Genomic DNA, 69,921 nt, shown 5'->3' with positions numbered 1-69,921 from the left:
TTAAGAAGAAATGACGGATTTCGCCTGTACAGCTCCAGGGGAGTGCGAGGCGGCGGGTGTATGAGAAAGGCAGAGAACTGAACGGAGATCGGAGCGGGGGGGGACGGACGGACAACCTCTCCGAGTCCCCCCGACAGCAGCAAGGGAAGGGGGACTGAACTGAGGGGGGGGGGGCGCTGAACGCGGCCCCCAAACCCCTACAGGTTCCCCTCCGGGCCGGCCTCTCGGCGACCGCTTCCCCCCACGCCTCCCCCACCCCGAGCGGTGCGGCTCGCACCTCGAAGGGCGATTTATTTTCCTCGGTGCGGAAAATTTAAGTTTACGTTTCAATCCCATCGAAAAGAGGCGAGGGAGAAAGAAACGCAGAACTTTAGATGGCGCTGTACAACATTTATTTAAGCCCACCGAGTGTCCCCGGCTCCTCGGCCTGCAGAGAGGAGAAGAGCCCTCGGCGGGCAGAGGAGGGCTGGGCTGGGCGGGGATGGGGTGGGATGCGCTGGGGTGGGGTGGGATGGGGTGGAGGAGGGGTCCTGCCCCGCCAGCAGCGGGTGCGGAGGGCAGGGGGGTCTCGCCGGGCACGGCAGCCCCGGCCTGCGCCTCCATCCCCGGTCGGTGACAGCTAACTGCAGCGCTAAGCAGAAATAGTTAAAAAGCAAACAAAAATGGCAGAGGCCGTCTCCCGCTGCCCCTCTGCTCCCTTTCTCCTCCAACAGACGGAAACCCCCTAATGCCTCCGACGGGGCGAGGAGGGGGGACGGGGGAGTGGGGGAGCTTGCAGACCTGATACGAGCTGCAGGCTGCGCCGGCCGGGTGTGCCGCTGCTCGCCCACCTCCGCGCCCCGGCCCGCCCGGTCCCGTTCCCCCGGGGCATGGCCTCGGCGTTGCCCCGTCCTCCGGGGGGGAGGCAGGAGCGGGGCTCCCCCGGCTCGGCTCTCACCCCGGCTCCAGCTCTGCCCGCTTCTCCCCTCCGCCCCGCCGGCTGCGGGCCTCGAGGAGGGATTCAGAGGAACAGAAAGAAGGGGAAAGGAGCGGAAAAGCCGGCAGACGGCCCCGTCGGGGGGCCCGTCGGCTCTCCACCCGCCCCGGCGCCCGGGCTCTGCCGGGGCGGCGAGGAGCGGACGCCCGGCGCCCGCCCTCGGCTCCGCGGGGCCCCACGCGAGGCCCGCGTGGGCACCAGGCCCGGGCCCGGCGGCCCTCGACGGCCCGAGGACAAAGCCACGGGCACGGCCCGACCCGGGCTCGTCGGTGTCCCCAGGGCCGGCGGCGAAGAGAGCAGCCCCCGGGCCGGGGCGCGGCCGAATTTAACCCGGGGTGGGTGGAAGAAGGGAGCGGGGGCCGCAGCTGGGAGTCCCGCCGTGCCGCCGGCCCTCCGCCACCCCACGCTTGCCACGCAGCCGGGCCAACGTGAGCCCGAGCCCCGAAAGCGGGGAGAGGAGGGCAGGGAGCGGGGAGCGCTCCCGGGGAAGCGGCGGCGCAGCGCCCGGTGCCGAGCGGCGACGGCTCCGGTCCTCTGCTCGCCGCGGCTCTGCCCTGCCCTGCCCTGCCCTGCCCGGGGAGAGCTCCTCGCCGGCAACTCGGTACGGGAGCAGACAGACCCTCTCGGAGCGAGGCAAGGAGCTGTCAGGCAATCCCCTTTTCAACACATCCCGGAGCTCTAAACGTCCATACGGTTTCAGGCATTTTTCCTGCAGGAGCTGGTGATATATTATTACCATTCTTACGAGGCGGGTTTTATTTCTTGCTAAAAAGGGGGATGAGGGAGGTGAGGCACGATAGCAACAGCCAAAGAGAATTAATTTTTTTAAGAGGGTAGAAAAATAAAAATAAAAGAAAAACAACGAAGGTCTCAGACAGGGTTTTAAACAAGGGATGAGCGGTTTAAAAATTGCTGCACTGATCCATCGAAAACCAAACCTAGATACGCCACCGAAATGGCACTGTATACACAGCGTATCGTGTGTGTATATATATATTTATTTTTTATATTTATGTATATATATATACAAACATCCATACACTAAAATAAAAAATTACAGCCAGCCTGGATCCTGAACACAGTCTACACTTTATTTCAGACTACAGATTTCTGAACATAATAAAATCTTTGGCTTGTAGCGGCGGGTTCAGTCTCGCAGTCTGTGGATCAGAAATTTTTTTTTTCCTCGGGAAAAAAAAAAAAGAGACAGAAATTCACACACAAAAAAAAATAAGATCAAACGAAAGATCAGAAAAGTCGGACATTTACTGTAAAACAAGAGCAACGGACATCGAGAAAAAAAAAGGGAAAGCAAACAAAACGAACAAACGAACAAAAGAGAGGGGAAGAGAGAGAGAGAAGGGGGAGAGAGAAACGGTCCAGCAAATAGAGATCGCTACACATATTTCTTACCTGAAATTAAATATATACAAGGTCATATGCTGTTTGGCTATATAGAGATAATTTTTTTTTAAGTGTTCATATTTTATTTTTTTTTTCTTAATCGGAGTCCTTATACTATGGATAGACAATAGATCTGCTTTTAAATAGCACCTGTCCGCCTCCCGGCCGGCGGGCCGGCGCCGCGGCGCAGGGCTGGGGGGGCCGCGCCGCCTTCACTCGCTCTCCTCTTTGTCCTGCACGGTGGTGGTGGAGTGGTTGTAGAGTCCCTGGGCCATGAGGTGCAGCGCCAGCCCGTTCTTGATGCCCGTCGCCTTCTTGATCTTGGCTCGTTTGTTCTGGAACCAGATCTTGATCTGGGACTCGTTGAGGCTGAGCTCCTGCGCCAGGCTCTGCCGCCGCTGCTCCGTGATGTACCGGTTCGCCTGGAACTCCGCCTTCAGCCGCTGCAGCTGCTCGGCCGTGAACGCCGTCCGCGGCCGCTTGTCCTCCTTCTCCGTCTTCTTCTTCTTCAGCTTCCTGGTGCGGGGGCCTGCGGGCAGGGCACACACACGCCGCTGGGCAGGGCCGCGCCGCCGACCGACCGACCGACCGACCGACCGACAGACCGACCGACCGACCGCCGCCCCCGCCCCGCCGGCCGCCGGAAAAATGGCCGACGGGCGAATTTGTGCCGGTCCCGTGTGTGTGTGTCCGTCCCCCCACCCCCAACCCCGGCACCGCCGCCCCGGCACGGCGGAGGGAAGGCTGGGGAAGGCGCGGGGAGGCCGGGGCCGAGCTTGCCGCGCCGCCCGCGCCTGCCCCGCCGCCCCGGCCCCGCCGAGGGGAGCGGCGCCCCGCTCGCCCCCCCGCCCCGGCACACGTCGGGGCGCCGCTCCGCCCGCCCCGCCGGGACCAGGCCGCGATCCCTCCGCACGGCCCGGGGCCGGGGCCGGGGCCGGGGCCCGCCGGCCGGGCGGCGGCGGGGGGGACAGGGGACCCCGCGGCCCGGCACCGGGGAGCCGCCGGGAGCAGCCGCCTGGCCGGGGGCTGCCCCGGTCTCGCCTTGGGGGGGGGGGCGATAGCCCCCTCCGCGAGGCCGGCCCAGCCCCGGGGGGGCCCCTTCTCCGCCGCCACACCGGAGCCCCGCCGCCGCCTGGGCTCTCCGGCGGCCCATCGTTGCCAGGGACCCCCGGCCGCGCCTGCAGCTCCCTCCATGAACCCCAACCGAAAGCAGTGTGTGTCCCCCCCCGCCGCCCCTCCGCTCCATCCCCAGGCCGGGATGGGGCCAGGTGAAGTGCCACAACAGCTCGCCGGGGAAGCGTGCCCGGCCCCCGGGGCGCGTCCCGGTGGAGCAGCGCCCGACCGGGGGGCTACCCGCGGTCCTCTGCACGCCGGCCCGGCCCGGCTCGGGGGGGGAGCAGAGAGCAGAGAGGGGAGGGAGCCCTGGAAAAGGGGATCTACGAAAATCCCCCGACAGCTGCCGAGCTCGGCGGGCGGCCCCGGGCCCGCAGCCCCCCGCCAGCAACAGCAGCAGCCGCAGCCTCAGCCGGCGAGGCCTCCTGGCCGCCGAGTAGGCCGAAAGCTCGTCTCCCGGCGCAGCCCTTCCCCAGAAGCCGGGTTTTTCCCCGCGGGTCGGCGGCGTCTGCCGGCGGGGAGAGGGACGGGGCCCGGCGGGATGCTCCCGGGCTCGGCCGGCGGAGGGGCGGAGGGCGCGGGGAGGGAATCGCTTCGCCCCGGCACCTTGCAGCGGGGTGCCGGCGCCTCCGACCGCCGCAGCCAGCTCGTCCCCGGAGCCGGGAGAAGCGGCCGGGGCCGGCGAGCGGCTCCGAGCACAACAAAGAGCGCGGCCGAGCCGAGCCGAGCCAGCCTCCCCTCGCCCTTCTCCCCTCCGGGCCGGGGCGAGCGGGGAGCTTCGGGGAGGACGTGCGGAAATAAGAATCCTCTGCCCGAAGAAAAGGGAGGAAAGGAAATAAAGGCGCAAGTGCAAAACGCCTGGCGCACGGCGGCCCTGGGAATCCGTAGCAAAAACACCCGTGGCCGGGCCGGCCGGGAGCGAGGGCCGCGCCGTCTGACAGCTCTATCACTCCATCAATCACCCGAGTCAATCAAAGTGGCTTTTCTGAGTTTCAAGTCGCTGGACGTGTCAATAACGGGGGATAGAGATGGCTGGGCCGATAGTGCCGCACTGACCGCCGGCGGGGAGCAGCCAGGCCGGGCAGCGCAGAGCGGGGCCGGGCCGGGGCCGGGGCCGGGGCCGGGCAGCGCCGCCTTCCCCGCGTCCCGGAGCGGCCCCCGGGCAGCCGGCCCCGCAACCCCCGGGCCGGCACAGGGGAGCCGACCCTGGCCCCGGCCCCGGCCCCGGCCCCGGCCCCGGCCCGCGCTGGGGGATCCCTGGCTGCCGGCCTGGGGTGTCACGGGGGAACCCCTCTCTCCTCACCCTCCGCTTCTTTCAAAAACAAAAATTACAATTAAAAATAGAAACTAACGGTGATAAAATAAGGGGCTGCCGGGGGCGGCCGGGGGATTGTAAAGAGCATGGAAGGGGACGGCAGAACGGGGCCGGGGGCCGAGCGGGCGGCTCCCACCGGCGCGGCCCCGGGCAGAGGCAGGTCCCCTCCCCGAGAGCCGGGCCCCAAACCACGGCGGGGAGCACCGGTTCCCGCGGCAATGCGCGGCCTAAAGGCCTGCCAGGCTCTGCCTCGCTGCCGAGGCCCCCGCCAACAGCCCCTCCGCCACCTTCCTAAAAAAAAACCCCCCTCCGCGAACCCCCCCCCCCCTCTCTCTGCACGCACCTCCAGCAGCCGCTCAACATGTGGCTCAGGTCTCCCCCCCACCCCCCCCACCCCGCCACTCCCCAAAGGCCACCAGCACCCAGGAAAAAAATAAAATAAGGGGAGAAAAAGCCCCGAAAGAAGGGAGCAGCCGAATCCGCTGCCTTTTTTCGCGGCGCTCCCACCCCACGCCGCCGCGCTGCGGAACACCCGGGGCTGCGGCAAAAGCGGGGCGGGCGGGGGGACAGGGGAAGAAGGGGGTCGCTCCCCGCCGGCTCTCCGCACCGAAAAGCGGCCGAATCGGGGCCCGGCGTCACATTCAAATTTGGGAGACTCGGAGGAGGAAGGGGGGGTGGGGGGGGGACGCGTTTCCTCTCGCCCCGGGTGACCCAGGACACCCCCCCCCCCCACTCCCGCGCCTCCCCACGCGAGGTCCTCAGCAGGCCGGGAGCCAAAGCAAAGGGGGGAAGAGGGGAAGGGGAGGGGGGGGGGGCGACCTTGTCACGATTTTAACAGCTCCCAGATGCGCCGCGGTTCCTTACCCGAGGACGGTCTGTCTGAATACCTAGTGCAGTAGACCCAGGCAGGCCACACCAGCGGCTGTTGCGAGTCGGGCTTTATAACAGGTCCTCCATTATTAGAGCCCATGAGGAGGATGGCGGGGCTGCCGTGCTCCCCGTACTTCGCCGGGTGAGTCTCGCCCCCGTCGGTGGGGGGCTTGGCCGCCCCCGACGCCGCCGCCGCCGCCGCCGCCGCCGCTGCCGCCGCGGCGGGGCTGGCTTTGGCGGCGGCGGCGGGCGGCGGCGGCGGCGGCGCGGAGCCGTCGGGACGGCAGTTCGAGTCCGGGCAGAGGAGGGAGGGCGGGTTGGGCGGCCGGGCCAGCAGCGGGTTGACGTTTTCTCTACCTGAGCTCTGCCCCCGGTCTCCGTCCCGCTCCCGGCTGCCTCCTCCTCCTCCTCCTCCTCCGCCGCCGGCCGGCGCGGGCGGCTCCTTCTTGCAGCCGAAGTCCGGCCTCAGGATGTTGTCGATGAAAAAGTTGGTGGTGCGGTGGGGCGGCGGCGGCGGCGGCGGCGGCGGCGGGGGCGGCGGCGGGGGCGGCGGGTGGCGGCGGCGGGGCAGGGGCAAGGGGCAGGGCGCGGCGGGGGAGGCGGGCGCGGGGCTGGGGGACACGGGTACGCTCTCGCCATCGCTGCCGCTGCCGCTGCTCGCCGGGCCGGGCGCCGCGTCTCGGTGGCCGTGCCCCTCCGGCGGCTCTTCCATGCTCAGCCCCCGCCACGGAGATCGCTGCCTCTTTTCCCCCCCACCCACCCGCTTCACGCCCACCCCACTTTGCCGGTGGGTGGCGGGGTGGAAAAGGGGGAGGAAAAATTTAAAAAAGAGGAAAAAAAAAAAAAGAAAGAAAAAAAAGAAAAAAGAATAAAATCCACTTGTTGGGCTGGAGCTGAGATTATTTTTTTCTCCCCCTTGCACGGATGGATCCAAAACCGGGGAGACACTCGAGGGCTTCTTTCCCCCTTCTCCCGACCAGCTTATATTTCCACCACCAAAAAAAAAAAAAAAAAAAAGGAAAAAAAAAAGGAAAAAAACCAAACCCAAAAAGGTGCGCGGCAGCACCGCGGCCCCCCCCCCCCCAAAAAAAAAAAAACCCGCCCCCCGAAAACCCGTCAAAATCTGCCCATCTCCCCGCTGCCGCCGCCGCCGCCGCCGCCGCCGCGGCGGCTCCGCGCTGCCCCGCTGTCACGCTCCGCTCTGCCCACGCCGCGGGCTGCCGGAGCCCTTCCCCGCCAGCCTGGTGGTGCACGCCGCCCGGGCCGATTTATTATTATTTTTTTTAATTCTTTTTTTTTCCCCCTCTTTTTTTTTTTGGTTTGTTGGGGGGTTTTTTGGTTTTTTTTTTTTTTTTTAAAAAAAAAAAGAAAAAAAAAAAAGGCCAAATCTCTGACAGCTCCGGTCCGTGCAACAAACTCTCCCTAAAAAATCCCTCAGCCACACTTTTTTCACTCGCACCGGAAGCACGTGAGGCGGCCCCGCACGTGGGGGCGGCCAATGGCGCGCCGCCGCCGCCGCTGACACCCCACGCCGCGCCCAATGGGAGCCCGGCGGGCCGCCGCCATAAATACCGCGTGGGGACGGGACGGGACGGGCGGCGGGAGCGCCGCGACGGGGCGGGGGCCGCCGCGCCCGCACCTACACGCGTGTATCGCCCCCCCCCCACACACACACACACCGACCCCCAGCCAGCCCCGTCAACAACTTCTTCCAGCCCCGCCGTGTCCTGCGCGGGCCGCCGCGGGTGGCGGGGATTTGGTCATCGGCCGCTTTCCTATTGCCCGACCCCCCCCTTAATGAATTCCCCCCCCCCCCCCCAAAAAAATATCTGTGGGTGCTCTTTTTCCCCCTTTTTATTCTCGATTCTGCCGCGGCGGGGTTAGGCAGCGAGGGGAGGTGGTGAGCGGGGTAGGGGTTGCCCGGAATCGAAACTTTTTTTTTTTTTTAGGAATAAAAAATGAAAATAATAGTAAAAATAATAAATAATAATAAAGGCGGGAGCCACTGCCGGGTGAGCTGGGCTTAGGGCTGCAGCCGCTCGGCTGGTTCGTTCCTTTATTGGGGTTTGGGTGTTTTTTTCGGAATATGAAGCAGATCGGCCGCCAGCTCACAGCTGAATTCGTATCATGTTTCCTCGTCTGCTTTTTGATGTTTGTTTGTTTGTTTGGGTTCGGTTTGTTGCTTCCCCCCCCCCCTTTGTTGTTGTTGTTGTTGTTGGTTGGTTGGGGGTTTTTTGCCTGGCAGAGAGAGAGCACCTCAGGACGTGTGTGAAGGCAGAAGGGAAATTTAAGGATTTTAAAGGGTGGGAAGAAAAAGGCGCTTTTTCAGGAGCGATGCAGCTTTCCCAAAAATTCATTTACAGGGGGAAAAAAAAAAAAAAAGACAAAAAAAAAAAAAGACAATGCCCTGACCCTAGTTTTGGTTTTGTCGGCTCTGCCGCCGCCGGTGCCTTCTCCCCGCGGCCCCGGGCGCTGCCCTGCGCGGAGGGCCGAGCTGCTCCGGGGAAGGGAAGCGTCGGTGCGCAGACGAAGGGACACGGAGCGGGGCGGGGGGGTGTCCCACGACACCTCACGTTTTACACGACGTGGGGAGGGGTTGGGGGGGGGGGGGGGGGGGGCTGTCCCGGCGGGCTGGGTGCCGGGAGCCGCGGCCGCTTCCCAGCCGGCCGCCGGCACCTGCTCCGGGCTGGAGCCGCACTCCAGCCCGCCGCCGTTTCCCGGGGGCTGCGGGAAGGGCAATTCCCGGCGTTTTCTCTTCCTGACGTAACCGAGTCTTCACACACACACACCCCCCCACCCAAAAAAAGGGCGGCCGGGCGGGCCGCGCTGGGGCCGGGGAGGCCGCGGGGCCCCGCGCAGCGCTCCGCGCCTCTCCGCGGGGCCGGGCGGCGTCACGTGCCGCCGCCTATAGCTCCTATACGTGCGTGGGTGCCTGCTCCAAAGACACCTCTAGCAGGATCCGTAAGGTGTCTGAGCCTCGGCGCTGGACTGCGGTGCCGGCAGCGGCGGGGCTCCCCCGCCTCGCCTCGCCTCGCCTCGCCTCGCCGGCCGCCTGCCCTTCCCTCCGCGGGGGCGGCCCGGGGGAAACGGCCCGGCCCCGGGGCTCCGTTTTCGGGAGGCGACCGGCCCCGGGAAGGGAAGGAGAGCCCTCCGGGTGTCCGGCAGCAGGTCCCCGGGTGCCCGGGCGGCGTGTGTGTGTGTGTGTGTGTGTGCCCACACCTCCCAGGCACGCTCGGTTATTTTCCGTGCCGGGGAAACATTACCGGATTGTTACCTCCAGCCGCACAATAATCCCCTAAAATAATAGCTGGCAGAACACAATCAGCCCTGGAATCGAGGGCTTCATCCGCAATTAAATGAATGTTAAACCCCCCCTGCATTCACAATATCATATCATTTACTCGCACCGAAATTGGGTTTATTTATATTTAAGTTAGCAAAATTGAAATCTTTATCCCAAAAGCGAGCGTGGGTACTTAATTAAATTCTAATTAGGACACTATCAATATCCCATTTAGCCACGTAGCCTTTGTGAGCCGCGGTCCCTTTCAGAGCTGTAAATGGGGGCTCGCTGCCTTATCTCTCCTGCAAGAGACGCCTTGAGAAGGGCTGCAAAAGATAATTTATAGGTTTTAATTACTCTTCATTCCGCCTGATCAGCTTGGCGTTCATCACAGGACGGCGAATAAAACCTGGTCAAAAGCACTGTCACTATTCCCTGGCAAGACGCTTAATCAAAGTAAGCAGGGCCATATTACACGCTGCGAGCTTCTTCACGTAATTTCCCAGCTGCTGATAAAGCTAGTTGAATAATGCTGCAGTCCTTCGGAGACACCATTTACAGAAATGACTTTATTGACGGCTTAACGTCGGTAATTCATTTTACCTTTCATGTATTGGGAGCCCGGATTTGTTACAGTAATAGGATGATAAATGTCCTGGCGGCCCTATAGCTTTTATTATTGAATACAATACACACACCCATCCTTAAATGTTCCAAAATTGGGTAACAAAAGGGAGAGAGAGAGAAATCGAAGCCTTTAACTATTTAATTTGCCTTCCTGAGCGCGGGGGGGGGGGGGGGGGGGGGGCGAAGAGTGTGTGTATGTACGTGTGTGTGTGTGTGTGTGTGTGTACGTGTGTGTGTATGTACGTGTGTGTGTACGGGGTGGTGGGGGGAGAATTATTTAATCTGGAGTCCTCCCTTCTTCTAGAAACTGTTCTGGATTTTAAAAGCTTCTCTATAAATTGAGTAGGTTTGTGTACGGAGGGGGTGGGGGATCGGCTGGATGAATGAGGAGGGGTTAAAGGAAAAGACGATGTATATTTTCAGGCTGGATATTTTTTCCACCGCGACCCTTCCTATCTAAATAGATAAATATTACTCTCCGGCTAGCAGATAGTTACAGTAATCGGGGTAATATGTCTACACCGCGTCTTAAGGATGGAAGCTTAAAAAAAATAATAATAATCCCTTCTTAGGAAAAAGTTCCCTCCATAACTTGCGGGTGCCGCTGGGTTTCGGGGCGCCCGTCGGGGGGGGGCCGGCCCCGCGGAGCCCCACTCCCGCTGCCGTCGGGGGGGGGGGGGGGGGGGTGAGGGGGGGGAAACCGGCCCCGGGGAGCCGCCGGTGGGTCCAGCGGGGCCAGGGCACCCAGCGCTCCCCCGAAAGGGCTCCGGTGGCCGGGGCCGGGCTGCCGCGCTCCCTGCCCCTCGGAAGTGCCTCGGTGCGGTCCGAGTCTCTTGCGGGCTGATGTCCCCACCGGCTCTCGGCGCTGGGGCTTGGGTCAGCCCTCCTGGCGTGGGGAGGGAGAAAATGAAATCCGGGAGGCGGAGAGCAACCGAGGGGCGGCGGGGCCGGGGAGCCGGGCTGGGACCCCCGGTGCCCGCCGTCGGGCTGCCGGGAGGGAGCCCGCATCGCTCCCACCGCACGGCACCAGCCTGCGGCACCCACAGCCTCTTCGGAAACCGGGAGAAATTATTTCTGCGATTTCGTTGTATTTACTTTCTTTTCTTCTTCTTCTTCTTCTTCTTCTTTTTTTTCTTCTTTTTTTCTTCTTTTGGAGGAAGGCCACCGAAGGGAGGAGGGTTTTAAATTGAAATGAAAAATAAAATTAAAATTAAAACCGGATCAAAAATCCTTTGCATTTTTTTTTTCTCGGCGCCCTTATAGGAAGGAGGAAGTATAGAAACGCGGTTAATATACGCTGTGGTAATCCTATTTCTAGGTCTAGATCAGATCTCATTGGGGCCTTTGCTGAAGGACATAAATGAGTTGTTCTAATACAATAGATTTCATCCTTCCTACAGGGACTGGCTGACCAGAGGTTTTGTTAAAAGTGAATGCGAATAGATTTCTGCTACAAGTGCAGCATTATTATTATGAGCTGTAAGGTCAGACTATACATTCCGGGTCCCCAAAGCCTATAGACCCTGGGAAATGCGCGGGATATACCACGTCATTGTACCTGACAGTCTCTTCAATAGACTAATTCAATTATCGCTCGGGGATTCAGTCTTCATTGAAAGCAATAATAGCAGTGTAATTCGTTGGTAAATAGGTATTGGAAGGCGCCCCGCTCGAAACTTTTTGCGGGGCACAGGTTTATATCTCCGGGATTCCAAATCTCTCCCGGTAGAAGCGCGGGGAGCGGGGAGGGAGGAAGGGGTGGTTTTTATTGAAGAGGAGGGCCGGGCTGCGGGGAGACCCCGGGGCGGGCGGGCGGCCGGAGCGGCAGCCCCCGCACCCCGGGCCGGGCGGGCAGCGCGGCCGCCCCGCTCCCCCGAGAAGTTCCCGGGGCGCCGGCGATGTTGTGCCCTGGCGTCCTGGTGTCCAGTTATGAATCAATTACCATCCGGGACCACCCCCACCCCAGCAATGCAGCCCGGCTCTCTGGTCACGGGGAACTGTAGGAAAGATTTAATTTTATTAACTTCATTGTCTGTCCCCCGCTTCCCAAGGGGGACGGAGATGAAAACACCCCGCAGAAGTTTCCGGGGAGAGGAGAGAAAACTGTCCTTCTTATTCTTAGCGGTTTTATTGGTTTGTTTCTTTTCCTACAAAAAGATTAAAAAAAAAAAAAGGAAAAAAAAAGCAGAAGAAAGAGAGAAAGAAAGAAAAGAAAAAAAGAAAGAAAAAGGAAAAAGGAAAGAGGAAAGGGAAAAGAAAAGGAAAAGGGGAAAATAAAAAAAGGAAAAGAAACAAAGAAGAAGAGGAATTAAAAAGGAACAAAGAAAAGGAAAAAGAAGAGGAAAAAGAAAGGACAGAAAACCAGAAAAGATAGAAAAAAGGAGAAGAAGCATAGAAAACAGGAAAATAAAAATGAGAAGGAAAAAGAAAAAAATAAGCAGGAGAGAAAAGAAAAGAAAAGAAAAGAAAAGAAAAGAAAAGAAAAGAAAAGAAAAGAAAAGAAAAGAAAAGAAAAGAAAAGAAAAGAAAAGAAAAGAAAAGAAAAGAAAAGAAAGGTAGAGAGAAGGAAATAAGGAAAGCAGAAAGGAGAGAGAAGAGCTCGCGGCTTTCCAGTGGCCTGGCTGCAAACACCTTCCCATCTGCTTCCCAAGCCCCCTCCCGCCTCCCACCCACATCTGCAGCCCACCCTACCTCTCTGCGAGCAGCACAAGTCACCTGGATCGGCTGCCTTAAAAAGTCCCGGCTCCCGGAGATGTTTCTCGCTAGCTGGCCGGGGGAGGAATACATCCGAGAAGGGCAGCGACATCCTCTCGACAGGCGAGCAGTCCAAACGGCTTTCTCCAGCCCCGTCTGCCTCCCTGACAATCTGGTTTAAGTTACAGTGGATGTTTCCGAGCGCTGCTTTACCCCACTTCGGGGCAGATACTCCTGTCCCCTCGCTAAATACGTTACCGACAGGGGCTGAAAGTTTTGTGGCAGGGTTTGGGTCCGCACCCACCTCCGCTCCACCGGGCTGGTCCCGGCGTGCGCCTCGTTCCCCCCCTCGCACGGTGTCGGGCTGGCTCGAACCTATTTACGTTTTTAAATATGTTTTCAATTTCCTCCGGCTCTCCCTACCTATGTCTCGCCCTGCTTCTGTCTCTGCTCCGGGAGCCGTGCAGCCCGAGGAAGGGTCGGGGATAGTTTCGCCGCCCGGCCCGGCGGGCTGGCGGCGGGGCCGGGGCCGGGGCCGGGGCCGCTCCGCGGGGCTCCGGAGGGCGGGAGGGGAGGGGAGGGGGGGGTCCCTGGCCGGGCAGGGTGCCGGGGCTCGGAGTTGGGAACGGCCCCCCAAGACTTTTCCCACTTCGAGTGGGTGCGGGGTTCTTCGTGGCAGGAAAGCCTTTCCTTTTCCCGGCTTCGGGATTTTTGGCTGACAAAGGGGCACAGGCGGGACCGCCGCACCCCCGCTGCTCTGCCGTGGGTGTAGGTGCAGGGAGGGTGTGAGTCCGGCTCCAGGCAGACCCTCCGTGTCTCCCAACCCACGGGTGCAGCGCTTCTGTGCGTGTACTTGCCTGCGAGGGTTTGCGCGTGCATTTGTGCGCCTGAACGTGGGTGCAGCGGCCGTGTAGGGGAACATTCCCTTGCACACACGCGTGTGCAAATAGGTGCAGCTCTTAGAGGGTGCAGACGGGCACGACCCCCCCGTCCCCGTCCCCGTCCCCGTCCCCGGGTCCCCCATCAGCCCGAGGACCGCCCCGAGGGGCTCCTCCCGCAAACCCCGCGCCCGGGAGCAGAGGGACAGTCGCCGTGGGAAGTTTGCTCAACTCTTTGCAGGGAAGGATGCTCCCCGGGGTCCTCTCCCCGTCTCGCAGGCGCACGCCTTTCACAGCCCGCTGAAGGTGCCCGCCTTACGGGGTGGCTCGGGCTCTCCAGCAACGACTTGTGCAAATCCAACCCCGGGGCGGGGAGGTGGCGGGGGGGGGGGGGGGGGGATGATGATATGATCCAGCCTTTATTTTTTTTACCCCGAGGTCCAAACAACAGCACCGGTGGCGGGGTACGTGGGTGTCATCATTTCTCCCCTCCCAGTCTGCAGGCAGCTCAGGGCTTTCTCCCTACCAGTGCTCTGGAGGAGGGTCGAGCCCCTTGCCCCTCACCACCGCGGGCCCCCTCTGTCATTTCACCACCCCCCCATCGTCGGGCCGTGGCTCCGGGCCGGGCCCCGGGCCCGGGAGCCGATGCCGGGGTAGGGGGGGGGGGGTCCCCGGCCTGCGCCGGGCCAGGGTGCAGGCACCGGGGAAGTTTGAGACGGGGAGAAAGGGGCGGGGGGGGGGGGGGGGGGGGCTGGGGGAGAGAAATCCTTTGTGTTTTTGTCCTCCTTTGTTCCGGAATTAACTTGACCAGTGGGGCTGGGAAGCAGCACGATTTCGATTTGAAAAAGCAGGGGAGAGGGGGGGCTCTTTTGATCCTCCTCGAGGAAAAGGATGCTCGGGGAGGTGGCTGGAGGAGCTGGCACCGGCGCTGGGGTCTCTGTGCGGCGGCTCACAGCAAAATTTCGTTGAAGGCACTATTTCTGCCTTGCACGGGAACTTTCGGCGTTAATTAGCCATGTTGCTCCTACGAGCCGGGCTTGCTCCTCTCTGCTCATCCGTTCCCAGGGAGAGAAAACAGTGTGCGTAGGGCTAAAACGCAGCAAGACAAAATAATCAGCTTTAAAAGTACGTGTTGGATTGGGGCGGGGGGGGGGGGCAGGCAGCGAAAGGGGCAGAGAGTAAAGCAAAATAAGTCTATTGCCTGGAGAAATGATGCAATGTTACTGCTGCCCAGTGGCAGTAACCGGAATTGGGTCATTTTAGGGACAAACGCCGGCAAAATTCAAGTCACGTCCACTTTTGATATAAGGATGTGTCCTCTTTAAAAATTGTTATGCAAAAGACTCTCGTACGTGATCTTCTTGCGATAAAAAGCAGCAAGCCAAATATTGGAGCCCGAGTCAATAATGTATGAACAGATTAAGCAACCTTTCTCCCAGGCAATTATTTCAGCAATTGAAAACCTCGCTCGCTCTAAATTTCGAAAATAATAATAACAATAATAGCAAAAGTAAATAAAACCCAGCGCCTGTGCTATGGTCTCTTGCTCTTTGCCCCTTGCTCGGGAAGGGTGGGCGGGTTTTTTTTTTTCCAGCCGGGGAGAGTAGCAGAGAAGGTATTTAAAACAGCAGCAGCCTGAAAATCACAACAATTCATAATAATCTATGGATCGCAGGAGTAAATAGGCATATCGCGGGGACACCGGCCTGCCTGTATTTATTTGTCTTTAAAGCTCCGGGTAAATTAAGTTTCCGGCTGTGTAATTCTAACAAAAGGTGATAGAAAACGCACTGGGGGAGTAATAGATGGTGGCACCAGGGATCAGAGGGGGGAATGGGTTTAATGCTGATTTATGTGCCGAGGGCCGGGGCGCGCCGCCGCGGGAGCAACGCGAGCAGCTCCGCGGGTGCGGGGGCTCCGCGGGGGCTGCGCCACGGGGGGGGGGGGGGCGCGGGGGGGGACGGCCGGGCCGAGGGGAGCCCCGGGCACGGCACGACTTGGGGAGAAACCGCTGGCAGGAGGCGGCTGGTCCCTGCGCTCCTGGGGGGGCTGCTTCCCTGCGTGGGGAGAGAGAGGCGTCCCCTGGAGATCACGGGGGGGGGGAATAAATTTGGCTGCAGGAGAAGGGCGGTGGGTGCGGGCAGGGGGGCTGGCAGGAGGGATCTGGGTGCCTTTGCCCTCCCAGCAAGGGGCAGAAGGCAGAGAGCTGGGATGGGTTTCCCGGAGCCATCCTCGTGTCTAAAGTCGCTGCAAAGCTTTGAGAGAGAAAACCCGCTGTCACCCACTGCAGGCTACTTTTTTTCCCCCTTTTTTACTTTGCGACCCTTGCCCTGTGGCTGCCGGGCACTGCTGGCCATGCAGTGGGCAGCATTTCCTTTGCGTGCTTGACTCCGGCTCTGTGATAAAAACTTTCCCCCTTCTTCACTGGTTCTGATCTTGGTCTTGAATTTGGTCCATGGTGCAGTGGCAGTAACTAGCCGTTCGTTTCGGTTGCAAAAGCAGCGAGCCGGTCAAAAGCAAAGAAACTGAACTTTCTGGAGGCAGCCTGGCAGAAACGGGAGTCTGCGCCCTCCAGGAGAAACCGCAACCAGGTTTGAAGCGAGGGACGGGACTTTGGACCCATTTGGGGGCTAGGTGGGAGGAAGATGAAAAATTATTTGGGAGCAACGATTCCTCCTGGTGCATCTGACTGAAGAGGTCTTGCAGGAGCGCCGAGACAGGAGCACCCAGCCCCACCGACCTTCTACAGCTGAGAGCCTTTTCCAAGACATGCCAGAGTACAATAGAAATACTCGCTAGCATGGCACTTCACCTGCACACCCAGCCCTGCAGCCAAATCCCACATCCCTCTCCAGACAGCAGCCTTACATTCCTGAGCTAGACAAATGATGAAAAAGTTCCAGTTACCGTCTAATGAAAGGCCTCCATCTCCCTTCCCCCAGAGGTTTCCGATGCACATATAATTAGCTCTCAATATTTCATGAATATGGGGTTTTACTAATTCCTTTTCACTCAGGAGATTTCGCATTCACCGTTTTACCCTCTCTGTCATTTTGCACAAAGCCGTGGCTGTGGGAAGGGTGGTTACGGGTTGGGGTGGGTTCTTCTAGCTGGATACACAACATCCCTCAGCCGCCTGAGGCCTCAACCCAGACATCCTGAGAGACACAGATCCCAAATGAGGGACCACAGCTTTGTTTTTCATGCAGAAAATTAAATGTTCTGTGGGATTCCGGTCCTTTGGGGCAAACATTTCTTTGGATGGGTAGCGATTCAGGAGCAGGTCTTCCGCTTCTGAGCTACAGTACGTTTTGGAGGGAGATCGGTACTTTCTGACCAAAAAGAGCAGTCATCCCAGACAAACCAGGAGGTAGAAGTCAAGCCAAATGTCATGAAGAAATGTCACACAATAACAGCTCCAAATGGTCTGATTGCTATGCAATCATATTAGTAAGAGAGCTCTACGCTCCCCGTCTGTGTAACGAAGGGCAAACCTACCCCAGCATCATCTACATTTTTATTCCATCTGTTTCACTGGAAAGCAGTGGGGTAAAAGTTCTTGTGTTCATAGTCTGCATAGAAAAAATTTTGGAAGTCTTATCTCCTTTCCCCAGTCCCAGACTGGCTCTGGGCGCAGGCGCTGAGGATGCCCTTCGTGTGCAGGGATGAAGTGCAGTCAGGTCTGCCGCGAAGCTGCCCTTTCCCATTTTGATTCCCCTGCTAGAGCTGCCGGCGTGTTGCAGAGGGTCTGACCTTGTCGCCCACATGTCACCCTGGCATCCAGCACCCTCTTGCCTCTGTCTGCAAATAGTTGCAGAAATTCGCAGGCCTCTGTAGGAAAAAAAAGCAGGCTTTAAACTTGTTGTTAGGAGACTGAGAAGGACCTTCAGCTGCCGCGGGGCAGGCTTTGCTGGGCTGGTTTTGCAGCAATAGCCATCCTTCCTCTAATCATGCCACAGATAGCGACTGCATCTTTTTTTCTTGTCCTGCTCCATCTGAATGTATGTGCCTCGAGTAAAGTGATGTAACAATAGCTCAGTCCTGGGGGAGTTTTCCTAAACACACTGCAAGAACAAAGTTCGGTCCTTCTGTTCAAGCAGATTTAGACTAAAGGGCTTTTTACCACATCGTGGTAGTGCTAAACACTGGCATTTGCAATGCAGTGGGTGGGTTTCTGTAAAGGCAACCCCCCCAACCAGAAGCAGCTCATTAAAAATCCCATTATTCCCATAACTTGCTTATTATTAGTTTAAATGACTGTCTTAAGATTTGTAAGAAGGAAAACAAATCCTATAACAAACGATACTTAGAATCACTGAGCCTGGTGGGCAAAGGATTTTATTTGCCACACAATTTATTTGGATGTTAAAGAGGTTTTCCAGTTTACAGTAACTGCTGTCTCTGTATGTGGCCCATTGAAGGATAGCTTTGTTTTCTCACAGTAAACTTTGTGAGTCACTAGTTACTGTGCTTTGCCTATTTCTTAATAACAACTTTACACTTATATGGGCCTTTTCCACCCTACAATTCTCTAGTTGTTTACTAGGAAGCCAAGAGGAGCTGGTGGAAGGGAGAGGAGTTCCCCAAGTGACTGACATGGATGCAGGATGAGGACCTGCAGGCGTTCTGCTGAGCTCTGAGTCACGTTCAACAGGATTTTTCCCTGTGTCAGGGAGAGACAGTTCATTCTCAGAATGTCCGTCCCTCGGTGGGTGTGCCGCAGAGGGATTTTTCTGTACTCCTCAATCCCTGGGGGTGCCAGTGGCGGTAGTGAAACCCCATAGGAGTTAGCACGTTTGGAGGTTATAAACCCAGGCCTTTGCTGCCTACAGGGAACATCTCAGAAGCTGAAAATATCTCCCTTACCTCTCTCAGGAGTGACCTGCAGCAGAAGCAGGACTCTAAGGGAGAAAGGGATTCTCCATCGCTGCTCTGGGCTGAGACGGCCAGCGCTGAGACCCCGGCCAGGTCCAGGCACTGCGGTGCTGTGCCCGCGGACCCTGAGGGATCCAAAGCCCTGCAGACACCGCTCTGGTGTGCAGGGACCATGTGGCAGAAGGGCTCCTAGAGACAACTGCTCCTGTTTTTACTGTTTCCTGCTGCACTGTGATTAATCTGGTTTTCAATGTGCACTCTTTGCTGTTTGTCCCGTGACTTCAGAAGTCAATACAGTTTTTAATCCGACGGTGATTTACTGATCCACACTTCTCATCCGTGTGGTGAGAAAACGCCGTGCGTGAGACCTCAGGGGCCAAATTCTCACCTGGAGTAAATGGCGATGGATAGGGAGCTTCAGCGAGTGGGGCTGTCCCACCTCGGGTGCTCCAAGCAGAGGCTCACCAGAGCGCACATCCCCGGGGCTCAGCGCTCACTGCGGATGGAAACAGCCCGGCCCCTTTCCTGGGGTTATTAATGCCTTTTTTGTCCAAATGCTGGTTTCCAGAGACATCTTGTGGCTCTCGCCAGCTATCACAGCTGAGCTGCTCCACATCCCAGCACGCTGCTCCTCCTCCAGCGTTGGCTCGCCAAGCTGCTTTGCAAGCTGCTTGCTGTTTGCACCCTGAAGGAAATTTTTTTTTTTTTTTTTTTTTTTTTTAACTCCTCGATGTGTATTTTCGGCTTTGTGGGACTCTCCTCTCACTTACAGCTCAGGTTAGGGTATGGGTATCAGCATCAGTCTCTGCAGGAGAGAAGCCCTTTGCAGAAGTGTCTCTGGTGTGAGAGCCTTCCCAGGCCGGTGTCACCGCAGGAGAAAATCAGTGGTTGCTCCTGACACAGCAACCAGCGCTGGTGCCTCAGCAGCTAATGCAGCACAGGGTTTTTTTCATCAGCTCCTTTGATGACAGTGCTGCAAAGGCAGAGAAATATAAGGCAAAAGTACTTTTGTGAGAAGCAGGGGAAGGGCAGTGCTGGCCCACGGGCAGAAGCCGTGGGCTGGCTGCGCGTCCCTGCGTGCTGCAGACAGGAGGGCTCTCTCCAGCCCTTGCAGCAGGGACTTCCAAGAGCAACTTCTCAGCTGAAGTGGGAGGGATGAACCCCACTGTCATGTGAAAGTTGATCCTTTTCAGAAAGGGGATGGTAGGAAGCAAGTAGCGAGGATTAGACCCCATGACCATGAAGGTCCCATCCATCCCCAGGTTGGCTGCACAGGTGGTGGTGCAAAAGCAAAGTGCTCCCAGACTGCAGAGAACAAGGCACTGCTGGGCTTTTAAAATCTTTTCAGAAGTAATAAATTAGCGGTAATTATTCAGCAGATAAAGAAAGGGCATTTAGATCACTCAGTGTCAACAGATCTTTTCTTGTAAACTTCTTGTTTAGACAGCAAGCCCATCATTTTGTCTACCAGGGTGGCTTGTACCAGCAAGCACGGGCAGCCCCACATCCCCGAGCACACGCAGTGCTGCCAGCTGACTCCTCGCTCCCGGCCGCGTGGCGCAGGAGGGAGCTGCTGGGTTCAGGCAAGGAAACGAAGGCTGTTCCTCAAGCCTCAGGCTCCCTAAGAATAACCGCAGTGCCACGCTAGGCAGGATCTGTCTGTCCAACACCCAGTTAATCCTCCATCCTTTCAATGGGGAGATAGCAGCTATGGCTGTGGTGGCTGAGGCGGCTGATTGCTCGCCTCTGTCTAGGCAGGGATTCCCTTTCTACTGCACAAAGAAAGCTTCATAGATGGGGAGGGTGATTTTTAATGTATATCCTATAATCGCACAGACTCTTGCTGGGTCCAAGTCATCTATGCAATCTACACTTTCCCACTGGTGTATAATTTTCTTGGCACTTTCCTTGCAACAGGTGGGCTGCAATGTCAGGAAACGTAATGTGACTGCTTCACTCTTGACTAAGAAGATTTACTGCAGAAGACACATTGCTTACAGTTTTATGGAGATTTCTTATCTAAAGCCACGTAACACCCTATGGCGGGGGTCCACAACCTTGAGAAAGTCTCAGAACATCCAAACAAATGTTTTCAAGCAGGAAAGGAGCCAAGTTACCATGTCTGTGCACAATATCAGGACGCTGGGCTGGGAACTGTAGCTGAGATCACACAGTGCTATAACCCCATTTCGCCTGTCTGGGGTCCAAGGAACCTTACGTAATTCATCCAGCCCTGGAGGAGAGAAGCTATCGTGCACGAAAAATGACTTCCCAGGTGCCCTGGACAATGCGTTGGCTGTGCTGGCTCAGGCAGCGTGCTGCGCTCTGTCCTCAAGCTGATCGTCGGCATCTCCATCCAAGAGGTGGTCAAGCCCTTAACATGGCCTTCGTAACGGCAGCTATGGACCCGATCACAGCGGTGGGTGAAGAGATCTGTCTCCCGGCCTTTTATGGATGCGAGGCACCACATAGAGAGGACGAGCAGCCTGGCAGAGACACGGATGACCTGGTGTCCCTGCGTTGCTGCCTGAGGAGGTTTTCCTGCGTGGGGTTGTTGTTTGGTACAGCGCCCGCAGCGAGAACCAGCCCCTCCGTCACAGGCACCAGTGCAACAGCAACGCCGCAAAGCAACGAGCACGTCGTGAGTTACAACCACTAAACACCAAGGCAACACTAATAAATCTTAATCTGAAGGCTGATAAACTGTAAAACACAACATAAAATATGATGCATGGGTTGGTGTTGAGCCTGCGAGTCTCTGATCTGTTCCCATGGGGGCAAATTCTGGCTGATTTTTACTGATGGAGCTCAAAGCGGGCCAGCTGCAGTCACCCAGGCTAAAGCTGGCCTCATGGCTCTTATCTAAATAATTCCTAGTTATTAATAACTTTTATAGTTGATACGTGGGACTGAATGGCGTGTGCTTTTTCAGTGAGGATAAACCATTCAATCACGTAAAGCCTCGCCTAAGAGATGTTGCTAGATGAATCATTTAGGTTGATTGAGGACTGTGTAAGTGATATATTAAAGATGTGCCAAGCAACATTCCTTGATGGGGAAAATTATGTGTTTTCTGGCAGATTCATAAGCTAAGGAATTCATCTGTGGGTTGTTAAGGAGATTATTGTCTGGTATGTGTGTGTATACATGGGAATAGGAATACCAGTTGGTCCAGTTTAATAGATATCCAAAATAATCTGGTTGTGCTGAAGTGAAACTGTCAGCCCGGGCTGATGCTGGGTAAACTCTTGACTCATCAAATCAAATTGATTCTTGCAGTAACTCTTATGCCAAGGAAGAATTTGGTCCATGGACTTCAGAGACAGGAGGTGAGTGCGACGTGACCGGCAGACTTTACTCTGTGAACATAGTTCCCCTTTATGTCAAGAACATTGCTTGCTAGGATCACTGAAAGAATGGCTAATATTTCTATAACTATAACTAAGTTTAGGATCAAGTGAAAAGTGCAATAGTTATTGCATCCAATTCAATTCCTCTTATTTTGATCCATACATTAAAAAGAATCCCAACAACAACCCCCTTTCATTTAAGGAGGTCCAAGCTGGGACTTAAAACCAACTAACCCCAAGGAGGAAAAAATAATTTTAACCCCACAAGAAACCTTTGCTGTCTGTGATGCCATCCCAGGGCAAGCCAAAATGCCTCCAGCTTCTCAACCGCTCTTTCAGGAAGGTGTCCATCCCGGCTGGCAGGGCTGGGGACAGGTTCTGGCCCGGGGTGACGTCCAACCTCACACTGCCACCAAAACAGCATCTTCCTGAGGGAAGCACAAGACACCTGAACTGGTGGCAGTTTGTCATCTGCCAACGCTCACATCAAGGGCAGCTGAAAGGAGAAAAAGCATGATCAGAGAATATATTTTGCAACACATACCTATTTTGACACCTTTTTTCTTTCTTTTCACTTTGCTGGAAATGGCGTGTGTCCCTCTGCCACTTGCACTGCCACACTTTCTCCTTTCAGCTGAATTCTTTCTTTTTCCACATGTTCAGTATGATCTCAGTTTGGATTGTGATTCAGTTCTTCAGGCTATCTTTAAAAAAATACTTGTGTCAGTTTGTGCAAATCTGTATCTCTGAGTCTGAATTTCACATTTGAAACATTAAGACAGCACCGAAAATAGCAGTCTGCTGTACAACCTGAGCTTTGTATTATCACTTTCATCAGTGATCTAACTTGATATCACTTTCAAAGCAGAGTTGATTTATTGTCTCGTGATCTGTTTTGTAGAATTTCCTAGTTTATGGTTCTTACTTTTCCATGCCTTCATATCATACTGTAATTTTATCATCCTGTAGTGAAGGATTTTAAATCACTGCTTAGTTTCTGTCCTGTATCCTCCATCCAAGGGCACATGGCGCTCGTCTGCAAGCCTCCTCCTGCCAGTTGCAAAAGGAGGGGAAACCCCATCTTGGCATGTTTCTCCCTAATATTTCGCCTCCCTGTTTGACTCTGCTTCTGCCCGCTGTGCCCAGGCTGCAGCCGATGACCGGAGGGGCTCTCCTCCGCTCTCGCTTGGAGAGCGCTGTTCTCCCCAGAGATGAGAGAGACAATAATTAATATTATTAACTGTGTGTCATGGACAAACCCAGCTTAGGAAGAGCCCGGAGAGCTTGCAGATGGGGAGCTTATGGTCACATCAATCAGCTGAATAAGCAAATGAGAGAGGCAGGCTCTTAAGCCCATTTACTCAGTGGCTCGGTACTCTGCAGTACTCAAGTACTTTGGCCATCTCTCTGTATGCTTTATAAGGTTATTGTGGCCATTATATATCTCACCTTCACATTACCCATTATGGCTTTGAGAGATGTTTAAAGTGAACTTCAAAGAAAGCTTAGAGTTGCTTAATGCTGCGGAGGAAACTTTAATAGCCAGTAGCGTGGGCGAGGTTTAATCTGCAGGGAAGCAGGCTGTGCTCGGTACGACTCCCAGACCAGGCTGCAGACCTCTCGCCTTACGCTGCACGGGTGGGCATGGTTTGATACTGCTCCGACAGGAAAAGAAATCCTGGTATGGATGCAGCCATGGCCACTGAAGGGATATTTTTCTGGCTTATACCATGGAGAGGACGCAAGGTGCAGATAACAACGTTAGAACTATCTGCGCAGAAGGCTCTGCCAGCTGGAGGTAGACAAGCCTTAGGTGACGGATATTTCTTTATGGTGGTATAAGTATAAACACACTGATTAAAGGCTTCATGTTTGAAAGGCTGTGACTACCTGAATGGCTTCCCAAGCGATACTTGGTGCTTTTCCACCACCACGAGGGTGACGATGCTGAGAATCTCTCCCCACACCTCTCTTCCCAGCAGAACATAGCCCAAAGGACAATCAAATTCAATTAAACATATCAAACTGCCCAGCATTTACCCGGGTAAGGAAACTGGTTGTATACTTCCAGCTAGTCTCCAAAAAGCCTCTGCTGATCTAGGGAGCCTGAAGTCCTCAGCTGGTCGAACTAGATAATATCTTTCAGCTACTTGTTGGGAGCACGCATTCCTTGGGAAAGCTATGATAAACCTGGCACTTAACAAGGCTCGCAAACCAACTAAACAGCTGTGGGAGACATTTGGTGCGTTCGACAGTAAAGAGAGGAATGCTTTGAAGACCAGGCTCGTAAGGCAGAGCTCTGTCAACTAACTCTGGAGCAACCCGGCGAGCGGCTGAGGCGTATGGAGCAAGCTCAGCCTTTATGACTCTGCAGCCCTGCGACTCCCCTCCCGGCCAGCGTGCCCGTGATTTATCCACCCCCCACCCCCGGACTGCTTTGCTGTTCTCGCTCCCTGCATTTTCCAGGGCTCTGTTTCACATTAACTCATCAGCAGGTTGCAAAATCAGCGTGCCCGGAGAGAAGATTTTTAAGAGACCCTGCAGATCATCATCTCTTTGCCACAGAAGGAAGCGGGAGGGAGGACGACGCCTCCTGCTCCTTCTAGCCATCAGCTTCTCCATTGAGTGCATCTGAATAGTCTTCACTCCTTGACACACAAGGAAGAAGCTCAAGAGAGAAAGGGGCTCTGAGCTAGTCAAAGTCACCGATGGCTTTATGTTTTTGTAAATTGTTTCTGTTATTCAGAGAGTGCTGAAGAGCACTGGAGAAAATGCAGCCCTGGGGTACCAGGCACCTACCTGGATGTGTTACAGTCAGTGTGTGCAGAAATACAAAATTTTATTTATTTATTCTTTTACCAGACACAATATTATGCCACCTTCCCTCAAAGAGCGAGGACTGAAGCTGTTTCATCTTAACACGGGGCAGGAAGATGCTGGGTTCCCCCCCACGTGTCCACCTTGGCAGGTTTCCACCTCTGTTGCTGGGAGGTGCTGAGCGTTTTCTGTGCCCATGGCCACGGGGCACGTGCCGGGGAGCTCACAGCATGGGAACTGGGAGGGGAGAGGTCGGGCTCAAGTTTTCCTCCTGCAGATGCTTTCAGAGACTGAAGAACATCCAGGTCTTTGAGAAAAATATCTGGTTTACTCTGAATTGTTACCTCTAAAAGGAGATCTTACACTATCGCCTCATTACAGATGATGGATTATTTCACTGACCTAATTGGTAATCAGTGGGGTTTAGAAATATCTGTTTTTTCTGAAGACCAGTGACTACTCACAGCACTAACTGAGGAATCACAAATGGCTACATCTTTTTTGCTTGCAAAATATACTTTCAGTAAAGCTCACAGATCACCTCTGAGACCCTTTCTTGCGAAAGCAGCAAAGGAGAAGGTACTGGCCAGCTGTGTAACACCTCTGGGAAATCTTCAGTGATATTTTGAATTTTCATGGTACATATTTCGGTATCAGAACCACAGGTTTCATCTTTCCAGAAGGAAAGATTTAAGCAGCATCACACAAAAAAAACCCCAACAAACCTTTCCTCATTTATCCAGGACTTTTTCCAGACCTTCTAGCACCTGTCTAGAAGAGGCAGAGCACATCCTTAGGTATCTGTTCGCAATGAACATCTAGTCAAGGCTTGAGGTGGGCCCACACTGAAGCCTGATGGCCAAGCATCCCTAAAGCCCTGGGGAGCGCGGAGGGGACGGCGAGGCTGGAGGGCTCGCAGGCAGTCCGGCGCCGCACCACAAGGTGGGGATGCTACAATGCTGAATGGCAGCCTGCTCCGGTCAGGGTAGCGCAGAGCTAATTGCATTCATCTCTGTATGATATGAAGTTTCTAAGAGGCAAAAGCCAAGCCGTCGCTTCGTCATTTAGTCCTGTATACCTTGCTCCACGCCCCGGGAAGTTACCCTACATCGTATCTTCTGCATAATCACAGTATTACAAGCTTTAGAAAATGTTGGTGCAAGTGCAATTTGGTCCTGGGGGCCCCAGAGCTTTTTCTATTGCCTGGGGAGCCAGCATTGAGAATGCTCCCCGGGCTGGGGTGAGCTGGCGAGACACAGCAAGGCTCAGGGGAGAGAGGGGAAATCAGATGTGCCTCTTTTTTTTTTCATGCAGAAGCAAGGTGACACCACCGTCACAGAAAGGTGATGGATTTCAAGCAATTAAGGGAGCCTCTTCCTCTAGAGGCTCAGCTGGGCTGGAAAACTCAGCGCTTCATGCTCCCGCTCAGTTTTACTTGGTTTCCAAAGAGGCAGACGCCACAGCAAGAGCAATTCCTGCGCAGAGGCAGCGGATGATGGCTCCTTAAAAACTGTTAGACAAGTTGTTGAGCCCTGCCTTGCAGGGCAGCGTGCAGCCAGCGGGTGACACGGAGGCATTTCCCTTGTGCACATTGACCATCACCGCCTGCTCAAAAACACCCACTGCCAGGGGTGCCAGCAAGTGTGCGGCAGGCTCAGGGCTGTGCCTGCGGTTTCCCCTGGCAGTGACGGGCACCCTGCTCTGCCTACACCCCCACAGGCATCACAGGCTCCCAGACGTTTCAGGTTGGGTGAGCGTGACACTTCCCACCAGCTGGGAATGGGACATCTGACGTAAAGAATATAGGCAAACAATAGCTGTGATACTCCTTGGATTTAACAAAGTATTTGACAGCCTAGAAAAGAGAAGTGGGAACTTGATAACAGCCTTCAAATATGTAAGAGGTTATTATGAAGAGGGCAGCAGTCAATTGCTCTCCACAGCTACCAAGGGGAGGACAAAAAGGAATGAGCTCAATGTTTAGCAACAGAGCTTAGTAGCAGGCATTTGGGGAAAAAATACGTCCTTTCTAACCATGAAGGTAACTATACATTAGGACAGGTTATCTACAGAGGGCTGGGAGTCTTTAAGAGCAGATAGCACAAATATATGTCAGGAATTATCTTAAGACCCCCCCAGACCAATACTTTTCTTTTGTGATTTTAAGGTTGCCCTGCCCCAGGTCTTGCCTTCACACCTCATATCCCCAGGGACGAAGCTTGGTGGAGAGGATCTCTGTGCCTGGGAAGAGTTTTCCCGAGTCATCACCCATCTAGACATGGTTCTGGGAGCCTTTTTAACATCATTAAAGGTGTCTCAGCCCCTCCATCCAATTCTGCTAGTTCATACATTGCCCTGGCCCATCCCCATTTTGCTGCCCAGGAGCTCCCTCTGCTCTGAACATCCCAGCTCCTTGCCCCTCTGCCTGCAGGAGCGGGCTTGGGGTTTATCTCAAGGTTTCTCTCTACGGACCTCCTTCTTGCTGGACTAGGAGTGCATAGCAGAAAGCACTAAGTCTTGATCTTGTCTCAGTAAGGCCAGTGGGGACTTTGCTTTTACTCTAAAAGAGCGCAGGATGGGGTATGGCCTTTCCTAAGCATCAGTTCAGCAGTGGCCTTGGCCATCCCAGTAGAGGAGTGTAGATGAACAGGACCCCCCAGCTCTGCTGAACTGACTGATTTCAGCCCAGTATTAAAGAAGGGTCAGGAACAGTGAAAATAATCCCCAAATCGGGGCTTCATGGAGCAGCTGGGCATCCCAGGGTCTTGGGGAGAGCATCACCCTGGGGCAACTGGGCTGGGATTGCTTGGCCAAAGGAAGTAGATGGCAAATGCTGGCATGATTCAAGCAGTGACAGCATGAGTTCATTAAAAAAAGAAATATGCCAAGAAACAGCAAATACCTGGGAGTAACATCCAGCCAGATCAAGAAATCCCTGAGCTGAGAATAACTGGAGGCTCAGAAAATGGTTGGGAAACATCATAAATATGTTCTTATATCCAGTTCTACTCTTCCCTAGGCACCCACTTTTGGCAAACCTTAGGCAGAATGGTGGGCTACATAAGGCCCGTTTGAGCCAATGTGTGCACTCATACCCTGTGTCAAGAAAGGCTGCATGGGACTGAATAGGGCTCAGCAAATTACAGGATTTATTGCTCTAAAGGAGCTGGTTTTCCTCCCGCAGGCCCCGGTGGGAGGTGGGTGTTTCAGCCTTCTGACAGCGCTGTTTTTGCTTAGTTGTCTTTCAGAGACACTAGGATGTGGTCCACAGATTTCCAGGCTGAAGCCTGCAGGAAAAGAAAGTGGATGAGCACTGCAATAATTTACTACTGTCTCTGGCCATTTTTAACCCAGCTGAAGAGCTGGCAGCTAATATTCAACAGTAACGGCTCAGAAGAGGAAGGCAGTGCTCTGCCGAGGGGAAGCGAGTGGAGTTACAGCCCGGTGGCAGCAAGCACGAGTGAATCGGACGGGGACGATGAGGAGCGCTTGTAGTCACAAGAAATAACATGGGGCATGTAGCAAAAGGTCATGAATATTTTCATGCTGATAAAATGTTTGGGGTTTTATTTTTGGGATGTGACGGAAAAGTTACATTCCAAGAGCAAGGAAGAAAGTTAGTTCTACTTGCAATTTTATCTATACACAGCTGAGGAGTTGAAGGTGTTCATCTGTGACTGCTTTATCTTTGGGTCCCTCCATCCCCAGATGAAACAGCATGTACAGCAGTTTATTCTTTATCTCTCTATTCTTTCTCTCACTCGTGTGGTATGAAACACTAACGTCACGGCTGGAACTAATGTCATTGGCAGGAGCTGGAGTTTCTTTGCCATACTGCTGTAAAGCTATCCCAGGCAATTTATATAGGTCAGAAAATTAAAGGTACTTTTTCAACAGAGAGTTCTGCTAAGGAGGGGATCCCGTGAGCTTGTACAAAGAAAGGGCACCCCTCAATCCTGCTCAGGTTGGGGAGCACTGGCAGACCTAGCTCCACCTCCCTGAGAGGATCCCCATCCCTGGAAAGTCCTGTCCCACCCGCGGCCAGGCTTTGCCACGAGGGGCCACAGGGCTGCAGCTCACCACCTCCAGAAACCTGGGGCTTGTGTAGACCCCCAAACAGCCCGGTTCTCCCAGCCCTGGGGCTACCCCACTGTGAGCAAATCTCTGGGGAATCCTGATAGGAGAGGTAGGACTTTGCTTCTGGCTCGACTTGGCCAGCTGAGGGAAGAGGCTGCTGAGGGCAGAATGAACCTGTCCGTGTAGTGACTGCTGCAGGGGACTTGTCATTATTATATAAAAGTTCAGTTATTGCTCCTTTGCTTAGAGCTGCCATGTGGACGTTTTATTGTTAAACATACAGCAAATCAATAATGGAAATATGTCAGCACTGCCCACTCGCACAGAGCAGAACATGACTTGATGTGACTTCCTCACGCTTGGGCTGGCCAAGAAACCGGCAGCAATGCGGTGGGTCGGCTGAGCTTCCTCGCAGTGGCAGGTCACGGCTGGGCAGCACGAGCCGTGCATAACCACCACCCACCGTGGCAGAGGTGGAGCTCAGAAAGTCATTTTCACTAAAATGTCCATCATAACTCTACGTCAAACATGGCCAGGTCCACCGTGGCTTCATGGCTTCACGCAGCGGAAATCCAAGCCCGTGGAAATCTGCTGGGATGTTTCCAGCCTCCGTGTTGCGGTCTCCCACCCTGGACTGCAGATGCATTAAGAGAAAGCCACAGCTTCAAGCCATAAACCCAGAGCAAATCTCAGCGTGGCAGCTGTGCGTACATGAGCAGGCTGAGCATTTGACAGAGAAAGAGATAAGCAGCTGTTGAAAAACAACTGCAGGTTCAGTTCTCCTTCAGCTCAGGCCAAGTTTGCCACTGTGGGACAGAGCTAAACCGCAGTTAGAGAACCATGCTGTGGCCAGTGCTTTGAAAAGTGTCTGAGTTTAACATGTGATTATGCCTGAGTTTGACCTAAAGGATATAAAACAGCAAGTCTGAAGACTGCATCAAGATGAACGTTTGCAAATGAGCCCGAGTTGTCACCTATGGCTGAAAGTTGTTGCTTTTGTTTAGTGTCATTTATAGGGAAGGATTTATGCTATGAAGTCACTTTTTCATTGTTTTTTTGTTTGTTTTTTTCTTTGTTTATAATCATAGAATATTTGTTTATAATCATAGAATCATAGAATGGTTTGGGTTGGAAGGGACCTTAAAGATCACCTAGTTCCAACCCCCCTGCCATGGGCAGGGACACCTTCCACTAGACCAGGTTGCTCAAAGCCCCATCCAACCTGGCCTTGAACACTGCCAGGGATGGGGCAGCCACAATCTCTCTGGGCAACCTGTTCCAGTGCCTCACCACCCTCACGGCAAAGACTTTTTTCCTAATATTTAATCTAAATCTGCCCTCTTGCAGTTTAAAACCGTTACCCCTCACCCCATCACTACACTCGCTGTTAAACAGACCCTCCCCAGCTTTCCTGTAGGCCCCCTTTAGGTACTGGAAGGCTGCTAAAAGGTCTCCCTGGAGCCTTCTCTTCCCCAGGCTGAACAACCCCAACTCTCTCAGCCTGTCTTCACAGGAGAGGTGCTCCAGCCCTCTGATCATCTCCGTGGTCCTCATCTGGACTCACTCCAACAGGTCCATGTCCTTCTTATGTTGGGGGCCCCAGAGCTGAACGCAGTACTCCAGGTGGGGTCTCACGAGAGTGGAGCAGAGGGGATGATGTCTTCTTGACAACTTCAAGAAGACAACTTCAAGAAGACAAAAAAAAGAATTCTTCAGCAATCCTACTAGTTTATTGTCAATTCTTATCTTCATAACACTGCAAATTTGTGGTAAGGAGCTCACCAGGCGCCTGCGGATTTGGAAACCTGTGTGATGGCCTTTCCCAGGGAAACAACACGCCAGAGCAGCCACTGCACTGGTGGGAGCCTGGCAGAGGTCTCCTGTGCTCCCAGCTCGCACCTTGGACACTCACCAAACTTCATAAAACCTTCATCTCCGGCACCGATGGATGTGAAGGAGCACAGAAAGAAGACAAAACTTAATTGCTTCAAACAAGCAAAGCGCTGCAGAGCAGCTCAGAGGAGCCACTTACCCGGAGGTAGCACAGCCAGGTGCCACCCCCACCCCACGCCCTGAAAAGAGAACTGCCACTGGGAAAAGAAACTGTGTTTTCTGTTTTTTTCTTCTTACTTCTCACTATCTCTTTTTTCTGACAAAAAACAAGACTTTAGCAAACGTCCCGCCAACGCCTTCTGCTCATCTCAGCTCTTTTTCTTCCTCACGCAGGGCCCAGGGCTGCTCAGGACAGCAATCACAGAGGGTTTCCTCCTCTATCAAAACTTTCAGCCGCTAAACAAGGAGACATCTAGGAATATAGGCAAAATGGAAATTGTAATTATTTCTTTGCATCCTAAATCCTTGTCCTTTCTGTAGCTCCAGTAGAAATGCTTTTCTCCTATCTCCTTATTGATTATCCCTGGAGGACTGAGGGATACCCAAACCTGAGCCACACTTGTCAGTCAGCATTGGACCTTTGCTGTTCAATGATGGACAGAAATGTCCATCAGACAGAACTTGGTGTTAGAAATCCAATAGGACTTGCTTTTTTTTGCTGAAAATTGGGTTATAAACTATATCCTTTCATAGCCAGATTTTTCAAGGTGTGCCTGTAAAGGTGCATCTTCATCCATTAGCTTTTGTGCCCTTTGCACCGAACTAAAATGTATTTCAAGGAGCTTTTCTATTCTGATGTTATTTTAAAGCAAGAAGGGTCTTGGCAGGGCAGGCAGTATAAAAAAATAATAGTGTATTAATGAAGAGTGGGGAGGAAGGTCATTCGCCTGTTATTTGTAGCACAATATCCAATAAGAGGTCATTAGTCATTCAAAGCCACTGAACGACTTTAATTAAAATTTGAGCTTTGAGAGCTGAGTACAGTCTGCTGAACAGACTTTCAGGGCAAAAAAACAGAGAAAGGGAGGGAAGAAGAGCGGTAGTTGACCAAAATGACAAAGAGCTTAATTAAAGCCAGGAGGAACACTGGCAAACTCTCATTTCCGCACTCCCCGGTTGGGTTTTTATCCTGGTGGTCCAGAGCTGCATCTTCCTTGGGTCCACCTGGCACAGTGACCACGGCTCTGGGTACCATGGGCTTGGGGGGGGCACGTTCCTGGGCTCTTCCCCATGGGACTATGCGATTTAGCAGGCTGTGCAAGACACAGTGTATTTTTCAGAACATTCTGTATTTTTAAAAGTAATTGTATTTTTAAAAATAATTTTGCATTTGGAGATTTTCTGCTCTATCCCCAGCTCAGGACAGAGTTGGGGGATATAATTGAGCCTTTCACCAGGGAAAGTAAAGATAGGAGAACAGGAGTGTGTGCCTGGGATGCTCAAGGTCAGACTTCCCAGAGGTGTTGAAGTTTCCGGGCATTTTTCCCTTCACTGTCCATGTAATCCTGCCTGGTGGCAAGACAGCAGCCAGTCCTCCCTGCACTGGGTCCAGGATGGTGACAGGGAAGAATTGGTGCAGAGGCAAAAAGGCAGCTGGTGCTGTAAGAGGAAAAACCTTGCAAAGAACTATAACCAAATTTGCATTTAAAGAGAAGGAAATCAGCTTGCGAAAGGAAGAAGACAGTTCTGCACTGTTTAAGGGTAAAATTGGGGGCTTCCCTGTTGCAGCTTCTCTCTCCAGGGTTGCATCTCCAGCACCTCTGCTCGCACTGGGATGCTGGGACGTTTTGATATATGTGCTCTGAACAGCTGCGAGGCAGACACAGCCGCCCTAGACTGTGAGAATAAAGGAGGGGGTTTGTCCCCTGCTATTTGGTATATGCAACGTATCATAATTAAGTAATGTGAGCTTGCTGCCAGCCTGGGGCACTGCCACAGGACTGGGATGTGTTTATTTTCTAGGACAGGAGATATTTCTACATGGTTTTTTTTTAATATTTCTCTAATTTACTTTTTTAAAAAATTTATGTGTGTGTGTGTGTGTGTGTGTGTGTGTGTGAGAGAGACAAATGAACCTCAGAGGCACTTACTGGTACGTTGAGAACCTGAACTTTGAGTGGAGGTTACACAATGCAACACCCACCATGAGCTGCCAACTGTCGTCCCCTTCCCGTGCTGGGTCACTGGTGTGCCGGAGACCTTTCCAGGGATATCATTCACGTGCCAACAAGCATTAGGACTTATCCTTGCGGAGGGCTTTATCTATGCCAAAGCAGATGAAAGACCCCATCTCTTGCCCCACTGCCTGTGTTGGTACCAGGGGACAGAGCTGAGAGCCAGGTACAGTGCGGGTCCTCCCTCCTCCTGCCACCAGGTGCTCAGGCTCACCCCCAGCTAGAGTCCGCATGCTGACCACCAAAGAAGAGCTTGTTGGCATGATGTATGCTCTCCTGGTAAGGCCGTGCCACTGGAGACATCACATCAGACCTTTGCATGTACCAATTTAGGATTTTTCTTGCCAGCAGAGCTATATCATCTCTACTAACAACATAGCTAGGCTGACAAAACACTATCTAAAACAAAAATTTTCTTGGCTCAGCTTTCTGTGAGGAGCTGCGATGGTTTTTTGCTCTCCAGCCAGCATATCTCCACCAGAAACATGTTGCACTATAGACCAAGCCCTACTGCTATTGCAAAAGGCAGCCAACTTAGACCAGTGCCTAACTTTCCATCTGGTTGTCATTAGTCTGGATCTTCATGCTCTCAAACTGGAGAATGAAATCCATGACCTTGATCCACTTTCTTTTCATTTTGCTTTAGGATTTTGCTATTCTTGTTGGTCTGCGGGAAAGTTTTGGGACAAATTCTCAAAGGCCACTTCTAATCCAGAGCTTCAGATTGCCTATGTAGGGAAAGTAGCGGACAATTAAAGAAAAATGTACACCCAAGTCTCTATGTAGAGCTGAGATCCCCCCCTGGATCTTATTCGTCAAATATCTGGTCCTTGACTCATTGAGGGAATGAACTCTGAAGGCGAGATGACATTCAGAAACTTGAGCCCATTTCTGCTTTGATCATTTTTTTCCTTAATGATGTGAGCTACTGGACTGTCTCTCTCCATAAAAGAACACCTTTCTTTAGCTTGCTCTGACAGACTAACATAATGCATTTATTTCTGGCAAATGCATTTATTGGCATGTTGACATCTTTTTTAATATTCTTCCCACCTCAGGCCACTCCATCAATCCACAGTCCTTAAGCAGAGGCTTTTCAATGCACCACAAAAGAGAAGTCAGGTTAATTTTTTTTCGTTACCTAAAGCGGGGCCATCTCTCCCAGGTTTCTTTAGCCCTATACAATGGCTCTTGCCAAGCCAATCTGAATTCCCTTTCAAAACTCAAACTGTGTTTAATGGGAAAGGTATGATTTCATAAGCAGATCTGTGCAAGACTGATGTTGTGCAGACAAAATCCTATAATGATTAACATGTGGCACCTTGGTCCAATTCACTCAGCTATGCACTTACATCGCAGTGAAAACTGCTTACCGGCTTGCTCAGTGCTATTTAATTAAGGAAACTAGGATAGCCAAAAATAGGAAACTAGGATAGCCACTGCAATTGTCACATGCTTTATTGACACCGGGATGTCTAATTTTTTACAACGTCTTTCCAATATTTTTGGCGAGGAGAGAGTCTTGAAGCCTCATCCCGAGGTCTCCGCAAATCCCTTTCAGATGTGGTTGGGAGGGGAGCGAGAGCCAGGCTGCCTGGCTCAGCCTCCCCCCGGTTGGGCTGACCTCCCTTATCAACCCTCACCCAGCCCAGCGCTGGCAAACACGCCGAGCCCCACGCAGGCACCCGACCCCTTGATTTCAGCCCTGAAACGTGGGTGCGGGGTCGGTCAGCCAGGGCTTCTGCCGGAGCCTCACCGATAAGGAAGGGGGGTCTGAGGCATCGGTCGTGTCCTTCGTTGGCCCCAACGTTGTTGAGGAAGTGTCTTCGAGGAGCACCAAGGAGGGCTCTGGGGACTACCACAGCTCCAGGGGTCTTCTAGCCAATGTCCTCCCACTCTCCTGCCCCATCCACTGCAACGGCAGGCACAGAAAAGCTCCGTTTCGGTACCGTGACTGCAGCTCCTCTCACGGCTTTCCCTGGTCCTGCCTGACCTGAAGCCTGCTGACGTGTCCCAAAAGCTGCCGTTTCACACCAACGCCCTCGGAGAGGCCCTAAATCTGCACACGCCTTGGGAAGGTTAAACAACCTACAGCATGGACATTTTCACTAGCTCAGCTCATTCGAACACAACGGTGAATGTAAATCAGTGGCTTTCATGTAGAATTTCTCGATGCCATCAAGAGTGCTGTATTGAATTAAAGATATCCAACTCATTAATAAAGGCAAATAATGACAAGCCGATCTTACTGGTTTAGTGGGCTAGAGTTAAATATTTGACCGATAATGAAAACCTATTTCTAACTGATTTCTCCCTTTCCTCCTCGGTCTGTTTCTTTTAAAGTACATATACATGTGTGGTTTCGGTGTTTGTTTTTGCTTAAATTGTGCCTTCTGCCAGGTTCCCTGGTGGTTAGAACAGACGGAATTTATTAAGGACCATATTTTCTTTATTTCAGTGATTACCATCTCTGTATTGAACCAGCCTTCAATGGCACTTGGTTATTCTTTGCTCTACCACTATCACCCACCACCATTGCCCTATGGACCTATCTTCCTAGGCAACGCGTAGGGGACATGCAGAGGCTGCGGCATCCGAAGCCCTTTTGAACAGGCTTCTGTCAAAATGCTGCTCAAATACCTGTAGGTATGTGAGAACAGCAGTACTCCTGAATTAACAGTGTTAAAGGCTCCAGCTGCTCTGCCCGAGCCTTTTGGGTCTTTAACTCTTACGCAAATGTGAGAATCCACGGCTTCCAGTTACTTTAAAAAAAAAAAAGAAAAAAAAAGCAGTTTAATGAGAAAGGTTGGAATTAGGCAAGGGTCAGGGCCGTGGGGCAAATTGAAGTTTTATTCATCAAAACGATTCATCTCTGCTTGATCTGTCATTGCCAGTGTAGCAGGAGGAAGGGAATTCCCAGCTAGTTCCCAAAAGAAGCTGTGTGTTGATTATGGAAAGAGGCACAAAAGCCTGAAGGTTAGTACAAAATAAATTTTTTTCCCTAGAAAGACTTGCCCACACCTCAGGCAAGTTAGCCACTGGCAAGATCTGAGCATCGTGTAATTCTCCAGGCATTTGGACGCTTGCACGCAGTTTCTTTGAAAGAAATAAAGCATCTGAAAGCGTGCAAAGGAAAAGTAGTTTGCTTTGCTCTTTTGATAGCAGCTTAAGTCACTCCTGCTACTAGCAATAGCCCATTTTGCGAGCTGCTCGGAGGAGAACGTCAAACCAGGGCTTTGCTTTTGTTTCTGCGTGGGAAAGAAGCGGCGATGACACTTGCCTTTCATGCACGGTAGCAAATGTGAACTATGAGGAGCACCAGCCTGCCACTGGCAGGCGAGGAGGCAAGTCCAAACGTTTCACAAACACTCCAGTCCTAACACCCCACCCGTGATGCAGGGCAAGCCTTACGGATGGCCCCAGGCACACGGACCTGTTCCCAGCGCTGTCAGACTGACACGGTAAGCCAGCAGCACCCACTGCATCGTCCCCTCCCAGCCCCTCGCCACTTTGACGAGGGTCCCTGCTCTGCCCTGAAGGATGCTTCACCCCACTCTAGCCATCCCTCACCGGTTTCTTGCTCCCTTTCCCTGGGATACTTCCTGAGGCAAACACCTCCACGCTGAGAAATAATGGAGAATCAAAAGAATGAATTAAGAATCAGTTATCCTTGCTAAAGACCATAATGGAGAAGCAGCGATCAGTTATTGGCCCTAATTAAGAGAAAACAACCCATACTGATCTAAAGGCAGGATCTGTGGGGAGCGATGCACTGATTGCAAACCGGCTGTGGTTTCTTGTATGTGCCATGCCTTGGAAGATGGCAATAAAGTTCCCAGTAAAGGCGTCTTTTCCTTTTCTGTCACTTTTTCTCCCATGTGCTGATGCTGGGGGTTTCACACTCAAGCTTATAATTTCCTAGCAGGAGATTGAGCAAGCTCAGCCCCATGTAGCTGTTACTGGCAAGCAGCAAAGTCACCGAAAGGGAATTAAGGTTTTTTGCAGGGCTGTGCCAGGCAGACAGGAGCAGCGTGGTCGTGTCAGCATCCAGAGGAGCTGCACAGGAGGACAGCAAAGGGACGTGAGAAAAGAGAGCAGGTGATGAAGGAAGGAAATTCAAGGGAAAAAGCCATGACTTTGGGTCTGTGAAACACCCAGTGTCACCATAGCAATTACAGGAGATGATTCCAACAGCACGGCTGGTTGCTGCTCTCTAGGGACAGCAGGAAACCGAGAGGCAGGGGAGTCTGAAGCATTTTCAGGGGCCGAGCTTTAATGCCTAGCACTGCACGCATGTTTTACAGGACAGTTGCTTTGAGTTAATTCTGTATGGACTGCTGTCAGTGATGGTTTCAAGTCTGTGTATATAGCTGCTCACACACATGTTTGCTCTCCACATTCATTGAATAAAGGGCATGGGGTGGTTACAGGTTAATGGATTTTCAAGCTGAAGTGTTTGCCAGTAGCATTCAGGACATGGAAATTTGGGCCAGAAACCTTATCGGAGACAAACCATCCTGTGGCGTCCTTCGGTGGAAGCCCAAGTATTAGCTCCTTAATTTGTTTACCCTGAGATAAATTCCAGAGTAATGCATTGATGTGCAGGCAATTAATTGGGATGTGCCCCAGTGCAAGGAGAATGCTGGATAATAAACCTCTTTAGGAATGTCCTTCTGAACGATCTGCTGACTAACCTGCCTAGCTTAGTATCTAAAACTGCAATGACCCTGAACCTCTCATAATCCCAGAGATTTTCCTGAAAAAACATAAGGGCAAGTTAAGGACCTTTTTGCCTGTCTGGGTCGGTTGTGGGGCACACACCTGGGCAGAGGGGACCACAGCAGCACTTGGCTCTTTGCTGACGTGGCTGATAGCTGCTTAGCAAATCTAAAAAGACGCTGGGATTTTAAAAGCCCAAGGGATGGAGGAAAGTAGGAACATAGCTACACGTTCTTGTTGAAAGCGTGGGATGAACCAAAGGATCCCAGCAAAGAGGAGTGTTAGGGAGCAGCTGATCTCTCCCTACAGCACCGAGCTGCTACGTGCAGAGCGAGCCCCGGGAGTTGCCTCCCTTCAGCTGTAATTGTGCTGTTTATAGCAGACCATTAACAGATCTAACCCGTTCTTCGTCGCTGGGTTTTGCACATCTCATTATCCCTCCTGTTTCTGAGCTGGTTTGGGATACATCCAATCTCTGGGATCAGCTCTTACCTGAACAGGGGACAACTGCCTTCGAGGTGAGGAGCAAGACACTGTACGGGGACCTTGAGTTGACTGTCAGAAGCAGCTGCCTTGCAGACCGTATTTTTCAGCTTTGAGGGTGGCCTGCTTAGCCAAGCCTGACTATTTCACCATGCTGCGGAGACTGCCCTGGTATTAATTCACCTCAAAGAGCAGGTTGAAGTCATTAAAATATTTTGCAGGTGGTTCCTTGAATTCATGGTGCAGCTGGATCCAGCCTAAAGGGAGGGGGGGGGAGAAAAGGAGGAGAAGAGGCAAGTTCTGATGAAACACAAATTAACATAACTCATAGAAGGGAACGAAAATCTGGTTTCAATCTCTACAACAAAGCCAAGCAACACATCAAGCTAGAAAGGAGAAATGTCAGCCAGGCAGCACTGGGGATTTTATTGCTTTAGCACAAGTGCTTCTCCGTGGTCCCAGGAGTGCCCAGGTGCTACCGCAGCAGCCGGACCTCCTGAGCACTGCGCCGGGCATGCAGGGACACAACAAGGCCCCTGCTCCCATACGGGTACAGGCTCAAACCTCGCTTTAATGCCCTGGCACATATCACAGTTGTTTAGATCTTCTGTGTTGGCCTCAGTCTCCCTTCTGCTTGGAAACTCTCCACGTACCACATAATTTCTTGCCCTTAGAGCTGGATCCGCTTTTTGTCAGGGGGTGCTGACCAGGGCTGAGCCGGGCAGTCAGTGGGACACTCACAAGGGAGACCCCAGATCTGGCACCTCCATGAGCTGCCAGTGGGCAGATCACTCACAAGCTGCTTTGGCATCCCCTGAATTCCGCAGAGCCTCCCGATGTCCGTGGGCATCTAAGTCCTTGGTCCTTCCTCAGGGAGAACAAGGCATAAACACTGTCATACTGGAGAGCTAGACTGGGTCTGACTGGGATGGAGGTGACATTCTCCACAGCAGCCCAACACAATATGGTGTTGTGCTTTGGATTTGTGGCTAAAACAGTGTTGACTACACACAAATGTTCTGGCTATTGGTGAGCAGTGCTTGCACAGCGCCAAGGCTGGGAGTAGGCTGGGGGTGGGCAAGGGGTTGGGAGAGGACACAGCCAGGGCAGCTGACTCAAACAGACCACGGGGGATATTCCACACCATGTAACGTCGAGCTCGGCAATAAAAGTTCATGGAAAGAAGGAAGGGGAGATGTTTGTGGTTAGTGCATTTGTCAGCCCAAACAACCATCATGCGTGCTGAGGCCCTGCTTCCCAGGAAGTGGTTGCCTATCTGCCTGCCGATGGGAAGTAGAGAATTAATTCCTTTTTCTGCTTTGCTTGCAAGTGCAGCTTTTGCTTTCCCTATTAAACTGTCATTATACCAACCCATGAGTCTTCTTACCTTTCTTCTATTTTCTACCCATCCTTCGGGAGAGGGAACCTAGTGAGCAGCTGAGTGGGCATTTGGTTGATGGCCAGGGTCAGTCCACCACAAGAGCCGGCAGCCTTGTTCATTCCAAAAAGAGAAAAGACTGAAAAATCAGGTAAAATAGGAAAAAAAAACCACAAAACCAAGCTAGTTCACAAACAAACCTACCACTGCAGAGGCAATTGTACAGCTCTGGTGACTGACAGCTTTGAGATGGGCATCTATGGACTGTGTCCCAGGCCAAACCACTGCTACTTGTTTCTGTGGGAGAGCAGTGTGGTCTGTGGGCAGGATCACTTTTTGGTTTTTTGAAGCCCATCTGCAGAAATGTGAGTGCAGGTGTTGGGATAGGGGGTAGACTGTCATCTTTTCTAGCTGCCACTCTCCCTTCAGTCTAGAGGTGACAACAGAGGTTGCTGTTGTGGAGGTTGCTGCCCCCGCTTTCCCGACATGGGGCCTGTTTGTGCCATCACCTCTTCTCTTCCTCATCCTTGGAGGGGCATGAAAGCCCCTGGATTCTGCCCACTTATGCCTAAGACAGTCTGAAATCAAATAGATGAGTTTGGAAAAATTGCTATCTTGTAGATAAATGGAGAAACACCTCTCAACCAGGATATCTTCTCATTTGGGAAAAAAAACTTTAAAAACCCCACAAATTCAGTTCTTTCAAGATAGATGCTTATGCTGAGGAGGCTAACATCTGTCCAAGCTCCCTGGCAGTATCACTGCTGGGAACCACTGTGTTTAGCTAACGCCAGGTTGGAGTTTGGTGTTATGTTTCTTTGCTCTGCTGTGAGCTTTTGGTGGTGGCAAATGCCTGCAGCTAACAGTTGTGAAAGGAGATGAGAAACGTAACTGGGATGTCCAGGGACCAGACACTTCCTTTTCCCTCCACCAGCAGTTACCCCCAGGCCCGTGACTTTGAGGCGGCTGCGGTCTGTTTATAAACCTTGGTTCAGATGCGGTGCACCTTTGCAACGAGAGCGTGAGGAGCTCCTTCTGCCCGGCACGAGCCACCAGCGTCAGAGCGTAGGAAGGGAAGGGGTGAGCCGGAGGACTTCAGGCTCTTCCCCGAGACGTCGGCAGAGCATTTCAGGGGAGGCAGGATAAGCAGCAGGAGGGAGAGGGACCGGGGCTTCCTAGCAGAGAGACTGGAGGGTGAGGCTGATGGCCCAGCAGACGTGCCCCATAATGTGCTGGAAACTGCTACTCTATTAATAATCCCATTGTTTCAGCAAACCTTCAACCTAGGGAGACTGCACCGAATCAGCAGTTTCTTTTCTTTTTTTCTTTCCTGATTTAGTAACCCCAGTTGCACAACCAGAGTCAATCTATTGCTGCAGCCAGTGACGGTGCAGCGAGAAATGAAAGACAGCAGAAAGCAGGCCGGGGGCAGCGAGCGCACGCGAAGGCTGAGCGAGCGTGTCGGTACATGACCTCTGACGTCTGTGGCACGGCCGAGACCCCCGGCACCACGTGCGCAGGGAAATCTGCCGCCTGTTTGCGGAGGCTGACATCCAGATGGAAACACACCGCGACGCTCACCAGGCAGCCAGATGCTCACCTGACTGATGGGAATGTGGCAGGACGCAGAGCGGCATGGGGCTACGTCAACTAGAAATAAGGGGAGAATTAAATTTGACCAGCTGGGTAGGCAACCGCAGCTGGCGGGCAAAGTTGGGTGGGATCATGACTTTGCTATTGACTCTCCCAAAATAGCTAAGTGGAGAATTGGACTTTGAAGCCTGAAGCAGTGCAGATTGGGACTGACAAAATCGAGGGTCTCTACCACTGCTTTTGCACCCATGCCACCTGGGCCATTGAGAAAGGTATGGCCACGGCATGGCCACAACATGTCCATGAGAGGTGGGAAAACATACCCCTGAACTTCTTTCTCAGGGAAGGAGGGCACAAAGATCTCATTGCACCTTTTGCCTTTCAGAGAGGCTTTTGAAAACTGCAGTTGCCAGCTTCTTTTTAATACTTTTGAAGTAAAATGGATTTGCCTAGAAGTGTTGTTAAAAGCCTCTCTGCTGTAAATCTGCTCTCTGCGTGCACCTGAATCACATCAATCTCTATAAACATCTACTTGGCAACACAAGCGCAGTCATGCCTAGCTCATCACCTGGCCCAGCAAGAGTAGATGGTTTCAGGCTTGCGCAGTGGTCAGCTGAGCCACCCAAACCATCAGAAATGGGCTGGATATGAGCCCTTACCTCAGTGGGGAGGCGATGCCATGAAGGGAGAGGATGCACATGTAGTTACTATGGCCCAGGTGATCGGTGGTAACATCTCAAGCCACTCTAATTCAAGGGGGTATCTGAGCCCTTCACAACGAAGCAAACGATCCCAATTCCTACACAGTGTGTAGCAGAACATACGATATGGGAGGACTCCTCTTCCTCCCTGCTGGTGCCAAACCAGGTCACAGCTGCACAAGCACATTTGAAAGGAGAACGCAGAAGTGGATTTAAAAATCCCCACATATTTTTGGTTTAAGCCTTTAAGAGATCTATACTTCAGGTGCAGAACAGAGGGCTTCATTCTGCACTGGGCCATCAGGGTGTGGATTTCCAGCTCACGTCTACCTGAAGCTTACGCCACGCTTTCTTCCACGGCCATGCAAAACGGCGAGGACCCAGCAGCCCCGCGGACGGGCACGGACCCGCAGCCCAGGAGAGGACCGAGTGACGGGGACTGCCCTGTGCCTCGGAGAGGGCAGCAGCACGCGGCCGTGGCAGCGTGGGTGCGGGGGGCTCTGCCCGGCACCTACCGACGGCTCTTGCCTGGGGGCTTGGGTAAGTGGCTTCGCTTTGCAAAATCAAAATCAACCCCGGCACAAAAGCGGACGCCGAAAGACCAAATGTCACGGCGAGGTCTGCTGGCGCGAGTTTTACAGGATGTGAACAAAGAAGTGGTGAGGTGGAGGAATTGCGTCTGTGGGTATGGAAAATGGGCCAGAGAGGAAGCAGGGGCTGGAGAGAGCCTCGGCAAGGAGGCTGAAAGTGTCTCTTCTCCATTACAGCCCAAACCCATTTAGGCTTCAGCATCCCCCAGGAACCTGGGATGTTCTTGGCTACGTGGGGAGGTTTACTTGTGTTAGGAGCGAAATGGCCCAACACCACTAAAGTGCAGAGATGTTGAATAACTCAGGGTTGAACCTCTTGCAGGATCCTGCCCGAGGCTCCGTGGACACGGTGTCCCCAAGCGAGCACATAAGAACAGCTGAACATCTTAGCTGTGGGATTTTTTGAGGAACTGTTCAAATTACCACATCAAAGTTCTCACAAGTCTATAAAAACTGAACAGATAGCAAAAACATATCAGAAAGCATATCAAATCCGGATGCAGATAGGAAGTCCCTTCAGTTCTTCATTGTCCATAATCTGACAAGGCTTTAGGTTAGCCACAAGAAATTTGTCATGAAAATTAAAGACAGATACGGGGAAGATGGAAATTCGAGTAATATGAACACTCTCAGTATTTCAGACCAGATTGGGTTTGCCTCAGCTGCTACCACAACCTTTGAGATAAGTGGTAAGATTTCTTTTTATTAAATGGATTGATACGGATTTTATCTAGGCTATGAAGAAAGCAGCACATAAAAATGAAATATTGCATTTATGCTGCATATTAAATGCTTTTTACAGTGATTTTGCTAGTAAATTAACTGCCATTTAAAAAAAGAAGTATGTGAAAATGTCCTTTATAGCCAAAAGCTGATGTTGAGCATCGGAAAAAATTAGGTTTTTTCCTGTTTTAGAAAAAGCCTAATTTCACTGAGTAGAACTTTCATGTCTTAATAGTTAAGATACTGAACTGAGATCTCATAAAAAAAAGTAAGTTTATGAATTTTTAGCTGAATATAAATACTTCATTGCTGACTAAACCATTCTATTGTAAAACTAATTAAATCATTGTACTCTTTTAAAACTAAGACTTTAAACTCCTGATTACAGTAACTTGAAAAAAACTCAATTAAGGGTAACTTACTGAATGTCTGAAATAGTTATTAATGCTTCTGAAATACTTTTTTCTCCCTAAAGGCCAAAATTCGACAAAGCGGTTTATTTCTTTTACATTTGCTGGTGACGATTTGTTTTAAATGTTACAACTTGTTTTCATTTGTTCTGCAGTTCAGTTTATTATTGATTTTTCATTTGTTTTGATGTGTACATGCATCACTTGGAATCGCATGTATGCAGTGCTCTGGACGGAGAGGGCACGTGCTTTGAGCAACCCTCTTTGAATGGCAGCCTGGCGCAACTAAAAGCGATGGAAACAGGGAGTTTATTGATGCAGAAAGGAGAGAACTACCACATTGGTACTGTTATAGGCTGGATTAAGTCTTGATGCAAGTGAGCTGGTTAAATTGGCTACGGAAAAGCTGGCCAAGTGAATTGCAGCGCAAAGCCCAGGTGAGAGGAGGGCATCCTGCCTTGCCTGCAGGACCTGGCAGTCTCGCAGAGAGACCTTGCTGCTCCCCGTCGCTGGAAAGCACTGCTAATTTATTGTGGCCAAGCCTGAAATGGCTGGAAGCGAGCAGCGTTTGTAGTAGCAGAGATGTGAGAGGATGTCTACCCTACTTCTGTCGGTTTTTAGAGCCTCGAAGCCAAAGAAAGCCATCCACATGCTGTCTTCAGGCGACCCTCGGCATCTACCTGCTGCTGCTGACGGCCGGCCAGGGGCTGCTGGCGTACAAAGGTAACGCTGCAACCTTACTGCGGGCTTGACATCAAAAGACAGCTTTGCTGGGGGCTCTCGGGGGACAGGGGCGAGCGGGGATGAGCACGTAGATAGGAAACCTCTGAGGGAGCACAGACGCTCCTCCACACACCGCAAGTCAAAGCAGCCGCTGCAGAAAACCATTCCCCCACCCTGGATATGTGCTTTGCATTTGCAAAAGCACTCCTGGCTGCACCCCTGGCTGCAGCAAGGACCGGCACATGAAAACCACCTCCCCAGGTCAAACAGTGGTGATGTTTAACCCCGGGTGTCATCCATGGGCGCTGAGGAGCCGCCCTGACGAACAGACATTTCCCAGCCGGATCGGGCAGGGAGTATTCACTGCATGGACCTTTTGTTTCCTCAGTGTTTAAGATGCAGAAAGAGCTATTGAAATTTCAAGGACTAAATACCTCCTATACGGAAGAGATTATGGAAAGCTCCTTTGCCAACAAACTGTTTTCGGAGAGAAACTCTGTAGAGGAGTACATGGGACATGAAGAAAACTGGAGGAGAAGCTTAGAAGAGGAAATCACCATAATTAAAAGCAGCAATGCAAACCTGATGATGATGATGAACAACATCACCCTGGTTGCAGGTATGGCTCCATTTCTCCATGCTGGCTGTACAGTGGGGACAGCTGGTTCCTCTGCACCACTGGCAAATCTGAGCCAAAAACCTAGTTCAGATGAACAAATATCTAGGGCAAGATTTGGTCTTCTTGTCAGCTAGTGATGCCCCAGTGCCCAGGCTTGGACACTCGCTCCAGACGCCCTGGCCGGGGAGCTGGACACACCTGGAGAAGCTGGAGCACAGCCCTGTGCAGCCCCGCTGGATCCCGCTGCAGCTGCACACACGGCTCCGGGCTGCTCTCACCTCCCGTAACTTGTAGACTTGGGCTCCGGGTGCCCTCCGAAAGGGTGGTGTCTTCAGCCCAGACCTCAAGCCTATCAGCCCCACACTGGTATGTTCCTGACTGAGTGCTGGCTACTGAAAAATATCCATTAAATATTTATTTCAGGGCCTCCTGGACGCAAGGGAGATCCTGGTCCACCAGGTATGTTGGTAAATGAGCTGTAAGCAACTTTCCCTCTTTTCCTCTTTCTCTTTTTTTCCCCTAAGAGACCTGAAGTGTGGATTTGGGATTTCAGTCTCTAGACCCAGATCTTACCCAATGTGCACATACTCAGTGCCTTGGCCATGAGGAGACCTGCTGCACTTTTTCACTGATCCCCTGGGAGCCTCAGCTTGCCCAAGTGCTCCCACGGAGGTCAGTGGCCACTATGGAGAAGCATTTTGGCTCTGCCTCCTCACTGCTACCCCACCAGAAAAGCTCAGGGGTGATGGAGGAACTGCACCTGGTCATTATCTGCAATAGCCATCCCAAATCTCCATGTGAGACAAGAAAGGACCAGTGAGGCTGTTTGTGTGCATCCAACGACCAGCAGACAGCTGAGCTTTCTGCCCCAGACATAGCAAGTCCTGCTGTCCAACTCATTCCAGGACAACTCAAGAAGACGTCCCCAGCCCCTGCTCTATAGGCCCCCAGCTGAACAGCGTGTGTAACAAACAGTGACAGATTTGTGACCTTGCCCACGACCGCACAGACTCAGGAATGAGCTGGGTGCAAGGGGTGCCCTCCACAGCCATGCACAAGCTGCTGCCCTGGGTACTTGGGGATTTTGGGTAGAACTACACCCGCTGCAGGAGATAAATGTCTCCAGACTGTGAGGATGCAGCAAGTCCTAATCTAATGTTGGCTTTGAGCAGAGGTTGAACTAGGCAATGTCCAGAGAAACCAGAGTTTCTATGATCCGATGATGATGATCTGAGATGCAACCCTTGTTAGGTCAGGTCTGTATCTCATCCATCCCTAGTTCTTGGCTACATTGATGAGCTTTTCTGAAGAAAAAAAAATTAATACATTTTTAAAAAAATCATGTTTTCATATCTTCCTGGCTGCACTTACAACATTGAAACAGCACCTCCCGCCAAGCACCGTTATTATACATCAGAGCCCAATACTTCAATGCATTTTCAGGAAAGATCTCCTCAAAGGCCCCCACGAGCTGGGCTTGGCTGGAGGACAGCTGGCCCCTGCCCAGCCATGCACTCAGCCGAGCTCCACGGACTTTACTCAAGCGGTTGTGCTGGTCCCTGCCAGCTGAAGATTGGCCTCAGTGGTGACTGAAGGCGCATGCACAAAGGATGATTAAAAAATTCATCTCTTCTTCTTAGCCATTACTGCAAATAGATGATGTGTGTCAGCTGATATATGTATTTTACATCTCAGGGCTACAGGGACCACCGGGGACAAAGGGAGACCGAGGAATCCAAGGTAAGGCTTTTCTGACACCTGAATTACTTCTGTGGATGAACATAAAGTGGCTTTATGGATGATTTTATGGGCAATCTTGTCCTCAGTCAAGGTGTAAGTCAGTAGGAATGTCATTGGAGTTGAAGGAAATAAGCCCATGTAGAACTAATATGAACAAAAGCAAAACTTAGCTGGAAAAAATCTTATAAAGTCAATGTGCACCGGTCACAGTGGGCCCGTTCCCCACTGCCACCCACACCACTCTCAAGTACACGGAGAGCAGAGTTTGGTTCATGCCCACAGCTGAGTGGCCTGGCCTGCTGCTGGCATTCACTAGACACGACACCCGATGAAGCATCAGAAAAGTGGTGTTGTCCTTGCAGGCTTACATGGACTGCAGGGTGCGAAAGGGAGCAAAGGAGAATCTGGTCCTGCTGGCCCAAGGGGTGAACCAGGAGTGAGAGGAGAAAAAGGAGAGATGGGGATTGCAGGTAAGACTTCTTCCCTATCTCAACATTTTTAAGATTCTTCCATGTATTCCTGTTTAAACTCATTCTACTTAAAACACCAGAAGAAGTCTTCATAGGTCAGATACTTCATAAAAATCCAGGCAGCCCTGAGCATGGCTCGCCAGTCAGTGAAGGAGCTGGATGGACAGGACACTCGACCTGATCTGAAGGGATTTCATTTCGTGTCATGCTCCCGCAAAGCCCCCAGAGGAGGGCTGAGGGAAGGAGACGTGCAAAATGTTGACTGCACCATGGAAGTCTCTTTATAGAGCGACCTTTGTCTAACGAAACTCACAGGTATTCAATTATCAGTCTATCCCAGATTAAAGCAGCGGTGTTTGCAGTAGGATTTTCATGGTATAAAATAATACAATATAATTTATATGCACAAGCATGTGGATGTTAGTCCTCACTTTAGTAAAACCTGTTTCTGAGAACTTTATATCTTATATAAGCCTGACTTTTATACACCGAAAGTAGAAGAGTTATGCACCATGTTTCCCCCATGTAACATGCATTAGTGGGCATCTCCTGGACAGCTGTTATTCAGTGGTCTTACATGGGTTGCACCCAGAGAGGAAAGGCTGAAAGCAGGATAGCAAAGGAAAGCAGAAGATGTGTGTGGTGCAGACCAGGGACGACAGTTGGACATGTTGATTAGAGCTTCCTCAGATCTTCCATCAGATCCCACATGCTCCAGTGCGCTCATTAGCACAAGTTGCTCCAGAAGAGAAAAGTGAAAGTAGGAGGAGTACCAAAAGGCGAGGACTTTGGGATAATTATGGAGCAGAAAGACGAAGGAGATGTCAGTTTTTAAATGAGGCACTTGCAAATAACTCAGGTCTTTTGGAGCATGCTGATCACCTGTTCAGAGAAAAGAAGGCTAAGGGGAGATGCGGCATTTCCCTGGAAGCACGGAAGTGGAATACACTGTCCTCCATCTCCGCTGTGGCTAGGAGAAGGGAAGGGTTCAGACTGCAGTAAGGGATATTTAACTAGAGAAGAAAACATTCTAGTGGTACAGATCGTTTGGGGATTAGACTGGGGAGGTGTCATGGCACCACTGCAAGTCTTTAGCAGTAGGTCAGACAAACATCTGGCCAGACAGTCTGGCAGACAGACTCTTGAGGTGCCATCCAGCCCTGTCCTCCTACAGCTTTATGGGAATGCCACCGAATGGTAAATGCAGGTGTGAGGCCAAACTCTGCTACTGGTGCAGCTAGACGGAGGTGCTCCACCAGCTGCAGAGACAATGAATCTGTATGTTTGAACCCGTACAAATGTGCTGTGCTGTTTGATAGGTCTCCAAGGACAGAAAGGCGAAACAGGCAAGAAGGGAGACGCCGGGCCCCGTGGACCCATGGGTCCTCAGGGGCAGCAGGGAGTCCCAGGACTGCCGGGTTTCAATGGTAAGTGCAGAGGACACAGAGCAACCCACCGTCAGCGCAAGCGTGCCACGGTGGAGGGCTGCCCTAGCTGAAGCGTTTGGCTAAGCCTCGTTAGCACTGATGCCAGGATGTTGTTACAGGTAGCACGGGGGAGCCTGGACGTCCTGGGCAGAAAGGAGAGGCAGGTAAGGAGTACAGAAGGTGCAGTTTCTTCTAGAGATATGAGACCAATCTCTTTTAGATGGTGCTTCACGACGAGGAAAACTGCAGCCAGGCTAGATCCCAGCATGGGTAAGAGAAGATGATTAGATGAAGAAACCATGCCAATGCTGTGCAAACCCACCCCGCAGCCTCGGCTGTCTCATCTGGACCCCACTCACTGTGCAGGAGAAGGAGAGGGAAAGAAGGGTCCTGTGCTGTGGAGGGCCATGTCCTCCTTCCTGACACGTGTGCACACACAAGGGCAGAAATTGGCTGCTCTTTCAGGAAAGCATTTGTGCCTCTCAAGGCTGACAGTCTGCAAGGACCTGGGTCCATACAGCCTTTCACTCCAGACCATGCCTCCCTGCACCGCTAAGATCAGCACTGCCAGGGGAGTATTGCAATTCGGAGAGACCCAGCGTTTGTTTTGCCTTCATAGGGTCAACTCAATCTGCGCAGTGCAGGGGCTGGTGATCGAGCTATCTTTCTTTTTTCTCCTTCCTATGTTGTGTTGCGTTTCACATGTGCTGCTTTTGCTCAACCTCAAGGCGTAACCGGACAACGTGGACCTGTAGGAATTCCTGGCCTCGAGGGCAGACCTGGTCAGAAAGGGGAGAAGGGGGACCACGGGCTCAGTGGTATTCCAGGTACAACGTTACGCAAACCCATAGCTCACAGACCTCCTACTCTGCCCTCGCTTTGTGTGATGGCTTCGCCCTTACTGATTTGTTTTTAATTGTAGGAGTACCAGGCATTGCAGGACTCAGAGGTGAAAAGGGAGACAGAGGAGTAACAGGTAAAGGAGAATAAAGCAGGTTTGGGGTCAACAACACGCATCATGCAGACACTGGAAAGGGATCTGCAACAGCAAGGAGGAGATTTGTTGAGTCCTGTTCTTGGAGCCCCAACGCAACCCAGGATGCCATGGTGGGCCTGGGCCTCTGCCAGACTGCGGGGAGGGTAGCTACGCACTGGGCAGGTTCTTTCAACCATCTGTAACAGGCATGAGGAGGTGATGTTGCCTGCATTTTTGTATAAATAGAAAACACACAAACAAAGCAGCCATTTAAGATAAACCAAACAACAACCTCTCTACCTTGGAGCTAAAGACAAATTTTACTGGCTGCAAATCTGATGGGGAAGAGTATTCACTAGCAACCATCTGTCCTGGCCTCCTCTGTAGTGTTGCAGGAAGAGATATCTTCAGAGGCCAACTTAAAGCATACAACCTAGGCCTTTTCTTTGACCTTCCGTCTGAAGAAGGCCACCTCTCTGTCCCAGGCACCCAAACAATAGGGTGACATTCTGCAGTACAAGCCTATTCTGGTGTATTTCTCTTGAATCAACCTTCTTAACCCTGAATTTATATAGTGCACACAACCTCTCATCTCCATCAGGAGGTGACAAAGGTCCAAGTACTGCACTATTCTGCATTCATTGATACCTGGGTGATAGGGATGGGAGTCACCTGGCCCAACATTAAGTGGTTGCATATGTCTGATGCACCTAAATTTACATGTCTAGGCTCTCTATAGGGTCAGTGAACTCCCACCTGAAGGGAGGGTCTCTATCCCGTCAGTGGAGTTTAGGATATGAAATAAATGACCAGAAGTTGATCTACTTCAGGAGAAGATGATTCACTGCCTGTATTTTCTTTATCGACGAGGTCTGCACTGAGTATAATGGGAAATAAGACACCCACTTCAGAAATAGATGCCTATAGTGTAGCCAGCTAAACAAGACGAGTTGAAATCCATCATAAATTCTAGTTTGCATAAGCTTTTATAAATGTATAAATATCTGTCATATTTTTGTTTGTTTGTTTGTTTGTTTGTTTTGATGATCTTAGGTGTTCCAGGGCAAAAGGGAGCAAAGGGAGACCAGGGCCTGCCAGGTAAACCCTTGTTTGACAGCATGACTTACTCTGATCATGCAAAGAACTTTAAATGCCATGTTCCACTTCTCCGCATCAATGTGAAATGCTCATCACTTACTTTCCTTGGGAAGGGACAAAGGCAATGACTTTCTTGCTTTCCACCCAGGCAGCCCAGGCGTAACTGGTCAAAAAGGAAGCAAGGGTGACCATGGCAGTCAGGGTCCAAAAGGAGAACCAGGAGCAAAAGGAGCCAAGGGAAGCCATGGATTCCCTGGTAAGGCTGTTTGCCACGGGGTCTGTGGAGCTGAGGGTGCATTTGGGTTTGGGACTGTACATCACAGACTGGCACAAGCTGCTCTGGGGCATGTTTACAGAGCTCATTTGGAGGAGCTCAACAGACAGATCAGTCTTCCCAAAAGATGAATGTGCAGAGTGTCACATTTACACCTTGGGAGGTGTGCTAAAAGACATGCAAGGAAACAGCTGCATTAGATTTTCTCAAATCCCTGGTCTCACAGAAAACTGGAACAATCCATGTTCCTCTTTGCTTTGTACAGAGACATCTTGCAGCATACCATGCTGCTGGGATAAATCCCATGTAAACGTGGTAGTCAGGAACACAGAATTGGAAACACCAGGGCTATTTAACTACGCCTTGCTAATTGTAGAACACAAAAATAGTTCAACAGGGCCAACACTACAGCTACTCCGCATCCTTACCCCCAACAGGCCATGGGAAGCAACCAGTGCTCCAGATGCTTTTTCTTTTAATTATTCACACAGAACAGTATGAGAGTCCTCAGAAATAAAATAAACTAGAGCCCATGTGGGACCCCTTCATGCACTCCTCTGCTGGAGCTTTGCCTCTGGAGAAGGGAAAAAGTGTACCTGGGGTGACCCCAGGTTAGGGACTGCCCTCTGGGTGGGTCTGATCTCCTGGTCCCCAGAAGGAGACAGCAATGTGTGCTTTGTGGAGGTAGCTTTTGTGGGAAGAGCTCACTGGGTTTTTTCGAACACCCCTGCTGTCAAGACCAGGATGCTACCCAGAAATGTGGAGGGCTGTTGGGAGCGGCTTTCTGCTGTCCCACGGCAGCACCTGAAGAGCAAACCCCATGATGTAGATCTTCCTGCAAGTAGTGTGGGAGATTCCATGCCAGCTTCTGGAGACCCAAAAGGCCACCAGAGATGTCATTTTACAGGTAGTAGTGGGTATAAGACACATTTCTCACAAGTGAGTGGATGGGATTTTGCAAGTGGCCCTTTTCTTGGGTCACATGTTGGGAAGACTTTGGTGTATGTTATCCTACTTTTCTTGCCATGTTTTTTTTACATACCCTTAGTCACTTCAGGGGGTCCACTTCACAGGGGGATGGAGCCCTCATATCTCTGACTCACCCAATTATTCAGAAAAAGTTAATAACTGGATTTTCCCCCAAACAGCTGTCAAATATTTGCTTTTTTTCATTTGGAACAGGTCCCCCAGGAATGAAAGGGAGCAAAGGTGCAAAGGGAGAAGGTACTGGACTCTTATTTCTTCTTCTCTCACTTGCTTTCTGGCATCAAAGCCATCTGAGGTCCAACGTCCCCTCCTGCGCACACTGGTTAACCCACAGCATGGCTACCAATACCGAGGGGTCCATGCTCTGAGCTGCAGCCTGGTGTTTTCAGACCCAGGAGAGGGCCTTGATTTGTTCGGATTTGAGCTACCAGCAACTTCTGGTCCCATGCTGGCTACAGCCATGGAGATGGGAATATTCGTCCAGTTTGGGCAGTCACTGCTTCTGTCTTTCAATGTGCTTTTTTCCTCATGCCTGTATAACCAGTAGAGTTATTTTCTTCTCCCCTGAACTGCCAGGCAACTTCAGTCCTTTTGTACGAATCGCGGAAGGGGGCAGGAGGGGCCGCGTGGAAATCTTTCACCAAGGGTCCTGGGGAACAATATGTGATGATGGCTGGAGCACCCAAGATGCCACTGTGGTCTGCCGAATGCTGGGCTATACACGTGCAATCGCCACCTTCACAGCCACAGCAGGTGAGTCCACAACAGCCTTCCACCTCCCCAGGCCTGGCATGGGAGGTTGCACACACTCAGAAAGCACTTCGGCAAGGTCCTCTACAAAGAGGATCACCTCAAAAGGGCAGCTCATTCCCCTTGGGATGAGGGAGCTGCATGTCAAGCGCTGCTTGAACTGTGCCCAAAGGCTTGATTTCCAACAAGCCAACCATGCAACCCAATGCATGCCTGCTATCCACACGGGGCTCTTTAGAAAAAAATGCACGTTCCTCTTTCTTTTGTCCAACAGTTTTTTGTTTGTCTGTTTGTTTTAATTCATCTCCCAAAGGCGCTGGACAAATTTGGCTTGATGACGTGAATTGCAGAGGGAACGAAGATTCAATTTTTGACTGTCCGAAGCCCGACTGGGGTGTGAACAACTGCTCCCACAGTGAGGATGCTGGCCTGGAGTGCATTTGATGGGACACAGAGGCTGCCCTGGGAGCCGCTGCCCGCCTCTGCTCTCTATGGAGCTCTTCTTCATAACGCGAACCCAATTTCATCAGGTTGTGCTTATAGTCTCTTTACCAGGCCGTAAAAGCATTGACAGAGAAAGCTGAATTTTCCATAAATTGATAACGGTTGTAGGACCCACAGGTAACCTGAAACATCCCAGCTATCACGAAACCGGAGCTCAGGCACGTGAGCCAGTTCACAGCTTTTCCAGTTAGCTGACATCAGCTCATTTGCAGTAGCTCACATGTGTGTGACCTCTAAGTCCACGGGGGGGGAGAGATGGTCCACTTCAGCTTAGTGCAGTAAGAGAGAACAGGATCAGCGTGCAGAAACGGGCAGTTGCTGCAGCTGCGCTGGCAAGTCCATCTTCATCATAGTACAGTTGTGAATCCGAGCCTAAAACCCCCAGTGAAGTGCATACACCCAAGACAGCAGATGCTCAGAAATCATCAGATGATCTCTCTGGCATGCAAATATAAATGCTCTCCAGAAACAATGCTGATCACAGGTTAAAGTGCAAAAATAAATGCCTGGGATCTAGGTGCGGTGCTATCCCGGTTTAGCACAGACCTTGTTTTTGACCTTGGCCAAGTCCCCTGCCTTCTCTGTCAGTGTTTCCTAACCTGTCCCCAGGAGCAATACCCCTTACCTTATGTGATGTATAAAGCTAAGTGTTTCATACCTTTAGAAATTAGGTGCTCCAGTAAAGCAAAGGGATGACAAATAAAAGCAATTTAACTTCCAGAATGAAAATATGGACCCTAAACCAAAGGCTTCTACTTAAATGAAGTCTTATATGTGTCTGAGATAATAACTGAAAGGCTTCTTTTTAAGGCCTAAGTCTTCCCCTTTTCCACCAGCACGGGGCATTCAGCAGGTGACGAGCAGCCTGTGTACATGTAGCTGAGCACATCACAACAACCTGCTTGCAGATACTTGATTTAAAATGTCAGAAATACGTGTAAGTGACCTCACATCTCTGCCGAATGTTAGTCATAATTGCATTTGTCTACACAGCTTCGAAACTTGTTTTTAGTGCTTAGAAATCAGATATAAGTGGAAAAACCAAGCAGTGCTGGTAAGAGCAGCAGGCGATGGGGCATCCAGGGCCGATGTGAGTGAGAAGACCCAGCACTGCGCAGGGTGCAACAGTGCAGTCTGCAACAAAGCTCATCACCATTTTGAACCAGAGGAAATGTTTGTTACGGGGTCTCGGGCCTCAGGAAGGAAGTCTGGAAAATCCCAGGAGTTTTCCACTACCCACTCTGATGCCTTTGACAGCGGGAAAATGAAGAGAGACACTTGTCATTCCTGGCTCTGGTTTAGAGGACACAAGGAGCACCTGCCACAAACCACGGGTGAAACCTGCTGAATGACAACTGTTTCAAAGCTGGTGGAAGCAGGCAGCGGCTCATCTGCATGAGAACAGACAAAAGCTTTCTGTTCTGGTAGGGAGCCCCACCAGCACTAGCAGCATGCTGAGTACCGGCACTTGGGCTTACACAGCTATCCGCAGGGCTCCCACGGACAGTGCTGAGCCTGCGCGGGTTCCTTTCATCTTTTTTTGTGTGGCAGTATGTAAATAAAGCATTTCCACTGTCTGGAAATAAAGGATTTACAAGCTGTATTCATGTTTTGATACATCAGCACGTGGTGCTTATACTCCCATTTTCTCACTTTCCTTGCTAACGGGGTACGTTCCTCATCGTTTTTCAGGCTAAATGCTGAGACATTTGATTTTTTCATCCAGCAAAACTGCCACCAAAGGGAAAGTCACCATGTCCCCAGTGATGACCCTTTGGCTGGACTTAAATCCCCATAAATCTCCTTTTTGGAGAATGGGCATGCAGAAAATAGCAGATGTGCCAGGATTAAGGTCAGGGCACCAGCGGTTAGATCTGCGTGCCCAGGGCAAAGGACACCATAGTCCAGCCCATCTGCTCCTAAGCACAGCAGGAACAGGTTGAACCCAAGCTACTGTCCAACAGTGTGGCCAGAAACCAGAGCATGACGTCCTTAACCTACTCCCCTGCCACTTCTTCACCTTGCAGTGCAGACGTAAAAATCTGCAAAATTCGGAGTCAGAGGGATTTCCTAGCAGCCCGGGAGAGCCCATGCCGACACTGACGTGTTCGGCGCCAAGTACACAAAATGGCATTTATCTTGCGGGGACTAAAGGAGGAAGGGGAAGGGCTCGAGGTGGCTCAGGCGGGCACACAGCCAGGGCGATGGCTGTGGGGGCTGGGAATGCCACTGCTAAAGGGGAATGGGCCAAAACATGCAGCTGCCTGGCAGCATTGGCATAGCCCCCTCCGTTCAGCGGGGATGCAGGAATCAGTAGAGAAGTGTTTACACCGGTACAGTTCATTCTGGTCTGGGAAACAGGAGCCTCAGGACCAGGACCTGTGTTAATACTACCGTGCTGGCAAAACCAGAGTTTGGCAGGAAAACAAACGTTGCCTTCATAAAACCACTCTGCATGCCCGGTCCGGAGAGGGAAGCCCAGCCAGCTGGGCGGAGAGCTGCGGGCACAAAGCTCACACAAGAATTAGAAACACAACCATTTCTGCCAAAGCAGAGCATGTCTGAGCTGCAAGAGAAGAATCGAGCCCAGTGGAGGGTGTGCCACCTGCAAGAAATAGCATCCTTGGTGCGGACCGCTGCGGCCGAGTCACGGTGCCCATGATTTTTCCCACTCCCTGACTGTGTCAGTCCTGACAGATCCTCCTGGAGAAGCGGTGCCCTGCTGTGAATAAACAGCAGAGGAAGCTAGGTGGGTGGCAGCACAATTTACATCTGATCCTCTTCTGTCCAAATCGGGGTGAAACCAGAAAGAAGTCACTAATGTCATTAAAGCAGGGAGAAATTCTTCCCGGTTCCCGTAAGAGGTAGATAAGAGATGGAGGCTGTGAGACTTAGGCTTCGGGCTCGTTTCCCAGGAGAGCCAGGTGCCAGAAATAAAAATCTGAAGCCCAGCTTTCGCAGATCCAGAAGTTCACACTAAATTCCAGACTTTTAGTTCAAATCACAGATGCCCGTAGCAGCTCCTCACCTGATACAAATTGCCATACTCACTGCTGTGTTGTGTTTTGGTAGAGGTAAGAAAAGCCCTTATTTAATTAAAGAAAAAAAAAAAAAAAAAAAAGTCAATTCTTGTGTCAAATAAACTTTTCCCAGCAAGGACCTATAGCTAACAGGGGACCTGTGGGAGGACCCCCGGCTACCTCCCCAGTAACCCACCAGTGCTGAACCACCACAACCTCCCACAGCCACCTCCACGGGCGACGTGTCTTTATTAAAAATGCTCCTTCCCGACACTAAGGGGAGCTCAAGGGCCGCCACCCGCTCCGAGGCCGCCGAGCCGAGCCGAGCCGAGCCGAGCCGAGCCGAGCCGAGCCGAGCCGAGCTCGGCTCGGCTCGGCTCGGCTCGGCTCGGCTCGGCTCGGCTCGGCGGGTGCCCCCGCCCCTGCCCGCCATGTCGGGAAGGCCGCCGTTCAAACAACGCATCCCTCTTTCCTGCAGCTTTCTCCCCCGGAGAACCGTGGCTCCTGCGCATCCCGGGAACGGGAGGATGGCGGTGGCCGGAGGGTCCCGATGATGCCCCCAGCCTGTGCCACCGGGAAAGGACAAAATGTGGTTTATTCTGTTCAACAGACTGAGGGCACAGGCAGCGAGACCCTGAACCCGAGAACAGGGCGCTGGGTCTAAGCGGGGGGGTCCCAGTCTTCGGTAACTCCAGCTGTGGTCAACCAGTCCTCCCAGAAAGGGATTTTGAAAAACGAGAGGGGAAGATACCTTTGCAATTCAGTCTCTTGTGCCTGATGGTTTGTGAGAGGCTGCTAGGCGGTCAGGACAGCTGTACAGGTTTTTCTCTCCACTCTTAATAACTAGAAACACTCTTTTTAAGGCAACCCCCCCAGATTTCGCCAGCATGTCCGAGGTGTCCCCTCAGAGGGACAGAGGAGGGACAGCCGCACAGCTCACCCCCGGCCTCGCCGCTCTGAGGGCAGGACACAAGTCTCTTCTACCAAGTCACTAGTGATAGGACGAGAAGAAATGGCCTCAAGTTGCACCAGGAGAGGTTTAGATTGGATATTAGGAAAAATTTCTTTACTGAAAGCATTGTCAGGCATTGGAACAAGCTGCCCAAGGGAAGTGGTGGAGTCACCATCCCTGGAGGTGTTCCAAAAACGTGTAGACGTGGCACTTCAGGACATGGTTTAGTGGGGATGGTGGTGTTGGGTTGACAGTCAGACTCGATGATCTTAAAGGTCTTTTCCAACCTAAACGCTTCTATGATTCTATGATAAGTCACAGCAGTGGCACTTGGAGCCTGACATCCAGCACCGGGACCCCCAGGCAGCAGGTTTGGAGGGCACTCATGCCCCACGCATCCGCTTCTCCGGTCCGAGGGAAGGTCCATTGGGGCAGGAAGAGTGCCACAAGTCACCGTGGGGTAGTCGGTGAGCAACGAAAAAGCCTCTTGCGACTACAAAAATGGGTAGCCCTGAGATGTAGAGGCAGGCTTGCATGCCCACACCTCCTCCCTCCCCAAATACCCAGCTCGGTGCTAGTCAGCCCCAGCTTTTAAGTCTCCCAACTAACTGTCCTACGCTGCCCTAAAATAGCTATCTATAATAGCTAATAAGGAATTGTACAGCTTTGCTTATCATTCACTCCCAGCACCAATTAAAAAAAGATTCAGTTAAGCAAAATGCAATTACACTGTCATGGATAAAAGGGATACAATTAATTAAAAAGGAATACTTTCCCTTAGGAATGCTGTTATTTCCAGATCCTCCCATCCCTGTCCCTGACCACTCCTCGTGATCTGAAGAGATCTGGGGTGGGGAGAATTGGGGGGTTTGGGTAGATTGTCTCCCCATCTTGCTGACTCACATGCATTTCTGAGGTAAGTTAGCAAGACCCTTGAGGACACAAATCTTCTCTGGAGCCCTAAAACATCATTTCCAACATATCTGACACTGTTCTGCCCGCTTTTCCAAGAAGGTGAACATTTCATAGAGGCTGTCTGGCACCAAGCTGGGACTTCTCTCCTTTTGGGGAGAATACTGGGCTTTCTGTCAAATGTGATGGAATGGGGAGCAGCTGGAGATTGTGGGATACGTGCTGTGGCTGGAAGGATTTACCAGAATCCGCAGGGAAGCAGCTAAGGTGCAGTTTCCCCTCTGGTGTCCCTTGGGAAGGGAGGAGACGCGTGCCACCCCTCCCAGCCCGCGGCACAGGCAGGCACCCAGGCTGCTGGTTTCCCAGCCCCATGGTGCGGAGACACTCGGCCCCAGCCAACACCTCTTCCACGGACAGCTGGATCCAGAAAGCTCAGCTCTGCAGAGAGGTGCAGCCTCCCAGCCCCAGAGCTTTAGGTCATGGAGGATCCTGCTGAGAATGTGTGTTAATAAATAAAGAGCATTTGTCTAACCATTGCCATGTCTCAATATCGGCATTACTGTCAAACCACAAAAAAATGACACGGAAGAGAAGGCTGCTGGTTGCCAGTGGAGTTTGATGAGAGGTTGACTGCAATTCTCATAGCCTCAACAGAAGTCACATGCAATTCAAAGCACCACCCAGGCACACAGAGATGGTGAAAAGCAAAATGTTTACTAACTAAAAGCCAGTTCTCCAGGTTTCCAAAGCCTGAAGCTTATGCTGAATGCATCCGTAACACATCCCGCCTTAGCAAAATTATTGATGATTCCAGTTGCAAATGTAAAAAAGGTGATTTCATTTGGCTCACAGCTAAGGAGTTGTTCTGTCTGAGGGTTGTTGTTTTTTAAAATACATTAAACCCATCACATTAAATGTCAACTGTAATAAAGGAATGACTGCTCTGCTCATATTATATACAGGTGAAAATTTTAATACGCATGCTGGCCATATCTAAAGATTAAACTCATCATGTAATATATGGGTCACTAATTGTATTTTCACCCCTCTCTTCTGAAGTCTTCTGTTGTTCATGGAGTAGAGATCACGTCGCTACAAATCTGCTGACACGTTTCTTAGCTTTTTCTGCTAAACATCATGGTAGAAGGCAGCAGCTGGCCTCAAAACCCTCAGATATTTTTTTCTGTTTCACTTGGTGTCAAAACTGGTCATGCTTTGCCTGGTTAACTCTCTTCCCACTGGCATGGTCCAGTAAAGGCCCAACCAACCATCCAGTTGGGCACACAAGCCCAAGCTACCGGAGTTTCCGATCCGAGAGAAGGGGACAGTTTTTCTCTCACTGGCACCAGTATGAAGCTGGAGCATGCATTGATGCAGGCAGCTGCTCTGCCGTGACGCAGAGCTGAATTTAACCCAAAGTATTTAAACAAACTGTTAGTGGTAGCTCCGAATGATTATCCATTTATTTCACTATTTGTCTTTTTCAAATGTGACCTAAAATCTATAAGTAATTAGTTATTGTACTGGCTACAGTATTGCAAAATGCTTCCCTTCATTTTTTATTCAGACTCTGAGCTACAACTCCAAAATCATTCTAGTCACACCAGCCTTCAAAGGTCTAAATGGGGAGGAAGGGGGGCTAACGCCTTAATATCTTTGAGATTTGCAAGAATATTTGAGGATTTTCTGGGGATTCAGTGCGAGATGAAAAAAAACAGTTTTGCAGGCAAATAGAGGAACTTGTGCCTCCAGTTCAAAAGGAAAGACACATCCAAATGGAGAAAGATTTAAATGTTAAAGTGCTAAATAAACATTGCTATTCAACAGCGGTCTTTGTCTTTTGAGTCCTAGGTTAAAACCACTTCACAGGGACTATAAAAGCTCATTCCTCTCCTTTGTTGAAGCTAAATAAATTTTAACAGTACAAGTTCCAGAGTGAAGAAGAATTGTTCACCTAAAACTCCTTCCAAGTCTTCTAGGTGCCACAGTGGGGGAAGGCAGGAGAGGACTTTGGGAACTGTTAAATAAATATGCCTTGTGAATAAGAAATTAGTACACAAATTGCATTTATTCTAGGTCCACTTTGTGTTTTGAGTAAATCCTAACAAATCAGTGGTGTTGTAAAGGTGCTGGTTCTACACCATCAGGGTATCAGCAGTACGACGGAGCACGGCTCTGCAATGACCTTGTATCTCGCTGCCTTAGGAAATCCCGCTGGAGTCGATGGATTCAGAGGGCTTTCAGGCTCGGGCCATAAATCACTCAAGATATGAATTACTGCCTTATTAGAGCAGCTTCATAACTGTAATTCCAGATAAATGCACAATTAGCCTGATCTCTTCTGATAATATGCCAACAGGAAAAAAAAAATCATCTCCTACTAAGCTGACTAGCTATTCAAAGGAACTGCAGCAAACTTTCACAGATGTTAAGGCCAGTGGGACCATTATAATAATCTCATCTGACCTTCTGCATGGTACAGGGCAGAAGAACTCACCCAGGAGTTTCTGCATCATTCTGAAAGTACAGCTTGTTTTCTAGGAACGTGCCTCGTCTTGGTTTGAAGTTTTCTGAAAGCAGAGAAAGCACCATGCTCCTGAAAAACCACCATGTTCTTGCCACGTTAGTTATTCTGCTAGCTCTCTCCCAGTAACTCCACTCTTAACCTGTGCTGGGACACCAGGAGCCAGCTGAGGCCCTTGAGACACTGAGTGGTGTTGCCTTAACTTCATTCAGGCCAGGTTGAGGAGAGAAAAGAAGTTTTCCTTAACATAGTTAACTCCGCCCGGCAAGGACAAGCCCACAACCAGGTTTTGGAAGAGCTACTGTACCAGGCAAGCAGCACACCTATAAAGGGATGCTAACACCCTTGCTGGAGTTAAGAGAAAAGAAGAATGTGTGGCATGTGCCAAGATCAAACTGAAGGTGACCTTGATGGTTTTACTCCTGTTCAGCATCTGAAAGGGAATTTCTGGAAGGTTTTTGCTACAGTAGCTGGGGCTCACACAAGCAGTGGGCCTCTGCTGTTGCTTTGATTGTGCAGTTGCTCTGTTTTTAAAGGAGATGCTTTGACTTTACAGAGTAGCGATGTGAGAAGCTCGGTAGGGGTGGAAGGCTCTCAACACACTTCTGAGGCCCTCAAACTCTTTCCTGGGTGGAAGTGAGATCAAACTAAACTTCAGTGGCACTGTTTGCATGAGTAACACTAATCCCAATTACCTAGGGCTGCGCGATGAGGGTCCCAGGGCTAAAAGAACAAGGGTGGTTTTTGCCAGGCATGGGTAGAGACTGTTGACTCAACTTGCAGGGCTATAAAATTTCTCCAGTAACAAGCAGGGACAGACTCCTACAGCAATGCTGGAGGGAAGGGAAATACCCTGTCTCTGAGAATCTAGTTATTTCAATCAGCCTGGAAGAGCTGCACACTATAAATGGATCTGGCTGCGGTTAAGGGATAGATGGGCGGAGGAAGAACACCCTTCACTTCTCCTGTGTTTACACTCCAAAACTGCAACATTAAGAGTGGGGAAGTCCCCTACTCCCAGTTTATTTGCTTGAGAGGCCCTTTTGAGGCCCCTGTGCAAGCTGGCATGGGGAGGGCAGACGATGGGAGAGAAGCGTCGCTTTTCCAAGGGCTGCAGTGACCACAGTGCTGTGGGTCACTCTGACTTTCCACTTCTTGGACTAGGAAATGTGGAAAAAAAAGTCACTTTTTCAACATTTTCCTTTTGTTGCTCCCGGATGCGCAGTGCCACTTCCAATTACGGGCCAGCGTGTCAGTGGTGACCTGCCCCGGTGCGACGTGCTGTGACCCCGTGGGGCAGACACAGCGCGCTGAGGATGCGAAAATAAAATGTACAGTCTTCGGTAAACATGTGGGGCCACGCCTGGTGAGGGGGTCCTGGGTGATGAGACTTCAGTAAAAGGCCTCCAAGCATCACCCAGCATGGGAGATGAAGCAGAGAGTTGTGACCTGGGTCACGTCTGCAGCTGGTATAAATCAACATTGCTCTGTTGATATCTGTGGAGCTAGACAAATTTGCTCATGCTACAAATTCAGCCCTTTTTTGTTCATTTTTGTTTTGCCCAGCTCTTTTGAACTCTGCTTAGCTCCCGGAAAAGCTGTTATAATAATATGCTATATGTGCCCTTCAGTGGTTAAGACATTTTACAAGCGCCAGTCCACTCTTTTTCTCCAGTATCTTCTATAATACACTTACAAAAACCATTTCTGCGGAGTGGGGCCACTTCTCTGATGGTGATGTGATCCCTTTGTATGGGTTTGGATGTAGATTTACACTAGCAATGGCCACACACACTGACAGTGACCAAAACGTTCATGTAATGAGCTGCTGAGGCTCACACAAGGCGGTAATGAGAGGAACATGTCCAGGTGCTGCATGTCTCCAGTCTCTCAAATATTTTAAGAGTAGTTTGGGATGTGCAATCCCCATCGTGTGCACTTTCGTGATCTCCCTTTTGCATGTTAGCATGTGGTTGCTCCTGGCCAGTCAAACAGTAAGAAAAGCCCGTAAATATGAGTAGTGAGAAGGATGAGCCCTTTCCTTTTACGGCAAAGCTTGGCGTATAGACCAAAAGACAGCCTTTGCTTGGTACATCAGAAGATAGAAACTCACACGCTATATGAGATCCATGACAAATCAGACAAGCTGCTGTGCAAAGGAAAAGTCTCTAGAACAAACATCCCTTGAGAGATTCACAAAGTTGCCTCATCTAGAAATGCATGACACCAGAAAAGTAAGGGGTAAAGTGGATTTTAGCATCCTCCCATGCTCGCTAGGCTAGGTGAGCATGTCTTTAGGCCTTCTGGCTTTATCCTAGAAAGTACAGATGAAAATCCCACCAGGATGTGCCTTTCCAACTAGCTCTCTGTATGTAACAGGAAAACAGCATAAGGGGTGGGTTTTTTTAGAAAAAAGTTCATCAAATCCATATCCATGTTCCTCATGGAGATACTTGTGTGGTTGTTCTGCTAAAGGAGGCATCTTCTGGGTGGGATGAAAAGATACAAACAGTTTCTATGTTGAATTTCACCCAGTCGTGAGATAAGAGGAAGAAAGAGAAATGACTGTAGGAAGGCCGTGTGAACACCATATCTGTGCTGGTCTGCAGGTGTTTCACGTGCACTAGATAATAAAATGAGGACTGCAGTTTTATTAATCCACGCTGGATCTCTGCCAGACCCAGGACTGCTGTTCTTGCAGACACAGACTTCAGAGCACCTTCTTCAAACTCTGCTTCCTCTTCTAGGATCCCAAGTGGAAGCTCCAGCATGGTCCAAAAGCCTGGTGCAACTTTCCTTTGCTCCTAAACTGGAGCTGGGGTGTGCGCTGCCCCTCACCTCCCTCAACACCCAGGGAAGGGAAAAAAAAATTAAAAGAAACTTTTAAAGAAACACTGCCTTACACAGTTGCTCAGCAGGACACATGGGATGAGCTCTGAAGCTGGCAACATGAGGCCATCAAGCGAGGGAGAGACCGAGCTCTGTCTTGGCTGATGTGAAGTGCACATTTCCCCCACGCACCTGCAGAAGGGAGGCAATGCCAGGGTGGTTTGTCTTCTTCAAGGAACTCATTTAGCACTTCTGGTTATACTCAGCTGGCTGGTTCTTTCCCTGACATTTACTTCGCAAAATTTGGAGCTTCCCTTAGAGGGTCTCTCTGGAGTTTATCCCAGCAATGAGTCAGAGGCTAAGTACCTCCCAGAGCCAGACTATTCTGCTCCTTTGAGTCCCTCTTGGCAGTTATTTCACCCGTAAAAGAAGTCTCATTCCAGTTCTTTACCTCCCCTCGCAAACACAGAGACCGCTCAGGGCCATGTGCTTCCCGTCCATCACTCAGCACAGCTCCCATCAGCTGTATCAGCCGCTGATAGCCCAGAAGCAGCAGCCAGGGCTGGACATTGCCAAGGGCCTTTCTGGAGTCTGGGTGACATTTATAAATCCTTCGCTATCTCCTTTTCCCAGCCAGTCATAACCCTTTGGTGGGCACAGTTTCCCAGTGCGGGACTCATGAAAAAGCCCACCTCGTCCCCATTTCCCCACCCGCTCCCCACATAGCCCCATCTGAAATCAGATCTCAACTCCCCAACCAGTTGCTCCTTAAATCCGGAGGGAGAAAATTCAGGGTGAGACAGGAGTGAATAAAAGGTGCGAGAAATAATGTCATCATCTGGAAAGCAGATGGTACTACTGAGAGCAGAGAGGACTTAACTCAGGACTGAGAAAGCTTCAGGGCAGATGGATTAACTAACGGGGCGTGGGATGCTTCAGGAATCAGGATTCACAACCTTGGGCATGTTTTTGCTGGTTGCCCAGGCATTTGAGGAGGGACTCGCTGTTCCTGCTGTGCACAAACCTGGGAGTTGGGTCTCTCGCTTTCCTCTCAGGCTGCCGGGCAGCACATGTGACCCACCCACAAGCAGACTCACCCACCAGCTTTCTAATGCAGAAAACAGTAGGGACTCTCCCAAAATGGTTATTTAAACAAGGCATTTTAAATTGAGCTGCACTGATTATTAGAAAGCGTGGTAATTTTCAGTCTCATGGCACAAAGGCGTTATAAAACTGCCATGAACAACACTTCATCAACGTCTCTAGTTCCAGCTTTCTCCTACCTTGATACTTCTGCGGTTTAACCCTGATTATTGCCATTTATCTGTTCACCCCATTACGATGGATGCAGTCCTGAGCTATCCTTCGACTCTGTGCCATCCAGTGATCAAGGACCCTGGTCCTTCACTCAGTATCAACACTCCTAGTGATGAAAATGGTTCTGACCCAGAACATGGCAACGGGGACACAAAGTTAGAAAACTGCTTAAGTTTTGTCAAAGCATAAGCATAGAAGAGACTTGCATAAAGATTTCATCCAAATTTCTTAAAAAAGACACATTTGGACAGGAGAAACTCCTACTCCAGTGTAGAAGGTCTTATTTTCCAGCTAACATCAAGTACCACAGCTAAGCCTATATAACAAAGTATTTGTGGATCCTTTCCCCTATCTTTAGGGTTTTTTTCCTCGTATTCATTTGTACATCTTCTGCTCTTTAGCTGTAAACTGTTCCAAGATGTTCATATGATATGAATTTGTAAACCAGATGATAGCCATCATTTTCACTTTAAGGAGGCAAACTCATGTAGTGTTTCTAAGGCTGTAACTCTTAATCTTTGTTTTCAGAGCTGTATGCACTGCTCTATTGATATTTCTGACCTTTAGTTTCCAAATATTCAATCTCTTTCAAGTGAGATCATGGTAGCTGGCAGTATTTGAAAACACTGATACTGCTAATCAGCAAAAGTCTTGCTGAATTTTAAAAAAACACCTTATCTGTCTTGCATGAGAAAAGACAAAGCTAGCCCCAGCCGACACATTAAGGTATGGAGTAGAGAGCAGGCGCTTAAGGTTAGTTAAGACAGAAAATATTTTAATCACAGCTGAGAAAGGAAGAGATCAATGTCAGGTTTGCATAGGTTCAGGCAGGTCCTCAGCTGGTGTAAATAAACTCAGCTCTGTTGAGGTCAAAATGGTTTACAGCCACAGTTATTTTTCCTGAATGAGGTGAACATGTAAAATCCCTTATGAAGTAATTTTCAGCAAGCTGGAGCACTACGATTCTCACTAAAATCAAGAGGAATTAGCAGTCTGAGAGAAGACCACCCAAGTTATTGCAGGCTGTCGGTAACTTTCACGGGAAAAACGGCTATAAATCAAAGAATGCAAGTTCTCCACCATTAAAAGCACAGATTAGAAAGGAGCTCAAAACCATTTCTTTCTTTGTGTGCAGGACGTTTGACGCAGTAGGAGAGTGTTCATCCTGGGAGCAACATTTCAGGTAGACTGGGGTAAGTCAAGTATGTAAATACTCGGGCTGAAGCATCCCATCTGTCACTTTGAGGGTAGCTGGGAGAGTTAACTGGCAGGTGATATGACCAGTACCTGGATGGAAAAGTTGAGAAGTTCAAAGATGAGGCGAACGTCCAACTTTCAAAATGGGCAGAGGAGAAGAAGATCCAAACTTACTCCATAAGAAAGAGTAGAAATGTAGAGAACCTCCAACAGACCATCAAATTCGTCCATTATTATGAAACCAAAGCAACATTTTCAGGGCTTCTGGGGTCAAAAATAGGCTCTGGGTTTCAGAAGTAATTGTACCACAATCGAGTCAAATTTGAGAAAAAAAAGAAAGCTCACACCAAGCCTAAAAAGTCTTGGCACTGCAGGTATGAGAACTGGAGCAATAAGAGGCTCTTTTTGTTCTATGGCAAGCTAAAGAAAATCAAAAACAAGCCTTGAGATTGAGCCAAAACGCAAATTTCTCTGTTTTCTTGCCAAAACTAAAAGCAAAAATATTTCTGTTTTTAGGGAAAGTGAGTGTTAAAGATTTTACCAAGTTTGCATATCGTTTAAGTCAAGCCACAGCAATTTAGAGGTGGTCCCAACAGCGAGGAAAGCAGCCTTATGTACCCCAGGAAAAAGTGGCCAAAAAGAGGAGGTCAGCCCACCCAGTCCAGTGTTTGTCTGTGCCACATTAACACTGATTTAAGCCTAGTGTCCCTATTACCCACACTGCCTGTAAAGACTTCTGAGCATCCCAACTACTTTCTAGAAACTTTGTCGATGGGGACCATCTGTCATTGGGAAAACACGAGAAGGGGGATTAGTAACAGACTGGCAGGGAATACTGGAAAACTGGCGATATATTTTACTGAGGACAGATGTAAACACAATGAGAATATTGTTTTGAAATTAAGGGAAGAGCAGGAAATTTCACAGTGTTCTCCTGAGGATTTTTTTTCCTTGCCACACCAGTAGAAAAAAAAGCTGGCAAGTCAGAAGACTAATTACAAGGCATAAATCTACCATTTTGGGGAATCTCCCCTGGGGTCTGCTCCTCCTCCGTTACTGCTTGATTGCCACCATTACTGCATGTGAGTTGCATGTATCCGCTGCTGCTAAATGCCACAGATGCATCTCTATTATCCTTGGAAGTATAAACTGCTTTTTCTAACAATCAATTGCCCAATTCAGAAACAAATCTAACGAGCTCATTCTGCCTTATTTGTTGGAATCCAGCACGATTTCTGCTGGGACTAAGATAAAAAGGAAAGCGTGCAGAAACTGCGCAGAAAATCTAAGTGGGGAACTTAATTACTTCAGTCATTTTGCTTCCTAAATTAAAGGGAAAAATGTTTCACAGATGAGAAGATTTTCAGTGTCTCAATCCAGTAAGAGCGATTTCTGTTTAAAACACTGATGGTCAAAACACCTCCAAGGCCATGTTCATTGCAGAAGGGGAAAATACTCAGAAAACTGCCAAAAATGTCATCCAGGGAGGGAACCTCTCCCCAGATCTTGTCTGCACTAATAAGAGTTTGCTGGCACTTTTGAAGGCAGATGTATCTTCTGCTGGCAAAAGCCTTTCCCGTTCCCTCACTGAAGGAAGACACGCTCTTTGGCTGTTGTAAATCCATATATTGCCGCTCCTGCTAGCATCAACACGTCATTAAAAATCACACCCCAAGAGGCTTTATTGCAGCAGGAGAAGTCTCCGGCATGGGTTAGGCTTTGGCTGGGGGCTGCCACTCGGGAAGGGGTCTGTGTCACTGCTGAGGCAGACGTAGGCACCGGCAAATCCCCCAGAGCAGGGGGAAAAGCATGAAGCCTCATTAACCAGCCAAATCTGCAATTAGTAGGGTAATGCTAGGCGAGAAGAGTGATCCACAGATGTGGTGGCTGGCTGGGATCGTTCCCGTCCCTCTCTGCTCTCCTCTTTTCGTCAGGTCTCCCGGGGATTAGCCTGAAGCTAACTGAAGTGATGGAAATACTTCACCGACTTCGATGGACTTTGGATCCGGCTTTTCATGACATTTTATCCTCTGGTACCACTCCAAAAGGCCCTACATGACGACCATGCAACTGAGATTTTCAAGTCTACTCCCATCACTTTCAACAGAGACTTTTCTTCCACCTGTCGAGACAACCCTGAGCCACGCGCATTAATAATTAAATAAGAGCTGAGCACCAGGGGAGGGGAAGTGACAAAGCTGCCAAAATCCTTCCGAGATATTTTGACAATCCACTGCCTGGAAAGATTGTAAATGAGGGTCTGGTCCCTCGTTACTCTCCCACTTTTTCCTGTGTATCTTTCAACATCACACAGATTACGCATCATCCATCCTGGAGATGCATTTTGATGTCATAACAATAGTTCTGACACCAGAGTACACAACACTGAGCTGCAGGCACAGTGATAAACAGCCGCTTTTGCCACTGTACCTTCTGGACTCCCATCAAAGTAAAATTTGTCCCAATTAATCAAACCCAAGTGTTCTTTGCTACAACGCTTGTCTGTATTGAGAAGATCTCGAACGTTCATCCCGGATGCTGTGCGCGGCTGCTAACCTTTCGGTGGAGTCCACCGGGAGCTGCTGCTCATTTGTATACAAAGCGTGGCGGATGAAAGGGCAACTAAACCTAATTTACCTGGAAGTGAGGTTAAAAGTGGTTTACCAGCTTGATTGTGTTTGGCTTGAGAAACAAGACATTAATTAATGCCTACCCATTGATTAATATTGACCAGGGGTTTTGCCTCCTGCAAGTTTTAAGTAGGCGATTTTAAAATTTATTTTTAGTTAAATTTTGACCTTACCAAGAATATTTTGACAAAACTTTGGCCAAACGTGAGCCTACATCTGGCCTGACTGCCTGACGCGGAGAAGACCTCAACCTCCACTGAGGACTGCAAGTGCTGCTGCTCCGAGAGGTCCTCGGTGCCCTCAGTGGGAGGGTGCCCCAGGGCACCCTGATCCAGCACCACGGACATTAATGAGCCTTGTCACCACCTCCAAAGAGCCTACGGCCAAACCTGTGCGGCCAAATCCTTCTGCCTGCAAAGCTGGGACTTTCTGACATTCTCTCCTTCCCTTGGGAGCCATGTGCCTCATTTCACTGCAGGAGAAACCCAGCGTAAAGACCGAAATCCTTGGTTTCTTTGAAAGGCATCAGATTTATTTAGCAGTGGCATCCTCCTGGTGCCATTGCAGCTGCAACCCGGGGTATTCAGCACCTTGAGCACCCCACCGATCCCACAGATGGAAGTTGGGCTGTTTCACCCCAATAAGAGCAAAGACCTGCCCCATGCTTTGCTACTGTCCCTGGACGCACGTGACACGGGTGAACATGTCCCTGTTGCCAGGGTGCTCCTCTTGGAACGGGAACATGGTCTTGATTCATCCTCTGAAAGCGCTGCTTTTATCACTTCTGGCCCATCCATGGCACATTTAATTTGGCAACACTATTAGATATAAGCAAAATTAAAGTCAGCTATTCACCTGTCTGAGACGGGAGGAAGCCTGCATTCCCACAGTTAAACAGATGCTTTAAGTGGGGAACTGGCTTTCACGTGAATCTTTCCAAAAAAAGCAGCATGAGGCTTGAAACTCACCCACAGCTGGGACCTCCCAGCTGGTCCCATTTCAAGCAGGGAGGCGATTTGGAGGCCATGGTGGGGCTGTAAGCACCTAAGCCTGATCTTCCTCCAGAAATCGTCCTTCAGGCTGGCCAAAGCTGGTGGAAGCATCTTCTGTGAAAACCAGAGCAGGTAGGAAAAGCCTTCAGGAAGCAAAGGCAAAGCCTTGAAGCTGCATCTGCCTCGGCAGGCCTTGAAATAAAGCCCTTTCCCTGGATTTTTTTTTTCAGTGGCTCTTTTACTGGTGTTTATTAAGAAGTGACCACTTTTGAAAATTGAAAGATCTCTTTCCAAATCGCCGTAATTTTTCTCATCCTCCAAAAATCTGCGTTTTCTCTTGAATTGAGTTTTCCATAAATAAAAGACCTTCTGCAACTTTTAAAATTACTTTGATTCAAAGTTTTAATAAAAAACGTTTGAGGCATCTTATTGTCCTCGCCTAGAGGGGAGAATGCTTGTTTGTTTGTTGGCAGGGTGGAAAATGCTGACAGTAATGGCAGCTTCAGGGAAAATTAATTTTTGGATAATGAGCTTTTTTTTGTCCTGGAAATTCCAAACATATGTACATAGGGGTCTATACCTTCAACTATAGAAATACTAAAGCATGTGTTTGTTTAAATTTAAGCTATTAAAAGATTTCAGTGCACTGAAGCATCACTCTGCTCATTTTCTGTTCTCAACTCCCATTTCAAAATGGGATGACTTTGCACTCAGAAGCGATGCTTTTCATTTCGAAGTTGACCTCACTTTTATAGGACAGGTGAAACAATCCCAACTGCAATGTGATTTTAATCAAACCAAACATTCTGAAAACATTTCAAATACTCTGATCTCTTTGTTTTTCCTTTTGTAAAAGAAAAAATGCCAATTTCAATTTGATTGAAGCCAAACTTCCTCTTGGCTTGCTCAACAGACAAGAAAAAAAAATTATTTGCCTAAACCTAACTATGAACAGAAGTTGCACAGAGGAGCTTATTGGTGAAAAAGCACTACGGCGTGCCCTGACTCCCAGCAGCCAGCCTGCTGGCTTAGCTACT

General features: G+C 50.8%; 2 protein-coding genes across 4 annotated transcripts; one reads left to right on the top strand and one right to left on the bottom strand.

Annotated features, from left to right (window-relative positions):
* Positions 1 to 2,079: 2,079 nt before the first annotated feature.
* Positions 2,080 to 6,411, bottom strand: EN1 (engrailed homeobox 1). 2 transcript variants are annotated; one of them, XR_003923948.1, is made up of 3 exons: positions 5,673 to 6,411; positions 2,531 to 2,909; positions 2,109 to 2,161 (listed from the first exon to the last, which is right to left on the bottom strand). XR_003923948.1 is itself a non-coding variant. In XM_030018121.1 (2 exons), exons 1-2 carry the CDS (start codon positions 6,388 to 6,390, stop codon positions 2,593 to 2,595), a joined length of 1,035 nt encoding a protein of 344 aa, XP_029873981.1. In that variant the 5' UTR covers positions 6,391 to 6,411; the 3' UTR covers positions 2,080 to 2,592. The 2 variants fall into 2 exon arrangements, 1 of the variants encoding a protein (XP_029873981.1); XM_030018121.1 differs by having other exon boundaries at positions 2,080 to 2,909.
* Positions 6,412 to 42,266: 35,855 nt separating this feature from the next.
* Positions 42,267 to 54,114, top strand: MARCO (macrophage receptor with collagenous structure). Of its 2 annotated transcripts, none has more exons than XM_030018990.2 (15): positions 42,267 to 42,499; positions 43,565 to 43,666; positions 44,055 to 44,285; positions 44,709 to 44,744; positions 45,981 to 46,025; positions 46,388 to 46,495; positions 47,815 to 47,922; positions 48,042 to 48,086; positions 48,651 to 48,749; positions 48,845 to 48,898; positions 49,952 to 49,996; positions 50,145 to 50,243; positions 51,453 to 51,494; positions 51,834 to 52,010; positions 52,321 to 54,114. In XM_030018990.2, exons 1-15 carry the CDS (start codon positions 42,385 to 42,387, stop codon positions 52,449 to 52,451), a joined length of 1,437 nt encoding a protein of 478 aa, XP_029874850.1. In that variant the 5' UTR covers positions 42,267 to 42,384; the 3' UTR covers positions 52,452 to 54,114. The 2 variants fall into 2 exon arrangements, with proteins under 2 accessions (XP_029874850.1, XP_029874849.1); XM_030018989.2 differs by having other exon boundaries at positions 42,268 to 42,499; positions 50,145 to 50,252.
* Positions 54,115 to 69,921: the final 15,807 nt, after the last annotated feature.

This window comes from Aquila chrysaetos, chromosome 6, assembly GCF_900496995.4.
Source record: "Aquila chrysaetos chrysaetos chromosome 6, bAquChr1.4, whole genome shotgun sequence".
NCBI lineage: Eukaryota > Metazoa > Chordata > Aves > Accipitriformes > Accipitridae > Aquila > Aquila chrysaetos.
This window is presented reverse-complemented; position numbering and strand designations above follow the sequence as displayed.

Coding starts and splice junctions, on each gene's coding strand:
- EN1 (XM_030018121.1), bottom strand. CDS start 6,390: ATGGAAGAGCCGCCGGAGGGGCACGGCCACCGAGACGCGGCGCCCGGC. Junction 2,910..5,672: donor TTCAGACAGACCGTCCTCGG/GTAAGGAACCGC, acceptor CCCTGCCCGCAG/GCCCCCGCACCAGGAAGCTG.
- MARCO (XM_030018989.2), top strand. CDS start 42,385: ATGAAAATTAAAGACAGATACGGGGAAGATGGAAATTCGAGTAATATG. Junction 44,286..44,708: donor CAACATCACCCTGGTTGCAG/GTATGGCTCCAT, acceptor TATTTATTTCAG/GGCCTCCTGGACGCAAGGGA. Junction 46,496..47,814: donor AGGAGAGATGGGGATTGCAG/GTAAGACTTCTT, acceptor GCTGTTTGATAG/GTCTCCAAGGACAGAAAGGC.